General features: G+C 40.5%; 1 protein-coding gene across 1 annotated transcript; it reads right to left on the bottom strand.

Moving 5' to 3' along the window:
• Positions 1-28,423: 28,423 nt before the first annotated feature.
• ANXA5 (annexin A5) lies at positions 28,424-56,791 on the bottom strand. Its single transcript, XM_010985539.3, has 13 exons — positions 56,638-56,791; positions 56,412-56,460; positions 46,064-46,148; positions 44,708-44,802; positions 43,440-43,553; positions 41,021-41,111; positions 38,455-38,534; positions 38,064-38,120; positions 33,095-33,188; positions 32,069-32,164; positions 30,472-30,530; positions 30,152-30,274; positions 28,424-28,939 (listed from the first exon to the last, which is right to left on the bottom strand). The coding sequence occupies exons 2-13, from the start codon at positions 56,418-56,420 to the stop codon at positions 28,877-28,879; spliced, it is 966 nt and encodes a 321-aa protein (XP_010983841.1). The 5' UTR covers positions 56,421-56,460; positions 56,638-56,791; the 3' UTR covers positions 28,424-28,876.
• Positions 56,792-72,089: the final 15,298 nt, after the last annotated feature.

Raw genomic sequence — 72,089 nt, 5'->3', positions numbered from 1 at the left:
TACAAAAAATTAAAACAAGAGCAAACCCATTTTAAAAACAACCATAGACAGTCACAAAATTACCATGCAGGTTCACTTAAAACTTTACTCTGACCTAGAAATGTATTACAGGGAAAAAAACCTCAATGTAAGAGCACAATATATTAAACACTCAACAAAACCAAACATATATAATTCACACGAAAATCAAGTCAAGGGTCATTTCCTCATGGACGAAATTCAAGGAAATCAGCAAACTCAGAGAGTAAGATTTGGGTACAGTTAGTTTAAAGAGACAAAGGCAGGAATTCAGATCAGACAACAAAACAAACAGTAACTCAGGCTATAAGTCTTGCTAGGGTTCTAGTAAACGTCCTTGCTCAAAACATAAGGAAACAGAGTACCACATAAAGAATGGAGTTTGGTACTAAGACCTTCTGAGTGAGATACCTATATAATTCCCACCCAAGACCAGAACTTTTCAAATTAGAACTGATCTGAGCCTTTGTGCAAACAAGAAAGTACAGTGAGCTGGAGAGAGTGAGAGGAGGTGGGAAATTACTTTTTCAAACCATTATTCAGACTTCTGACAAACTTGAAAGGATAAAAACAATGCTTCTGCTTTCTGACCCTTAACAGATATTTAAAAATAAAGACACACTTCTATTCTTAAAATCCATTATTCTTCCTTTTAAGCTGAGTTAGAGTTCTTATCGACCTACTTTGTAGGTATATTTCACTAATGCTATGAGAACGCCATCAACCTACATTGAGTTGATCCACGTAGATAATTCAGGATTAAGTCAGGAACGATTAAAGAATGAAACTGAGTGGCTTACATATTTCAACTGGGAAAAAGAAGAAAGAAAATTGTTTTAAAGACAATCTGTACATTGTGCATTGTAGTACATAATGTAGAAATTAATTTTTAAAAGAGACAATTGGATAACAGAAGAGAGAAGGAAAGTAATATTTTGGTTGTGTGGCTAGAGAAAGCTGAATCAAAACAACCAGGGATCTTGAGATGACATTACTCTCTAAGAGGTATAAAAAGATTGCTAACTGCCTACCCAATATCTGTTGCAATGAACGACTCTATTGTTGAGATAGCATAGAGTACTATTATTTGTGGACATTTTATTTGAGGCTTAGCAAGAATGGCCGAGAAAAATGACTTTCTTTCCTAAGAGGAGTCCAGATAGCTATTCAATACACATGCTTTCATACAAAAAATATATATATGGTATCAACAACCCAGGAGTAATAATTTGAGAAGTCCAAATTTTATACAGAGCACCAGAAAATGTCAGTAACAGCAGCAATAAGCTTGGCTAACAATTAACTACTGTCCCATATCCCCCAGCCTCCCTTGCTGATATGGCCTGTGGAACATAAAGTTATTGGGTGGAGCTTCTGGGAAAGTTCTTTAAACAGGGTTGACTCACTTAAAAGGGTTATTTTTCTTTTCCCCTTGCATCCCTCTAGAATGCAGATGCAATTACTAGAGGCCCATTGTGATAGTGGAGTGGTCTTGAAGATGAAGCAACAAGGTAATGACTGAGTAACAGAAAGTAAGTCTGGAGTTACCCATTCAGTCCAAGACTGGCTAATTCCAGCCTTCAGGCCATGTGAGAGGAAAGCAAGCTCCCTATCTTATTTAAACCACTTGATTTCGAAATTTCTTCTATTAGCAAATGTTTGCAAGTCCCAAATTGGCTGAGAGAGCTTATAGAGTGAATGAATCTAGTTGAGAGTATTCCATTAGATTCTCATAGACTCATTTACATATACCATGATAGGCAAAGTCTAAAGCAAATACCTTTATAATGAGAAGGGAGTTGAAGGAACCCACCTGAACACATGGAGCTTTTCCTCTTTAGTCAAGTGTACTATTAAAGTTGTACCCAATTTTTTTTTGATCAAAATAAATTCCTATTTCCAAATCCATTTCTATATGTGAGTGATGATCTGAGTTTTAGGAAAAAAACCCAACCAAGCTTTAAAACCTGGCTCTAGACCCCAAAAGCACAGGAAACAGAAGAAAATCTAGATAAATTGGATTTTATCAAAATTAAGTTTTATTCATCAAAGGCTACTCTTAAGAGTGAAAAGATGACCCTCAGGAGAGGAAAAAATAATTGCAAATCATCTCTCTTACAAGGTATTAATATTCAGAATATATAAAGAACTACAACTCAACAACAAAATAGCAAACAACTCAGTTCAAAAATGTAGAAAGGACCTGAATAGACATTTCTCCAAAGACGACCTACCAATAGCCAATAAACACATGAAAAGACGTTCAACATCACTCGTCATTAGGAGAATGGAATTCAAAACCACAGTAAGATACTACTTCACACCTATCAGAATGTCTATTATCAAAATAACACACACAAAAATAACAAGATTGCTGAGGATGTGGAGAAAATGGAACATTTGTGCATTGCCAGTGGGAATATGTAAAATGGTGTAGCCACTATGGAATACAGAGATTCTTCAGAAAGGTAAAAATAGAGCTATCATATGAGCTGCTGATCCACTACTAGGTACCTGCCTACAAGATTGAAAGTAGTGACTCAGACAGGTGTTTGTACAGAAGCAGCATTATTCACTATAGCCAAGCAGTGGAAATAACCCAACAACTCAAAGATGAGCAAAATGTAATACAGATATAGATACACACACATGTACGTATATACATACACACACACAATGGAACTTCATTTTACCTTAAGAAGGAATGAAATTATGATAATATGCCCCAACATGGATGAACTTTATAAACACTATGCTAAGTGAAATAAGCAGACACAAAAGAGTAAGTACTGTGATTTCATTTATATGAGGTACCAGACGAGATGGTTGATTTTATGTGTCAACTTGACTGGGCTAAGAGCTGCCCAGAGAGCTGGAAAAACACTGTTTCTGGGTATGTCTGTGAAAAAAACTATTATTTGAATCAGTAGGCTGTGTAAAGAAGACAGCCCTCCTCGATTTGGTTAGGATCATCCAATCCCTTGAAGGCCTGACAAAATAAAAAGGCAGAAGAAAGATAAATTCACTACCTCTGCTTAAGATGAGACATTCACCTTCTCCTGCCCTTGGACATGGTGCTCCTGGTTCTCAAGCTTTTGAACTCAGACTAGAACTTACACCATTGGCAGCCCAATTCTCAGGACTTTGAACTTGAACTAAATTACACCACCAGCTTTCCTGGTTCTCCATCTTGTAGACAACAGATCTTGGAATTCCTTAGCCTTCACAACCACATGAGCCAACTCTTATAATAAATCTCCTCTTACAAATACAAGTATTTATATATAAGTATATATATTAAGATATATATATATGTGTGTGTATATCTCCTTGGTTGGTTCTGTTTCTTAGGAAAACCCTGACTAATACACTAGAGTAATCAAAGTCAAAGAGATAGAAAGTAGAATAAAGGTTTCCAGGGGTTGAGTGAAGAGGGGAATGAGAAGTTACTGTTTAATACGTACAGAAATTCTGTTTGGGCTGATGCAGAGCCCTGGAAATGTATAGAGGTCATGGCTGTACCACACTGTGAATGTACTTAATGTTACTGAATTATACATCTTAAAATGGTTAAAATGGTAACTTTTATATTATGTGTTTTAAAAAACTAGTTTTCATATGCATTAACCGTGAAACAAATAAAGCAGGTGGGAATTTCCAGAGTTAAAACAGTTCAAAATACCTACCCTGCAGGGACAATTATGGATTAAATGAAATATAAATCTTATGGATGAAAGTTACACAGTTAGAGTCTTACATGAGGTAATATGCAGGGCACCTCGCTCAGTACCTGAAACACTGGAAGCAGTTGTAAAAGTCAGCCAACCATGTTAGGTAATGGAGTCAGCAGCAGCAGTAACTGTAGCTACGGTAATAAAAGTGTCAGATAATTTAAACTGGAGACAAGGCAGAATCTGGATATTCAGAAACACAGGGGATTATTTTAAAAATGCCATTTGCCAGAAAATGACAAAATCAATGGGAATATCAGAGGTTGGCCAAAGAGCTTTGCTACCACATGAAGTTCTAGCACAGAGCCCTTAGACTGCCCTGAGCAGTGGGTTACCAGCCACATAAGGTTGGTTTGTAGATTTCAAAAAACAAAAACAAAAACTAAAAATCCTTGCTTACTGTGTATGCAAAACCCTTGCCCTAACTTGACTAAAAGTTCTCAGAGAACCTATTTGTATTATAGTGAATTGAAAACAGAAAGAGAGACACTAAGTTACAACTGAAACTTAAACCACCACTGAACGATATACCCTAAATAACAGAAATTCCATATGCTGGTCTGGTGCTTCCTGACTGAGCAAAATAATGTATGGAGATGAGTTAATGGTAACCCATATGAAACCCCAAAAGTCAGTACCCATATAGGCCAGTCCTTGCATAAAGTCACAGACAGAAAAGCACAGTTCAGAAACCAGAAGCATATTCAACAGAACTCACATCTTTACACGCATCCAAGAACACGAAGCGATGCTGAACTTACAACTCACAATAATGCTTCTCAAATACCCATTTCCTCCTCTCTCCAAATCTCTCATTCCACAGATGCTCCATCCACCACCTTTCATAACCAAACCTCAACACGTGTTCTAATCTCTGCCTGTGTATCTCTTTTCAAAATCTCTGCCACTTTCCTTGGTTCTTTCAGAGACTCCAATTGTTTTCCCATCCCTCCATTTTCCTGATTCTGCTTCAGAGTCTGGCTGGTACAAACATAACCCTTCAGGAGAGCTGGCAGGAAAAGGTAAGGAGGAAGGCAGGCTAGAAGCATAAACTGGTCAATCTCCCTATCTCATGCTCAGTTTTCAGTTATAATTTTAAAGATGAGTCAGAAAACTGGCAGACCAAATCTGATAACTGCTACCCATGTGCTTAGGTCCCTTTTAGTTCAAGTTCCATGGATGTAGCAGTCAGGGTTCATCTTCGTGCTCCAGCCATGATAGCATCTAGCAGGCCTGACATATAGGAGCTATGAAATAAAGACCTACTAGTTGATACGACAATTCGAGGCTAAGAAAGAAATTTCCTAAAACAGAACAGCTTCAGGGGTTCTGACCTAGTCTGTTCGTTAACAGCTTGAAGAGTGTCAGCTCCTGCCTTTCCTAGACTCTGTAAACTCCTACCCATAAACACAATATGAGAACGTCTAAATCCTCAGCACATCAATGACTGGGGGACTGGAATAGTTTTGTTGGCATAGTCTATGTCATGGGGTAAACTGGGAGTAAGCCTCAATCACAGGCTCCCCTCCCCGTCCTCAGGTTGACCTGCTCTGTATACTTACCATCGTGCGCGCTTTGGTTCTCTTGTTTTAACAATGCTGATCAAGGTAAAGTAAATATAAGAAAACTTTGTCCTTGAGTTTCAAACAACAGTGTTCAGTTAGCATGGCTTCTCAGAAGCAACAGATGTTATTTTATTCTATTGGTTCTAAAAGATCAAAGACAAAAACAATGTTCAGCGATACATCAGATTAGCGTGTTTCTTCTTTGACCTAAGTCAGCATAGATAGACCCAACTCTAATTCAGTTCTTTTTGAATGATTCCATTTGGAAAATCTGGAAGATTGACAAGAAAGACCAACTGTATCAATTAAAATTCTCCTTTGCTTGGAAACCAGGTGATAATGAACAGCACATATCTCCAAGGGGCTGACAACAGGAAGATGCATGTACAAATAAATGGTTTGAGTAATATAAATTCACAAGGACTGTTCAATTAAGGTCTCTGAATTTTTTTAAGACATCTATGTCAGTGTTAAAATTAGTGAATATGGTATTGGTTATTATGTACTGCTTTATGGCTCTTTGTAAGGAGACAAAAAAAATCACGTACATTACTTTAACAGAGGGTTTAGCATAAAGAATTAAATTAGAAGAATTTTGTTTTAACTAAAAAACAAGAGCCTCAAAAAAGTTAAAGAACAATAAGGTGTCATGAAACTAACAACTACTGGAAGCAGCTACCACCCCTAGGGTTAGGACAACAAAAGGAAGAAGTCAGAACTATTAAAATTAGAACTTTGAATGAGGAGCTCCACGTAGCTGATACTCAGATCTCTGGAAAAAGGATGTTTGTCAGCTGGAGCAGATGTCTCTTAGTTTGGAGGAGGGTTTCCATGGAGCAAGGCTTCAGACTTCTCAGAAGGGATGTTTAATGACAGCTCCCAGTGTCCTGAAGGGGCACAATGAGACCTAATTCTGCAAAAGTGGGAAAATCTGCAAACTGGATTCAGTTGCTTCTGTAAGAATGGAGTGCCACTGTCAGACTGCAGAAACAAGATGGTTGTGATACTGATAAGAACCAGAACTAACAAAAAAAGGGGAAGAACCTCCTTTCTTCTTTCTCCTTCAGCTTTGTAGTTCTCTCTAGTGCCCCCTTTGTCAGGATCTAACAGAGAGCCAGCTGGCAAAGAAATCCTGTTTGCAGAATTCAGCCCTAATATCACTGAGCAGAGTATGAAGGGTGGATTTGGACCTGAGACCCAGTAGCTGAATCATTGGTGAAATCTACCCCTTTGGCTACTCAGCATCCATTCACACTTGTTCTACAAATAGTTGAACGTTCATACAGCAACAAAAAGAACTCCATATTTGTCCCTAATATGACAGAACTATCCTTTAGACAAATGAAGGCATTTTCATCCTCTCCCCAAAATTTGGAGGTGCAAAGTCCTAACTGTCATTGTATCCCTAAGTTATGTTAATTATACCTCAAATTCAGTCACAGCCTCATGTAAATAGTCTGTTATCCAAAGACTAAAGTTTACCTCTAAAAAATTTGCATAAGATTCTAAATAAAAGGGAAATAAAGGAAAGTGTCTATGTATATGTATACACATATACCAAGAAAGAATATATTTATACAGCTGCTGCTAACCTCATTTCTGTAATGCAGCGTTGATTGCTATTTATAACCCCTTTACCCTACACCTCATTTATGTTTTCTTTGTCCTCAGTCAGGGGCTCAGCTAGTCAGGATTTCCTATCTTCCAGGGGGAACAAAAATTTCATTGCTGAAGGCAATAATAGGTAATAAACATTCAGATATGATACATGTTACCTCCAAAATCTAAAAAGGCCTACCTAGCCCTGTGCCTCTTTTTGTTACTTGGTAATACAAGGTGCAGCAACTTGCCCTTCACCCTTGTGGTGGTATCTCAGAAATTCTGCTGAGCTGATTTAGTGGGTCTCTAAATTTTCGTGGGTTTATAACCCACTCTTTCTTTTGCTTATGTCTTACTAAGGCATCTAAATAACTTGCCATTTCCTGCTCATCAGAGGTAATAAGCATAGTATCAACGTATCACCTCCACCATCACTGGAGAAATGTGATGCTGTTTAAAATGTCAAGATGATCTCTATGGAAGATATTATGATGGAAAATAAGAAAATTAACATAGCCCTGAGGTAGAACTGCAAAAGTGTATTACAGGTCCTACTGGGCAAAAGCAAGCTACTTTTGTGATTCTTGCAAATTAATATGGAGGGGAAACAAAGCATTTTCCAGGTCAATAGCTACACACCAGGCACCAGGGTCAATGTTGATTTGGTTCAGTGAAGATGCCACATATTGAGCACAGCAGTTGCAAATGAAGTCAATAACTGATTAAATGTATGATATTCCACAGTTATTCTCCAAGATCCAAACAAGCAAATTAAATAGACATCATTCATATCATTATACCTGCATCTTCCGAGCTTGTTTAAAAAATAAATTGGGGGGAGAGGTAATTAGGTTTATTTATTTTTTTTAACGGAGGTACTGGGGATTGAACCCAGGACCTTGTGCATGCTAAGCATGTGCTCTACCACTGAGCCCTGCCCTCCCCTCCAAGTCTTTGAAAGTGCCAATAATCCCTGCAATTTCTCCAGATGTGTAGTATTACTTTTATTTACCATCCTGGCAGGAAGGGGAAGTCCTAGGGGCAACCATGCAGTCCTTCCTACTTAATATCTTTACTTCACAAGTCAGAAAAGCTGTGTGACGATTCCTCAAGGATGCCTATTCAAATCAAACAGTAATTTAGGAAATAACGACAGGAGTCTGCAGACCTACTGAGCCCACAGTAATTTACATTTGGGCCAAAAACCCCTATGTATCACTTGACAACCATACACCCTACTTTGACTAGAGGACCAAAACACTGGTGCTATTTTGGTTCCCCTGTATTTAGCATCAATTCAGAGCCAATGTGTAGTAATCCTACAAAAATCTGGTTATTTCCTTTTTCCCAGTGTTTATTCACTCTAGTAAAATGTGGCAGTTCCCTCTGGAGAAAACTTGGAGGATGATTCTCAGTACACGTCTAAAAATTTTTCTGACATGAGTTTATAGCTCAAATATAAGAGCATTTTTGGTAAAAGCATTTATGGTAGAGCAAGATGATGATGAAATGTTCATTTCCTTCCATTCAATAATTCACTAAAAAAAATTAAGTGTATGAGAACTTGTTAAAGCTGACAGACATTTAAAAAAAGTTTCCTTAAGGACCTTACAATTTAGTGAACAGAAAAAGGAACTAATCACATGTTTCAGATAATTTCAGATTGTGATAAATTCAACGAAAGGAATAAACAAGGCAATGTAAGAGACACATCAGATTTTCGGGGTGTCAGAGCAGATAAAGTGGTTGACACGGGCCAATCTAAAAATGGGGCGTTGAGGTTAAAACCGGAAGAAAGCAGTGGAACCAGCCATGACAAGAACTGGAGAATGAGTTCCCAGGCAGAAAGACGAAGTCTGGTGCTCCAGGCCCTGAGTGGGACGAACCTGAAGCTCTGTGAGCCGAAGGCAGAGCGGTGTGAGACGAGGGTGGACGGACAAGCCGAAGCCAACATGCAGGTCTTTAGAAGGAAGGAAATGTGTGCAGTAATTCTGCCGTACTACAACATCTGTGTTTCTAAAAACCAAAATGCTGTGCAAAATCCCACAGTAAAACCCACAAGGCATAGGGGGAAACACAGGGCTGAAGACAAAATCTCAAAAAATGTGTCACACTTTAAAAAATGATAGAAACCTAATAAAACAGCATATTTTGCATATTTTCAATAATTAAGTACAAAGATACTACAATAACTATGTTACTTTACCTTGAAAAAGACCCTAAGTTTGCTGGTGGAAGCAGCGGGCGTCCGTCCGTCCGTCCCTCCGGAAGCTCACAGCCTCACAGTGCGGCGTTCTTCCCGCAAGCGCAGAAAGAGGGTTACCTGTAGCCCCGCCCAGAGTGGCAGCACCTGTTGCGCAGGGGCGTGGCTCCCAGCCCTCGAGGAGCTGGGGTGGCTGCTGGGTAATTGAGGTGCGCGCACCTGTGCCCCATTCACTGGGTGCAGTTCCTGCATTCACCTGGTAGTTTTCACAACAAGCGAGCGTGAAACTCACATTATGCTCAAATTGTTCCTTCACACAGCTGCCACTTCTTCAAAGCAAGCAATGTGGTAGAACTGTAGAACTGACTGTATTTTATTCTAATTGTAGGGGAAGCCATTGGAAGGTTTTTAAATAGCAAAGTGGCATGACGTCCTTGTGTTTTAAAAGATCACCCTGGTCGGCTGGTCGGTGGAAAATGGTTACAGATGAGTAAAAGTGCTATTTACTGTGTTAGGAAAGACAGAGAGGATCAGGTTTGGAGGTAAATGGTCTAATGGGAACAACAAGCAGGCAGGTGGATCTATGCTTTCAACCTCAGTGAAAAGGTCAGAGCTAGAGATATAACTGGCACCTGAGAGCATTTATGTAATGACAGTACATGAGACAAGCTAGGAGGTTAGGGGCTCCGGGCCTTTCTCATCACTGTAAGTATGAATTTGAGATCCTATGTAGTTCCACTTCTCTTGTTCTGATTGGGTACCTGAGGATTCTACATATGGTTACACCATGAAAGAGAGAGGGAGGGAGAAAGAAAGAAAGAGAGAAGAAGAAAGAAGAAAGAGAGAGGGAAGGAGAGAGAAAGAAAGAAGAAGGAAGGGAGAACACTGGAGAGAGAAAGAGAGAGAGAGCACTGTAAGATGACCCAGGTCTCTAATCTACAATGCACTTAGGAAACCAAGCTGCAGCAAAGGCAGAACTACATTACAGTTGGCCCTTGAACAACACGGGTTTAAACTGCGCGAGTCCACTTATATGCAGATTTTTTCAGTAGTAAATATTACAGTACTGCTTGACTTGTTTAGATTCATGGTGAAGGCTCCTGCTGGCTGACTATAAATTATCTGTGAATTTTCCACAGCACAGAGGGTCAGCGCCCCTTCCCCCACTGTTGTTCAAGGGTCAATGCATCTACTACACCTTCTTTTTTCTACACAGTTCTTTAACCCATTATTCAATCTGAAATATTTTGTGGGTTTGGAGATAGAAAGAGAAATAAACACTGTTGTAAACTCTCTACATATATATATATATATATATATATATATATATATATATATATATATATATATTTAGTGAACACAGGTGAATTTTTTTGTCTTGAAAGTTTTTCTCATACATTTGTCTACCCCTAAAGTATATTTAAGTATTAAAAGTTTCTAAAAGAATCAAGAGCCAGTTCCCTCAAAAGTAAGTTGGTAAAACGGACCACTGTCTTCCCAAGTTAAGAGCTTAATAAAATATAAATATAGTAATTTCATAAATGGTTTCAGAAAGTCTACCCTGCCACTGATACTGTTACATTCAAATGGCCATTGATTTTCGACAACCATTAGCACCACCAGGCAGATAGCTCCCAACCAGGTCATGTGCCTGTACATCTGCTCTGTCTCCAGTCCTCTCCCTGTTACTGGTTTCATCTCACCCCAGCTTGCTCTTCTTCTTCCATTACTATGGCACTTAAAATTTTTTAATTAATTTATTTTTTACTAACTCTTTATTTTAGAATAGCACTAGTGTTACAAAGAATTGTAACAGAGGATTCCCATATATCCTGCACCCATTTTCCCCTTTAATTAATATCTTATATTGGTTTGGTACATATGACACAACTAATGAACCAATCTTGATACATTATTAACCAGTGTCAATTCTCTATTCAGATTTCCTTAGTATTTACCTCTTAACCTTTGTCTGTTTCCAGTATTTCACCAGGATACCACGTTATATTTAGTTGCCATGTCTCCCCAGATTCCTCTTGACTGTGATAGTTTCTCAGACTTCCCTTGTTTTCGAGGACCTTGACAAACTTGAGGGATGCTATTCAGATATTTTATAGGATACCCCTCCCCTGGAAGCTCTCCAATGCTTTTCTCATGATTGGCAGTACAGGTTTCGAGGAGCAAGACCATAGAAGGAAAATGGCATTCTCATCCCATCATATCAAGAGGACCTAGTGTCAACATGACTTAGCGCTGTTGAGGGTGACCTTGATTACCTGGCTGAGGCAGTGTTTGTCATGTGTTTCTCCACTGTAAAATTCCTTTGTCCCTTCTTTCCATACTCTGCTCTTCGGAAGGCCATCACTCAGTGCAGCTCACACATAAGGAATAGAGAATTATGTTCTACCTCCATGAGGAGAGGGCAAAGTGGTACTCTTGGAACATGCTCACCAGTCTTTTCTAATACCCTTCCCCTGCAGAGTATTAGAATTTGGTATTTTTACCCTAGTTAGAAATTAGTATTTTCACCCTAGAAAGGGGTAAAATTACATCTTTCTCTGAGACTCAGGCAGTTAAAAAGAGCACTGGTTGGAAAAAGGCAGCTGCATGTTGCTCTGGAAGAAGGTATTTAATGCCCAGGGACAAGACAAGCCCCCTTAGACTGTTACATCACTAATGTCAGCATCACTAATGGCAAATGCATTACATTTTCAGACAGGTTCCCTGCATCTGATCTGCAGACTTCCTTTCCCCACAGCTGGAACCATTGGGATCAGACAGCAGAATGCATAGAGGATTAACACTGAACATTTAAAAAGCAAAATTACAGTTGGCAAGAGTTGGGAGATGAAAAGGGGGTAGGAGAAATGAAGGGTAGAGTCTCTGGTACCCTAACCTCTCCCTGTAAGGGGTCTAGAGAGTCTTCCCATTGTTGTTAGAACAAGAAATGAAAATGTAAATATATTATTTAAGTTACATAGGTAACAATGAAAGGAACTCAGAAGAGCACTGTAAGGATGCTGGGGCAGGGGGATGGTATAGCTCAGAGGTACCATATGTGCGTAGCATGCATGATGTCCTAGGTTCAGTCCCCACTACCTCCATTAAGAAAAAACTAAATTAAAAAATAAGTAAACCTAATTACCTCCCCCTAAAACAAACAACCAACCAACCAGAAAAAAAAAAAAAGAGAGAAAAAAAAAGGGTGCCGAGAGAAGAGGGAAGAGAAGATGAAAGGAAAGTAGAATAAATGAGCTTCGCCACCATTTACTATGAAATAATATGAAATATTATTCACCCACAAAAAAGAAGGCAATCCTGCCATTGGTATCAACATGGATGGACCTCAAGGGCATTATGCTAAGTGAAATAAGTCAGACAGAGAAAGATAAATACTGCATGATCTCACTTACATGTAGAATTAAAAAAAAAAAAAAAAGGTGGGGAGGGAGAATTGGATGGTTGTCAAAAGGTCCAAACTTCCAGTTAAAGGATAATAACTACTAGGGATGTAATGTACAACATGATAACTATACAACACTGATAAATGGTATATATGAAAACTGTTAAGAGAAAATTCTAAGAGTTCTCATCACAAGGAAAAAAACATTTTTCTCTTTTTCTGTGTCTATATGTGACAGTGGATGTTAACAAACTGACTGTGGTAGTCATTTCACAATATGTATAAGTCAAACCACTATGCTGTATACCTTAAACTTCTCAGTGCTGTATGTCAGTTCTATCTCAATAAAACTTGGGGGGAAAAGGATACAATCTCTTTACTGTACTACCTCTTTGTCTCTTAGCAGATCACCTGCTCATCTTCGTGGGGTCAACTGAGTCCCAGCCCCTGTGTTGGCGTCCATGTCCTGCACAGCTGCTCATTGCAGCCCACCTCCTGCATCTGGATTCAGGTTCTAGGTCCTTGAGTCTGCTCACTTCTGCATGATTTACTGGATCTTGTCTGGTAAAATTCTAAGATCTGATAGTGTTCATTATTGTTTTTAAAGTCTTAACTTACTGCCTCCAAAATATAATGTTCTATTATGTTCATCAGAGATTTATCCCCAACTCTAGCTATTTCTTCTCATCTCAAACAAGATATGTGTCATACACTTAGTTCAGTCAGTACAGTGTTCTATTCAATTTCCGTGCTTCCTTTTGTCTTTCTTATATGACTCATGTTCTAAAATCTAGTATCTGGTCTAAACATTGTAAACCCTATATAATCTTTGACCAACCAACCTGTAATAACTAAAGCGTGATCAGGCTCAAAACCAAGGTCAGAGACTCAGTTGACTGAGGTCATATAAGACCTGGTTAAATAATTGTCTGGGAGAAGTCCTTCCACACTCTCTCACTTCCCAAGTGATGTATCTTGGCCTTGTGCATAAATGATTATTCTGCCACCACTTTTTCTTTTTCTTACACCAATTGATAAAAATAGCTTTAGATCTTCAGTACATAGTGAGTGATAACACCTTGACATAAAACCATCAGACAGTCAAGATTCTTTCTGTGTTCTGGCTAATATATTTTACCACTTTAAAAGTCTATTATATTATCAATGAAATAAAAATGAGAGGTAAATGTATGTAGAGAATATATTTTTCAGCATTTTAATGAAAAATTGGAAACAATTTAATCATCCTGTATAAATTATGATATAGTCATATGATGGAATACCATGCAGATGTTGAAAAACATACAGTCAAAATATATTTACTGACTGGAAGGAAGTGGAAAAGTGAAAAAAAATAAAGTTATGAAACATTTTGTAAACTGTGATTCCCATTTTGGTAAAAAATATATGTGCACTCTTATAAAAAATTCAAGAAAGGCATAGTCTTTGAACATAATACAAAATATTAACCGCGGTTATCACTGGGATTACTAATGACTTGTGTCTCTTCTGTCATATCCATATTTTCTAATTTTTCTGTGAACATGTACTAATTATATAATGATACTTTCAACTATTCTCTGAATTTTACACATCAAATGATAGTGTTTTCTTGTCATCTGTGGACTATAATAGTTTGTATTTTTAATTCTAGTCCCATCCTTAGTTATAATTTAGTTGCATTCACTTCAAAATTAAGGACTCACATATTCAGGAAAACAAGAGTCAGGTTAAATATATAACATCTTGTAAAACTTCTCATTGGAAAATACAGTAAATGGCTATTTCAAAAGGAGAGTGTTATGCACTAAAATGTTAACAGTGGTTAGCTCTGTCATTGTTTTGAGTAACTTCTTTTGGTTTCCCTTTTTTATCTTATTTTTCAAAATATGCTACCCTTAAAATGTTTTTAAAAGCAGAAGACAATGAAAAGTTATTCATACTATAATGTGCCATTACTCCATGGAATTCTGGAAATGCTAGAATAAATAGAGCAGCCCAGAACAAGGGGCTGGGCATCCGGCCCCGGCCCCGGCCCCGCAGGGCTCTCAGCCACACACGGTTAACCGGCACAGTGTGAAAGACCTGACAGTCAGTGCAGCTCAGCTGTAAACCACCTGACTGCAGGGACCGTGTCTTAGACAACGTGTGCCCGCTGCGTGTTTTGCATAGAGTAGGGGTACAGTATTTGTCCTGAAAGAAATAAGAAAGATCTCAAGACCCTTACTCAGAAGTTTCAGGACATTGACAGTTACTTACGTCCACCCTTAGCAGAAATCACATATGTATTCACTCTTTCCCCCCAGTCTCACACATCTCAGTTAACTAGAGCCAGCATCCAGCCCCCGTAAGATGCCCCATCCCTACCCCTACCTCCATTCTGCCAGCATCTCCTGTAAACCCAGAGTTTCTCTGTTCCCCCCAAGACTCTATCAGAGAGGGCTCAGCCCTCTTTAAGCTTTAAGCTTAAAGCTTTAAGCTTTTCCAAAGGATAAACCTCTTCTCAAGTTCCAGGCATGACTTCAACAACCTGTGGATATAAATAACTTTGTAAGTACCATGACGTCCTGTTTTTCCTCCTACCAGAAATATTTTTAGGATTGTGCTATTGTGAGACATATGCATCTTCTAGACAGGCTAACAATATGCCTCCCTTACAGAACTATATTTCACAAATATTTATTCAACATGTTTTAGTGGCAGCGGGATTAGTGCCAGCAAGGAATAATTTTTATGAAGCTGTCACTTATTTTCTTAATTTCTTCCTGAGGGAACTGCCTGTGTTAACAGAAATAAGATTTAGCAGTCTTTTGCAAATAATAGCCATTTTTTTAAATAAACCGATGACTTTTTGGCATCCTCTACAACAGGTCAGACCACATGACCTCCATGTAAAAGATGTAGTTGGCATGAAGAAGAAACATCCTGAAATAAAATGGCAAGACAGGAAGGGTGCCTGATAAGAAAACTGCAGAGAAAGTAAATATTCAAAAACACTCATAATTCATGTGGAAAGAAGAAAAGATCAGAATTAACATTACAAAAACTTGAGAATGTAAGGGAAAGGACAAATATCACACATGGTCTCAAAGCACAGAGAAAAATGATAAAGAAATGAAAACCAAGGAGAATAGAGAAGAGAGATCTGACCTAAGGCTTCTATTTTTTCCTCAGGGAGAGACCAAAAAAATTAGAAAAATCAAACCTATAATTAAATAATCATCTAAATTTTAAAAAGAATCTTGGGGTCTCAGATTCAAACAGCCTCATTCCAGGGAAAGCCAACCAAAAGAAATTCATCTCAGACACAGCCTGGTAAAGTTTTTTAAATTAAAACAATAAAGAAAAAAAAAACTTCTAAACTTCCAGGCGGGTAGAGGTGAAAGGAAAAGGTAAAGTAATACAGATTGGTCTCATTTTTTTTTTTTAATTTCTTCCACAGTGCTAAATGAAAAAAGAAACATCTACAGCTTTCAAAAAAAAAAAAAAAAAACCATATTTTATAACCATGTTATTTTTCATGGGAAGATAACAAAATGACATTCACAGATATACATAGACTTGAAAAATATTTCACAAATATCCTTGCTCCAAAAACTCATTGAATATATAAATAGAACAAGATAAATCAAAATAATAAACACTCATATCAGGAAATCATATATAATATGATTGGTAAGTCCTTGCTGAAATTTAATTCCAAATTGAGAAATTTAGTTGGATTATCTGTGCCCCAGAGGATTCTTCCCTCTGGAGTAAATCTTGATGCTTCTCTCTCTGAATTCCTCATCATTCATTTATTAAACAAATAATTTATAAACGCCTCTTTTGTGCCAAGCACTGTGTTGGACCCTAAGGATATAGCGTTAAATCAGATAGTGGTAATCAGTTCCCTAAAAAACCCTGCAGTTGAGTGTTTCACTTCTCTTTCTTTCTCAGTAGAAAAGATCATTCTTAGGTCATATCCTTTACCCTACATTAAGCAAGAACCTCTTCTCATATATGCTGGCTACTTAAAATAATGATAGGTGTGATTACATTCCAGCAATTTTAGGATAGTTAAACTATTTTACAGTTTGGACACTGTGCCAGAAGAATTATTCTACAAAAGAGGTTTTGTTTCCCCACCACAAAAGCAGAATTGCACAGAGCAAAATAATAGTCATTTTCATTGCTAAGAAACCTAAATCATGATTTTCTCCCTCTTTAAAGATCATATTTAGTGAACAGAGTCATTTGAACTCTTCAACTGGAAAAAATGCAGATATTATTTGTCCCCAAGCACATTTTCCTGTTGCCTTCCATCCAAAACTCAGGGCTGTTTCTCTGTTGGCTGTACCTTAAAACGAACTCTTATAGCAAGTAAGCATGTGAAAATGTTCACAGAGTTTATAGAGGGCCTTACCTGAACTTGGCTTCACTGCCTTCTCTTTTAGTATCCTTTCTTTCTCTCCCAAACCTGCATCTTAGGTAGTACAGATCTAAACAAATGAAATAGAAATACTAGAATAATACATAGCAGAGTGTTCCAATATTTACACAAAATTAATAACACAGAAAGGTAAAGGTATTTTCAAAATCTAATTCAATTTCACAAATCCCTTTTCTTTTTAGAATAATTAGACTGACTTGGCCGAGTATTATTCATGCCAAAAATTTGGGTCTATAAATTATGTCTAGCCTACCCAGGGTGAAATATTCTGCTGCCATTAAGTGATACTTAATTAAACATTGATATTTATGTTAAATATTATATTGATACAGAACTTACAACCATATGGAACTTCAGGAGACTGATCAGCCTGGTTGTGAGGGAAACTGGATTAACCAGGCTTTGATCAGAGAAGCAGATCCACCAGGGAATAGATGTAATAAGCATTTATTTGGGGGATTTATCCCTACACAATTGTAGGATCTGAGTCTGTGTTTCTATGTCTGGTGCCTGAAGTCCACAAAGCAAATAGTCAAGAAGGGAAGATGAATGCAAAGTGGAAGAAGCAAGGACAAACCAGAAGAGTCTAGGAATTTAACCTACTTACAAGCTCCTCCACTGGCCTTTTACAGTTTAAGAATTCTGGCAGAAGACACGAGATAAAGGACTCTGTTACAGGATAGCAAGCAGCATGAGCACGATGTTTGTCTGGGTTCCCCAGTCCCCCAGGTCCCATGGGGGCAATGCAGAGGGTCCCAGATGGATGCCACATATATGTCATAGCAGAGGAATACTGAGTCTGGAAAATTCACCAAAGTAAGTAAGTGTAGTAAGCAGTAAGCAAACCTGTTCTCTGTCCTAGTTGGAGATATTATTTCATCCTCAAGGTGGCTCATTGTAAACACAACCCTGACAACTGTCCGGGTAAGGAGAGACTTGTATTCTTGGCACACGCAGCAAGAACATCCATGGACATGAGCGCCCGTGGTGGACCGCCTCTCCCAACACTTGGGAGGCTGAGCTTGGACCCATATGGGTGAACTGGAACCTGCCCAAGTCTCTTACTACCCCCAGGTCTCCAACTTTGATGATGGGTGTGTCCTACAGGAGACACAGGTGCCCTCCATCATAAAGCTAAACACACACCAAGTCCAGGAGTTGGGAGGGCTAGAGGAGGATGAGGCAGGAGCTGACTCGATGCAAGCCCAGCTGCTGTCCCGTGCCGACCAGACGAGCCCGTGGATAAATGACACCTCACTAAATTTTAGAGCATAAAAAGCAAAATGACTGCTGTTCCACTTCTGCCTTCCAAACCTTGTGCAAAATATCTCTCATGACCTATGCTAACCCCAAATCATCCAGGAAAGGGAATTCTAGAAAACACAATTCCAGCTCAGCTAACTTAACCGATACAATCCACCACAGGCTATGGACATATGGCCTTCGTGTTACCTTCCTTCCAAAGCTGCTAAGCCTCACTGTCCACCTTTGGGCAACAAGACTCCTATCACTCTCATTTCATGAAGGAATGGCTGAGAACCACAGGGACAATAGAAACCACTAGTCACGTTATGTCGGGGATCCCCAAGCCCACCCCCAGCTTCAGTGATTCTCCAGGAGGACTCACAGGTCTCAGCACATAGTCATACTCACAGATAAAATTTATTACAGTGAAAAGACACAAAGTAAAATCAGCGAAGGAAAAGCTTCATGCAGAGAAGCGTGGAAGAAACCAGACACAAGTTTCCAAGAGTCCTTGTCCAGGGGAGTCTCCCAGAACATGCTTAATTTTCGCAGCAGTAGGTTGTAATAACATGTGTAAAGTCGTGGGCCAAGAAAGCTCTTTAAAGACTCACTGCCCAAGAGGGTGGGTATAGCTCAGTGGTAGAGCGCATGCTTAGCGTGCATGAGGTCCTGGGTTCAATCCCCAGTGCCTCCATTTAAAAAAAAAATTTTTTTAAACTTGAAATGGAGACTCATTGCCCAAAGTTTTTCTTGGAGGGCTGGTCACATAGGCACTTCTGCCTAGCATGTACTCAGATTCCAGACTCCCAGCAGGGAAGCAGAGGTGCACCATAAACCATACTGTTTGTGGAGTTTAGGCCCAGTGAGCTGCTTTTGTCAGTTGCATCTACGATGGGAACCTTCTCAAAACCCAAGTCCCCAGCTGCCAGCCAGAGGCCACCCACGCAATCTGGTATGAGCCAAGTCAGAAGGCAGAGGCTATTGGTTAGGAGGCTGTGAACAGGGGATGATCTATGTAGGCAAAGAGTGAGGGCCAGGACTGGAAAGATGGCTGGGGACAAATTAGGAAGAGCTTTAAACTACAGAACAAGATTCAGGCTCTATCAAGTTGATCATGGGGAGCTATTGATGGCTTCTGGGCCAGTGGAGAGATGATGAAAATGGTACCTGAAGAGTACAGCGGCAAAGGTTACAGTAGCGTTTCCTAGCTCTTTCATTGTTGCCCACACAACACACGGGCTTTCAAAGACATTCTTCCCTAAGCACCACCCCCATGAATTTTTAATACTACAGATATACTGTTTATCTGATTATGCATTGTATGTATGTATCTATGTTTTATACATTAAAAGAGTGAATTCTTTTCAGCCCCCAAGAAATCAACATTTACCCTCTTAGGGGTGATATTACCCTTATTGAGAATATTAGGTTATAGGATGTGTAGAACTGGAGGGTGGTATATCAACAGATGGACACACGAAGTATTTCTGTTTTCCTTGTAGCAATCCAAGCAGGCAAGGAGAGGAGAAGCTGGGGCCTGATGACAGAAAACGTGCTAGGTCAGAGTGCAGTTTGGAGGCAGACTGAAGGAACAGCAACCAGGAGAACAAGGAAGTGCTCAAAGAGGTGGCTGCCTCAGGGGAGACGTGGCAGCAGTTTGCAACTGGATTCTCAGGAGAAGGCGGGAGGCTCAATCAGGCAGATGGCACACGGGACTAGGGAACCCGGGCACGCCAGCTGGGATCACCCTGAGCTGCGCTACCCAGTGTCTGACTCACAAGACTGCCCGCAGGCAGGAGCAGAGGCTGACCCAGACAAAGCTGCTAGAAAGGAAGCAGAAGTGAAATCTGGGAGTCTGGGGCCTAAGAGGCAGAAGCCCTGTCTTCAGGACAAATCTGGGACCCAGAGAGCAGCAGTTGGACTCCCGTCCACAGCCCAGCAGGGCAACTGGTGACCATCCTCCATGAGGGAGGAATGGAGGTAGTGCAGACGCTGTCTTCTTTATGTCAACCTGACTGGCCAGGGTCAAGCTTCCGGAAAAGAGACACAGGGGTGGTACAAAGGGAACTAGGGAGAGCAAGGGCACAGAGATGGACAGGACCCGGACCAGCAGAAGGGCTCTGAACAGCAGGGCACTTAAGAAGTCCTCTCAGGACATCGGGTTCAAGGTGGCGGCGGTCTGAGCAGTTATGAACCCCAGACTCTGAAAGGGAGCATCAAGGAATTAAAAATCTCACAATAAAGAGAATGGGAGAGAAGCCATCAGCACAAGAGAGATGTCATCAAATGTCTGGGAAATAGAAGGGAAGGAGAAGAGGTGTCTGATAAAGCCCTAACCAAAAATATATAGAAAAGAGGCTGCAGATGAAGAGAAAAGCAATCTGTCCCATAGCACCCCCAGAAGGCTTGTGACTCACGGATATCTAGTGATAGCTAGAAGCCTGGAGAACGGCCTGCAGGACCTAAAAGCAGGAGAACTTAACATTTGTCTGTGGAACAAAGCACATCCACATACAATACCCTGGAGCTTAGAGCCTCACTCACCAATACCCCATCCCTTCCTCCAGGCACAGAAAAAAGGAAGGAAAGAAGGAATAGAAGGAAGGAGAGAGGGAGCGAGGGAGGGAGGGAGCGAGGGAGAGTGGAAAAGGAGGGAAGGCGAAAAGAGAAAAGTCCTTTTTTAAAACATTGAGAGGCACGTATAAGGAGAAGCAGGTCAGTTGGTGAGTACGGCCACCCTCAGAGCTAAGCCACCCCCATGCTGGTATTCAGAGGTGTCCCGTGTGTAGCCAGCCTAGAGAGAGAGATCAGTCTAACCAAAGGGTGGCAGCTCCAGGAAAGAAATACCAGGAGGAAAAATGTGGGGACAGTTCCATAGACTTCCCACGACACTTGGATATTACAGGCACTAAGAAGCCATAAAGGCAGATATCTTGAGGCTAGGAGATATAAGTACACAAGGAGAGAAATAAACTCATAGAACAGAGTTAGGTTAGCTATTTGTCAATATTCTTAACTTTTCTATTTCAAATTGAAGACTCAATATACTGACAAAAGACTTCATAGGGATCATAGAGCAGAATGTATAGAGGGTTAACACAGACCATTTAAAAAGCAAAATTACAGTTGACAAGAATTGGGAGATGAAAAGGGGAGAGATGAGGGTAGAGTCTCTGGTACCCTAATCTCCCTTAGTGAGGGGTCTAGAGATTCTTCCCGTTGTTGTTGGAAGAAGAAATGAAAATGTAAATATATTGTTTAAAATTACATGGGTAACCATGAGAGGAACTCAGAAGAGCACCGTAAGGATGCTGAGAGGAGGGGGAGGATAAAAGGAAAGTGGGATAAAGGAGCTTCACTGCCATCTGTCATAGCAGGGAACCAACAGAAAATCTCGAAGTGAATAACTAGGGAAATAGTAGGATATATAGTAGCACATTTTATACACACACACATATCTCAGAAATACGGATGAAACTTCCTGGAAAAAAGTTAAATGGAAAATGATGAAAATGTTTAAGGCTTTTGACACCCACCCCAAGGGGGAACAGCATGTTATATTTCCATGCTGTTCAACTTCTTAAACTGGGGTGTTTATTCCTTTGATAAAAATGAAATTTTTCTTTAATAAAAAGAAGCCATTCGTGTAGTCCAAATAAAGTAATTAATTCCAGAAATAGCATAGTAGCGGGAACAGAAAGGAGGGGTAGATGTGATAGACATAATGAAGAACTGTCTGGATGTGATAATTTGTTTAACATGAAGGACAAAGAAAGGGAGGATACGAAAATATTCCCAAAGTTTGGGGACTGAATAATTAGAAGAATTTTAGAGCCACCATCAAAAACAGGGAATTCGGGAGGGCAGACTCATCTGTGGAATCTGTGATGAATGTCGTTTTAGACATTGGTGTATAAGGGACAACGGTTTTTAAAAGTGAATTTAACTGTTTAAAATATTCCTTTATTTCAAATATCAAAACCCAGAGGACAAATTCATTCTGCAGGTTTTGGAGTTTTTTGTTATTCTTTTTCTTCTTCTCTATGTGCACCTCTGGCTGTGTCTTTTAACTGTTGTCAGGTTGAAAAATGGAGACAAATGTGCGTCATCCATAGAAAATATCCAAAGACTCTACAGGGGAAGGAGACACGCTCAGTGCTCCACTGAAGGGTGGGGAGCAGGCGGGAAGGTGGGAATTCATTAACTACCAAAGACCACAGGGGAAAGGAGGAACCAGTGCTTTAGAAAACAGCTTTGAACGTTCTACAACAGGCAAAACAGGATGATTCTAAGCTACTGACAGTTGAGTAACCAAGCAGAGGGTTAACGTTTAGATTCAGTTTTGTCTGAGTGTTCGGGTGAGGAAGACTGCGGAGGAATACTCTCTGAAGCTGAAAAATCAGAAAGTGCAGCGTAAACAGAAAACAGAAGTGAAGTTCAACTGTGAAGGAAGTAAGTTTACGCCAACAGCACCACCCCCTGGGCACAAGGCAGACTGCCACAGACTTGGCAGGAGAGTCTTAAGCGAATGTGTGAGCGTGCACGTGTGCACACGCGCGCGCACACACGTTCAAGAGAGAAAAACATCCCCAGAGGGTTCTGATCACTAACATTAAGTATAAGTACCAAATCAAGTAATAAAATGTCTTTCCCCATTTATGTCAGCTAAACTAAGAGTATATAATTTGGAAATTGCACTTAAACCTAGGATGTAGAACATCACTCCTACCCTAACAAAGAGAAAATACTGTGTATATTACAAAACCATTTTTTGGAGACCACCTGTGGGAGACAGAAAAATACCCCTGCTCCCACCAAAAAAAGAAAGAGAGAGAGATGTCCATGTCAATCTCTAGAATCTGTGAGTATGTGACGTCATATGGCACAAAGGTATTTGCAGAAGTAATCTTGAGATGGGAAAAGTACCTGGATTACCCAGGTAGGCCCAGTGTATATAACACAGATCCTTAAAAAGGGAAAGAGTTAGAGTCAGAGAAGGAGATGTGAGGTCAGAAAGAAGAAATTGGAGTGCATTGATTATTGGCTTCAAAGACAGAGGAAGGGCCCAAAAGCTAAGAAATGCAGGTCTCCTCTAGACGCTGAGATAGACAAGGAGATGGAATCTCCCATAGAGCTTCCTGAAGGGAACCCAGTCCTGCCGACACCTTTATTTCAGCCCAGTGAGGCTGATTTTAGACTTCTGACCTCTAGAACTGTAAGATAATAATTCAGGTTATTTTAAGGCATTAAGTGTTTGATAAATACATATACTGATGTCTGTATATTAAAAATCAGATAGACAGACAGACAGACATTTGAATTTACAGTTTAATACCTTCCCCAAAAAAGTTTCATGACAGGCTTCATTGGCAAATCTACCAAATATATAAGGAAAATTTTCACACCAACTCTATATAAACTTGCACAGGATAGAATAGAAATACTTCTCAACTCATTTCATGAGGGCAGCATTACTCTGATACCAAAACTAGACAAAAAACATTTCAAGAAAAGAAAACTACAGGCCAATATCCCTCATGAACATGAGGGAAGCAAAAATCCTCAAAAATATATTAGCAAAACAAATCCAGCAACATATAAAAATGATAAAGCATTATGACAAAGTGCAGTTCATCCTGGGAATGCAAAATTGTTCAATATTCAAAAATCAATTGATATAATTCACCTTATCCATAGAAAAGGAAGAAAAACCAAGAGTCTGGTTCAAGCTACCAACATAGGAGGATCTTGAAGTCGCCTCCTCTCACAGGCACACCAAATCTATAGCCATGTAGGAAGCAATTTCTTCTGGGGGAAAAAACTCACCTCTCTCAGTGACTCCCACTTATCAGACAAATGAGGAAAAAACCCACACTGAAGCAGATAGGAGAGGCTGAGACACAATCTCACCACAAACCCCACCCAAGGCGCGACAACCCACAATCGTGCAGGAAAATGCAATTCCAGAGCTTCTCCCTGAGCAGCTAAAGGCTTGAGGCACCCCAGCATCAGGTACCCCAATTTTAACACCTACACCCGACAAGCCCCCCAGGTAGCTAGCTTTGAAAACTATCAGGACTCACATCCATGAGACCCACCCACAAGGCTATAGCAAACTGAACAACAGTTCTGAAAAGGTTGGCATAGACTCACCCACCCAAGGCCAGGGTGGAGGCAGCTAACTGAAAAGCACCCAGATTTCTGTTAAAGAGGCTTATGTGAGTGTCTTTAAGTGTCAGCCTGAGGGGCAAGCCTCTACTTTAACGCACATCTAACGGCCCCCTGCAATATTCTCCGGAGATGGAGGCCAGCAGGTGCCATGTCGCACCGTCCCTCTGCCTCGCTCCAGGCCACTGGTGTCTCTGGAGAGGAGCTTAGACACCATCTGGTGCCTCAATTCTGCAGCTGCCGCTCAGATGTGTCTACATCTCTAGTGGCCAGTGTGGCTCACACTCACAGGTCTCACGAAACTGTAACAGATGGAGAAAAGGTTCTTACCTGGCTGCTGCCCCCAGGGCACAGCAGAGATGCAAAGACTGAGGCGCCCAGTCTCTGTGAAAGAGGTTGATTGTTTATCTTCATAGCTGCATCCTAAGGGGCAGACTTCTAACTAAACACACACCTAAGGGCTGACTGTAAATCTCTCTGGAGACCTTGGAGGGCGGGCACTGTCTTCGCACTGTCCCGCTGCCACGCTCCAGGTTACCTGCATGTCCCGTAAGGGAGCATGTGCGTATATCTGGTATCCTGGGTTTTGTGGCTGCTGCCCCGGGGACACCCTTTGATCACCCAGCTCTGGTGGCCAGCATGGCTTGTACGTGTGGGGCTGTAACAAATGGAGAGACAGTTCTTGGTGGGCTGCCCCCACCAGGCACTGCACAGACAGCAGACAAAAACACACCCCCAGCCTTTCTGTGAAAAGAGGCCTGTTTGCTTGTCTTGGCACCTCGGCCTGCGGGCTAGGCTTCCGGCCTGGCACACTTACAGGGACCTACAGAAGTGCTCGCCAGGGATGGCTGCAAGTGGGCACCATCTTTGTACGCTCTCTGCCTCACTCGTCTCCAGTGTCTCCCAGGGAGCTTGTGCACGGTGCAACAACGTTCGCAGCTGCTGCTCAGGTGACACTTCTCGGTCACCTGTCTCTGGTGGCCAGCAGCGCTCGCACTGGTATGTCCCACAGGACTGTTACAAAGACATTATCCTTAACCGGCTACCCCCACTCACAGCACAGCATGAGACAGCAGCCTGAAAGGAAGAAGTAAAACTGTCATTATTTGCAGATGACATGATATTAAAAAGAAAACCCGTAAGTCTCCACCAAAAAAAAAAAAAAGGCTAAAACTAATAAATGAATTCAGTAAAGCTGCAACATAAAAAATCAATACACAAAAACCTGCAGCATTTCCATACACCTACAATGAACTATCAGAAAGAGAAATGAATAAAACAATTCCATTTACAATTGCATCAAAAAGAATAAAATACTTAGGAATAAATTTAACCAAGTAGATAAAAAAATCCTGTACACTGAAAACTACAAGACACTGCTGAAAGAAATTCAAGCAGACACAAATAAATGAAAAGATACTCCATGTTTATCACTGGAATAATATTGTTAAAATGTCCCAAAGCAACCTACAGATTCAATGCAATCCCTATCAAAATTCCAATGGCATTTTTTACTGAAACAGAACAAACAATTCTAAAATTTGTATGGAGCCACAGAAGACCCCAACAAAGCTGAAGGCATCATACTCCCTGATTTCAAACTATATCACAAAGTTATAGTAACCAAAACAGTAGTATGTTATTGGGCTAAAAATAAACACATAGATCATCGTAACAGAGAGCCCAAAAATAAACCCATGCATATACAGTCAATTTTCGTCAAAAGAACCAAGAATATACAACGAGGAAAGAACGGTCTGTCCAGTAAATGGTTCTGGAGAAACTGGACAGCCATATACAAAAGAAACTGGACCACTAACCTACACCATACACAAAAACTAACTCATAATGGATTAAAGATTTAAACGTAAGACCTGAAACCACAAAAACCCTAGAAGAAAACATAGGTGACAAGCTCCTTGACATCAAACTTGGTGATTTTTTTTTGGATTTGACACCAAAAGCAAAGGTAACAGAAGAAAATATAAACAAGTAGAAATGCATCAAGCTGAAAAGCTGCTGCACAGCAAAGGAAACCAACAAAATAGAAAGGAAACCTACAGAATGGGAGAGAACATTTGCAAATCAGATGCCTGTTAAGGGGTTAACACCAAAACACATAAAGAACTCAACCCAATAGCAACAAAAATAATCCAATTAAAAAGTGGGCAGAGGATCTGAACAGACATTTTTCCAAAGGAGACATACAGATGGCCAACAGGTACATCATAAAGTACTCAGCATCACTAATCAGGGAAATGCAAATCAAAACCACAATGAGGTATCATCTCACACCTGTTAGAATGGCTATTATGAAAAAGAAAAAAACAAGCGTTGGTAAGAATATAGAGAAAAGGGAACTCTTCTACACAGTTGGTGGAAATGTAAATTGATGCAACCCCTATGGAAACAGCATGGAGGTTCTTCAAAAAATTAAAAACATGTATTCATTTTCGTATTTTTTCACCATGAGCTACAAGTCTTGACTACATTCATGTATGACTGAAAAATTGTGCTGTACACCAGAAATTGACACAACATTGTAAACTGACTATAACTCAATAAAAAAAAATTAAAAACAGAACTATCACATGATTCGGCAATCCCACTTCTGGGTATTTATGCAAAGAGAATGAAAACATTAACACAAAAAGATATAGGCACCCCCACATTCACTGCAAAATTATTTACAATAGTCAAGATATGGAAGCAACCTAAGTATCTATCAACAAATGAATGGATAAAGTAACGTGAGACAGATACACACACACTGATATCATTCAACCATAAAAAAGATGGAAATCTTGCCATTTAGGAGAACGTGAATGGACACTGAGAACATTATACTCAGTGAAGTAACAAGAAGATAAGTACTGTACAATCTCATTCATATGTACAATCTAAAAAACAAAAACTTACAGTAAAAGAGATCAGATTTGTGGTTCCCAGAGGCAGACGGTAGGGAGTGGGGAATTGAAGGAAGGTGGTCAAAAGGTACAAACTTTCAGTTTAAGATAAGTAAGTCGTGGGGATGTAATGTTCAACATGATGACTATAGTTAATACTGCTGCTGACCATATACTTCAATAAAAATATATTTTAAAAAATACTGCTATATGGCATATTTGAAAGTTGCTAAGAGTAAATCCTAAGAGTTCTTATCACAGGGAGAAACATTTTTTCCTTTTTTTTTTTTAAATCTGTATGAGATAATGGATGTTAACTGAACTATTTGTGATAATCATTTCTCAATACATAGAAGTCAAGTCATTATGCTGTACACCTTAAACATGTGTTGTATGTCAACTGTATCTCAATAAAACTGGGAAGGCAGGGGAGTAGAGACAACTGATTGTCAACTTGGCTCTGCATCAGAATCCCCTATGAAGCTTCTGAAAAAAAATCCAATGTGATACGTATACACTCATAATTTTTAAGGCTCTCATGGTTATTCTGATGACCAGCCAAGCTTGTGAAAAAAATAGTATCACTATTTAAGTTTTCAACAGGAGAGTAGTCCATTTATTTAAAATGTCTTATTAACAACAATCATTTCCTTAAAAAAACAAAACAAACAAAATGCATCTCTAAGGGAGTAAGTGAAATTGACACCAACCGAAGCAGTTTGAAAACAAAATTGAAAGGTAAATATTAGAAGAGAGAAAGAAACTCTCTTTTTGTCTCCCTACTGTCTGCTTTTTTATCTCAAAGAAGGTGAAAACAAGAAAAACAAGTTAATAAAAGTAGAGTCAAAAGTAGCACTCTGAATTTTCAGGTTAAGTTTAAAATCAGTTTTCTACTAAGCAACTAGCATAAACCCTGCTTTAATTGATGTCCATGTAAACATGCTACCAATAATCAGAGACCCCCTTCAACCTCTCCCTCATTCCACACTGCAGAAGAAATTCATTTTTCCGTACTATATTTCAAGCTTTTCACCCAAAAGCCAACTATAAATTCATCTGTTAACTGACACCACTGTCAGTTGACTAGCTTGAAAAAAGACATCATTGTCAAACAGGTAAATTAAGTAAATTTTCTCAACACACCCACACATAATTAAGAGGAAGGAAATGTTTATTATTCATTAATCTTTTGAATGCAACCATCATAATTTTTCAGGTTTAATTTAGTAGCAAACTTGATTAATAACACTTCCAGGAGTTCACAATTCCAAGGCTAAGGTTCTGATTAAGGTAATACGGTTATCAGTTTAATATAAATGAAGCTTTAAAAAAAAAAAAAGCTACAAGCAGTCGGATCTCTTAAAGGAAAGTATGAAAGATCCAGACTTTGGTCTCAGTAACATAAGTACACTTCAGTACTACAACAGTCAAAGAGAAAGATCTTAATGGAAGATCAGAAAGGAGCACCACTACTCTCTTCTACAGCATACACGTTTGGTCAGAGCATGCTAGGACGAATAAGGCAACGCGCCAAGTGCTAGCGGATGAGAAGCGCAGCGAGATGTGCTGAAGGACGGCAGGCCGGGCCAGGGCCCCCCGGCGCTCATCAGTCATCTTCACCTCCACACAGCAACAGGAGGGCTTTCTTGTAGTCCCCAGATGTATCACCCTAAAACCCAAATGTACTCCATTAGCCTCCGTGACTCACAGAAGTCACAGAAAATATGAAACTAAGACATATTTGACAACAAATACTATTCATATGACTTTTCTCCCAAGTGGACAATCTCTCTGCGTGTGACTTTCACATCAGGAATGTTATACAGGCAGTTTCCTACCGATGGGACTTCGCTTAGCTTTATCCCTAATTTTACCCCTTAAAAGCACAGTTCTAAGACAGTGGGGTATGTTCTTCCCTCTAGGAACACAGAGAACAGGGATGCTTTTACAACCATGCTAAGGCCAAGCTTTCTAAACAAGATGTAAGTTTCCATCACGTAGTACACATCTGGCTACAGGAGCAATGCTGGGACTGCCTGGCTGTTATGGCTCTGCGTCAGAGACAGAGGGGCAGGATACAGTTTGCTTCTGTTAGTCTTATACACAGATGTATGCATGGAAGAGCTCTGCCTTTCATTCAGCCCAGCCACGCCACACACCACATACACACACACACACACACACAAAATCTTGCTCAGCTGAGCACACACACACACACAGTTAAAATCTTGCTCAACCGAGATACTGCTTTGCATACAGCCTACATTCCCCCTTATCAAAGAGAAAAAGAGAGAAAGATATAAAGAAAGAAAGGGAGGGGGAGACAGAGACAGAGAAAGGAAGGAAGGAAGAGAAAAAGAAGTCAAAAGGTCTTAAGCCAAATTCCACTATAGGCCACAGTGTCCCCTGCTTTTAAATGGACAAAAATTAAAGTAATACTTAAGCTTTTTACTTACTTCTAATAACACCTGGTTTGTTCTTTCCTGAACTATGAACCAATACCAGAGACAAGGTGATAACAGACAATGAAGGAAGAAAAGACCATGACATGAAAAGAAAGGAAGAACTGATAAGACAGCTGGAACTGATAAAAGAGAGAAAGAACACATTATTATCGTGGACAAGGGGTTGGGTTTTGGTGAGTCATCTGTCACCACTACTAAATAATGCTTCTAAGCTCACCAAGAGCCAATCTTTCACTCGGAAGCCATCATCCATACTCCAGGAAAACATTATGCCAAGCTTTGTAACTCATAGCTCTAATCATACCAGTAAAATTTTAAACTTAACACAATAATTGGGTTCTCCCATCCATGTCTTGCATGATACATACTGGTCTGCTGTAGATTTCTATGTGTAATTTAAGGAAAGGTTCTACTACCTTAATCATGGAATAAAGAGAGGTGGCAAAGTTCTTCCTAAACTCCTTCCTAATGTTATACAGGTCAATCTCACTCCTGGAAACCAGCACTCTGATGAGGGTATGATCATCTGTCCCCGCTCCCTTTAAAAAAGAAAGAGAGGCACGTTGTTTAAAAAAGTCAATTATATCATCAAACTCCCCTGAGTTGGGTGAATCAATAAAGTAAAACAATTTAGCAGAATTGAACTACACATTTTAAGGAGAAAAAAACTCAATGTCTATTATCTAAAACATGCTAGAGAGATAAATTAACTAGAAGACTCAACGTATGCACTTACCTTCATAGCATAGTAGAGGGTTTCTGCGAGGTAGGCAGGTATACTTCGAATGGATTTCACTAAGAAAATAAGTAATATAATGGTCACATGCTATTCTGATGTGAGAAAAGATGAAGTAATTAAAAATCAAAAGCTGCCCCAGGCTTACAGCTCTACTTATATAAAACTATGCAAGGAACACAGGCTAACTAACTGCTCATTTGCAAGCTGCTCTGACCTCCTTGCTACCGAGTATCTCCACAGATCCTGGCTTGAGCTCTCCTCACAGTTCTGAGCGCTACACGGGGTGCAGGGGTTTCAGTGCCCCTTTGTTCTATGAGCACCTTTCTGCAATGGCAGTTTCGGCAGACTGGGCTGTTAAGCCACAACCTTTTTCATCCCCAGTGAATTATACAAACATCCTCAGAGTTTTCACTTCAATATATTCAAGCAAATAATACAAGCTACTTACTCTCTCTAATCTGTGACAAACCTTAGACATCTGCCTGTAATCTTAATCCAGGTATTCTCTCCGTATTCTTTAACATCCGTGAGTCACACAGGGCGGCGTGAGACTCATACGTTTTGGGAGAAATACCCAGATAAACTGGTAACAGAAAAGAGTGTCTTCCCTGAAAATGTACAAATCGACAGTACCTTAGGGCTGCTCAGAACTCAATCTGCTTAGCTTCAGAAACTATCATATGAGAATTCCTTAATATACCAAAATAACACATCATTGAATGGGAAGCAGTATTTTCTTTCTTCCAATGCTTAAGAAAAGCAGCCACCAAAACTAAAAACACCATAATTTTTACACGTATTCCAGTTACAAAGGGGATATCTAAAAGTTTTCTATTAAAATTCATTAACAGTGGACTCAAGTGAAAGGTTACTGTTAGTCCTGGTTCACGCACATTTTTAGCTCATTCTCCAGAAGTCAGAGAGCACAAGAACTTCAACTCAACACCAAATACTCGGAACAACAGCAGCCAAAGCTTCCCTCCACACCCATATGAAGACCAGGACCACAGGCGACTCACAAGCTACATTCTCCCTGGACTAGAAGAATATCTACTACTACAATAAACTGCACAAACTCAGTTCTCCAATTTTTCTAGGTTACTCTGAATATTTAGCTAAAATTAAACATCAAACTATTTAATCAGGAAGACAGTCACCATCACATTTTCCACGGTTATCAAAGATACTTTTTCTAAATCAGATTCTAATTTCTCAGTCGGCCTCAAAGCTGTGACAACGATATTCAAAAGAAAAGCAGAATTCCACAGGTGTCAGAAATAACATTTACACGCCTCTGAGACAATGACATTTCAGGTTCACAGTGAAATAGTGTTATTTTTAATGCAGCTTCTAAATGATTTGTAAACAATTCTCTTAGTATTCCCATAGAATTAGATGAACTAACTAGAAAATCATGTATTTCCAACATCAAAACAGACTTTGAATTGGAAATTTAGGGGTATGCTTCACCCAAATATCAAGGTAAGATCTTTTCATGAAGAAACAGCTAGCTATTTTCAGATACAGCTTCAACTGAATCAAATACTTCAGCTCTTAACACCACAAATATCATACACAATAAAAAATTACTTACCGACAGCAAGGAGTAATTTCTCCAAATTACCAGAAGTCTCTCGGTCAATGGTTTCTTCAATTTGAAATCCTGATATAGTCATGTATTTGTCAAACACTAGAAAACAGGAAAGCAATTTCTTAATCACATAAGAATCACTTTCCAGAAACAAGGTATTTACTCTAACCAGGTACTTTCCTACCAAACACAAATCTCCCCTTTTTCCTTGCTGAGAGACCCTAATTTTATTCAGAACCTCAATGTGCCAAGCCCTAAACAATGGATTATAAATATTCTTTGTTTACTCACTTCCCAGAACCTCCTTATTAGTTTAAATGAGACCTAAAGGTAAATAAATCTGTTGGAGAGGATTCTGAGTAATCTTTCCCTTTCCTTATTAAAAGCAACAGACAGCTATTAATTTACCCCTTTCTTTTCTTCTTGAAGCAAAAATGGTTGATATGCTTGGAGCAACAGCAGCCACGTTGTGACAAAGAGGTACCAAGCATGAGAAAGAAAACCAAAGCACTCAGGGGGGTGAAGCAGAAAAAGAAAAAGAGCCCAGGTCTTGCCAAATCAGCCAAGGAATCCTACCTACAGAAAGCCCAATTTTTAAAGCCACTATTAATAGTGTTTTCTGTCACTTGCCACTGAACTCATTCCTACCTGATACACAAATACTGATGAATATCCAGAAATGAGCCCTTAGGTACCACTATCTAGGAGGAAATTCTTGTAGGGAGCTACAGCTCGGTGATTTGTGACTATGAGAGTAACAATCTAGAGGCCCACCTCCCTAATCATCATATGACAGTGAAGAGAGTTAGATTAAAGATGTCTAGTTTTGTGAAAGCTACAATAGCAAAGAGAATTGAGATTTCTCGAGGTCACCAAAAGAAAGAAATATAAAAACTGATTCATTTAGTAAGCGTCTGTTATGCATCAGATAATTTTGACAAACTGGCTCCTGTACTTTAAAAATTAACCATTACATACAGAAAAAAAATTTACCAAAGTACCTGTGTCATACACACTTTTTTCACTCACCCCTTCTCAAATGAGACACACTCCGTGTTCCAAAGATGGTAATAAACTTTTCTTCATCCGTCCCCCACTTAAGTTCTCCAGCCTGAAACAAAGCCTGTGAAAATTTCAACCCCAGTTAATAAACTGTTCTTCCATCTCATTTCCATGTTCTTCATCACACTTGTGTTTTAGTCCCTGAATGCTGATTTACCTGATTCTTCATCTCCTATTTTTCAATTCTAATGTTTCCTACTCTGAAACTCCCCTCACTGAGCTTGGGACGACTTTGGACCTTGCCCCTGAACTGTGCCACAGAAGATTAGTGGGTCAGAGCGATAAGGCATAGCAATAAGGCCAAGTTAAATGTTCCCAAAAGGTCTACCATAACTTCCAGTCATTCAGGAGCAATGGTGTGGTTGGTGGAAAGCTCTGATTACCCCACTGTTGATGCATCCACTTACAGGGAAAAAATTTAACCAGGAGCTAAGGTGTCTGCATTTTTCTGTTTTGCCTGCTCTGCAGCTGTTCAATAACACATGATAAAAAGGAAACTCTGTATTTTCTCATTATAAGTGAAATTTAAACAATGCTAGCTACAGGAAGTTTCCCCATTTCTAAAAGATCACAATAAAACTGAAAGGCTGTGGGTGTATCACAGCTCCTGGCATACAGCAGGCACTTAACATATACTTGTTGAACAGTATGAGTGTTCATATTTAGTTTTTCACATGGAAAAGACTATATGCTTTCCAGTGTTCATATACTTGCTGAAAAAATAAAATCATACACAAATACCATTATATCTGAGTCTATTTATTAAGACATAGATAATTTATTAAAACTCAAAGAATCTTTAAAATGTCTTTACTACCCTTTATTCATTTCAAGGTAAAAGTATACCTATTAAAACCAGATGAATGCAATTTGCTGAGACTGCTACTTGCAGCTGCCCTTATGCCTACAAATGGCAAAACAAATAAGGATAGGAGGTGATCAGAACACGTATTTGGATGTCAAAATTCTTATCACATTATGTTTAAGAATATAGATTATTATTATATAGTGTTACAGATTTATTTTTTTTTCCATTTCCAGAGAATCATCTTTACGCTCAATTTGGAAATTAATTTATTTTAGTGAGAAAAATAACACCAATCCTGGTCATGTGAGCATGCTATTCCAAACTGAAAAGGAGTTAGTGTGAAAGTCATGAAAGTATGTAAACTTTAGAACTGTATCACAGTGTTACAGACCCATCTTAAAATAACTTTTTTACATATAATTACAATGAAATATGTTCACTGAGAAATTTTGTGAAAAAGAGAAAAATCATTGAAAAATAAAAATTACTATGAATACCAACATTCTGAGGATACTGGTTACTTACCTCTAGTATGTTCACTACATACAGGTAAGATAGACACATACGGTAACACCTAGGAGGGTGTGGGGCTCATCCTGTACCACACGGCAAGCCCTGCTGAAGCCCTCCTTCCTTATCAACTGTGCTAGATTGCTAGGAATCTCCCCGAGTAGGTATAGCAGGTAAGCCTGTCGTACGGGAATAACTGGTGAAATGGCTATTTTTAACCATCTCTTAATTTTCTTGGAAGGATTATGTTTGGTATCAGTCTCTATTCTGGAACTACTACTAAGTAAATCATACACAGCAGTAACGACGGCATCTTCACGCAGAGCGGTATTTACAAGTTTTGTTTTGTCTTGTTTTAACCTGAGGGTCCTTTCTTCTGAATGAGGATGCTTAGCATCCATGGAGCCACCCTGGATGAGGGGCCCTCACACCTCCTCACCGTCCTCCGTCCTCAGAGGGGGCCTGACGGTGCAGCCCAAGCACACTTTGATAAGCAAAGTATAGCGGTTTTAGAGTCAAAAAAGACCTGGTCCTTGTCCTCATCTGAGTCTTAGATGAGTTACTTAATGTCTTCTTGAGCTTCAGTGCCTTCATCTACAGACTAGGAATAGTATTTCTATGGAGTTATTACTGGAGATTTTGTAACTTAGATAATGAATTCACTGAGCAATGTCAGGTAACCAACAGTAGGTGCTCCATAAACACTGTTCCCCCACTTCCTTGAAGAGCTCAACCTTCCCTCCAGAGAAAGCACAAAACAAGGACTTGGTGGGGAAGGAGGTAAAATCAGTTTAACACATTAAAAATGTTAAAAAGAAAAGTGGGTTATCTACAAAATGTTCAATTCTCAGGTGAATGACTCACTGTGGCTTATCAAATCCTTGAAATAATAGGAATTCTCTTAGTGCCAGGTATCGGTTGAGAAAAAAAATTCAAAAGCTTACGAAAGGGCCCTTCAGTTACTCTCAATTAAGAAATCTTAAATTCCCATTAGTGGTAACAGTCCAGGTACTCTTTCTACAAGGTATAAATGGGTGTGTTCCTTTTTATAATGCTGAAAGGATCATTTTCAACAGGCTGAATTAATTAATAAAAATACATTTTTACAAATCAAAGACTGTATGCTGTGTTGTTCCTGGTCACTGAAAAGGTAAGGAGAGCCTGGATACTGTTTCAGGGATATTTTAAAGTAACTTTGTAAGTCAGTTTTCAGATGTACAAAGCTTTCCGTTCAGGGTCCCGGATGGTCACATCCCTGCAGGAGAGCTAAGTGATGCTTACACAGCCTGACCTCAAAGTGCAGTCCCTTGACCAGCATGGACGTCACCTGAGAGCCTGTCAGAAATACGATCCCAGATCCCACCCAGACCTCCTGAGTCACAACCTGCACAGAAAAGTCTGAGAAGCACTGCTTCTCAGAGTGAGTGCTCCGAGCAGAGACATCAATGGAAACGAGATAAAGATGTACTGTTCCTGCTCACAGGGCAGCAGCGATCTCATTACACCACCAGTTGTGCTGGGAAATCGACCCACCGCCCACTAATGGAGGCCTCACCACAGTCATCTGAGATTATTAAAGCTGGCTTCTTTCCCTGTGACCATGACCCCTACTCCTGAGAGGAGGAATGTGAGAACCAGCACGGTCACCTCCAGACCTACAGACAATGAATGCTGGGAAAGTACCGAGGTGGTCTCAGCAATGAGCAAAGCCCCTAACAGCAGGGAGTGTGGGTCTGCAGGCAGCCTTGGCCCTGCCCCTTAAGAAGGCGGGGTTAAGCTAGCTCCTTCCTTCCAATCTATACTTAATAGACGGGTTTTACAGTAGAGAAAGTGAGAAAGGAGCTAACAGGGAAGAACACGGAGCCTGTCATCTAGTTTAAGAGAGAGGGCTTTGAGGTTGGACAGGTGCAGGCAGGAACCCCAGGCTCCACCACCACTCAGTGGGGACCATGGGCTTGTTTCTTGAATCCCTGAGCCTCCGTTTCCTCATCTGTAAAAACTGAAACGATCCCCTCTACTTTAGAGTTAGACACTAACTCACTCCTGAGTTATTTACTGAGTGCTGCCAATATGCTAGGCTAACTGAACTGACGGCTCAGGGCGCCCTGGGTGGGTGTCAAGTGAACAGGCAGCTTCAGTATCAGGTGGCCAGCACTGGGACAGGAAGCTTGAGATGCTACAGTCCTCCTCGTAAGGAGCACCTGACACACACCTAGGGGGGTCAGGCAGGGCACCCTGAAAAGCAGCCTATCTGAGGACAGACCCTTGAAGAGGAATTAGGCGAGTGGGCGGAGGAAGGGGCGGGAGGAGAAAGAGCAAGTAAGAGAGAGGTTGGAGGCATAAGCAAGCAAGGGACAGGAAACAAGGAGGCTTAAAAACCACACTTGAGGTTTCCCCTGAGGACAATGAGATCCACGGAAGGGTTTTAAGATTTTAAGCAGGGATGGGACACAATAGGTTTGCATTTTTTAAGGGATAGTGAGGCAAGCATCAAACACTGCAGACGGCCCTCAGCAAACATTCTGTTTCCTCGCCTCTTCCCTCTCCAGCTACACAAAGAAATGCCGGCATCCCACAGCCATTAGGAAATCAACCTCCTGAAAAGAAGAATAAGGCCCTCCTTTCTCCTATTAGCAAAGTCAGTTCACACACCCAATGGCTTCTTCAGAGAGAACAGTCAGTTGGAGGAGAGAATACGGCTTTTCCCCTTTCAACGATGTAATTATATAAATATTGTAAGTATAAACAGTAAGTGTAAACATTAATTTATATATACATTGAGAAACCAAACAACTTCATGTGATCCACTTTATTGTGATATATACTTTATTGCATAGTCTGGAGCCGAACCCACAATACCTCCTGTATTTGAACCATGTGACCAGAAAGACAGGACTACGATATGTGATTGCAGGAACCCGAGTAATTTCTTTATTATCAATCTCCAGTTTTCAAGTTCCTCGTTTCAAATTTCCTAATACTTGTTTCCTACATTTGATTACTTTATAAACCATACTGAGACTATAATGGGATTGAAAAGCCATTTCAGTACAAAATTTCATTTGGGAGTCACTAAAGAGCAGCTGACAAAAAGAACAATCCTATTTAGAATTCTACCAGAGGAAAGGTGGAGGAATTTTCAAATCCTACAATTAACTTCATCTATTATGTGATAAATCACAATTTATCACTAAAATACTTTACTCTTTCTTCTATATCCTTCTCTGCCAAGAGACTGACTGGCTCATTGGCAGAAGAATTTACCTGTTTTTCTGGTAAAATTCTCTACTTTGTGACTGTTCCACAACCACAGAAAAAAATAACATCTAGGTGGAACTCACTATCCATATAATTTATTTTATTTCATTTCAGCTTTGGGATAAAATATTTTTTGGCCATATCAAAATGTGAGAAATCGACCTACATGGGTCTTATGATTTGTAAAGGACCCACCAAGTTATTTTTAGATGCCATTATATATTATATAATATTATATACTACATATATAATATATAAATATGTATTTTTCATTAGCATAAGCATGGATTCTTTTTTTCATTCAATGACATATGATTCAATATGTCATAAGCAAGTCATCACATAGTAAGTCTCACCCACCTGAGCATCTTGTTCAACCTGTGCTTCGTCAATTCCAGCATCAGGGTCTCTATTAGCCTACAAGAGATAAAGTACCATATCAGACCTTATCAGTCCTACAATATCACACAAGCACTGTCCAAAACCAAACTGACCCTCTTGATTTTAAATTCTATGAACAAAAGAGGAAAGTGACATCCAAACAAACAAGCAAACAAACAAAAACACTATGAGTTAGCTATGAAGAGTTCAGGTCAGATATTCTGAAACACAAACACAGGCACCACAAAGCCAGAATCAAGCAAGTACCAGAAATAATTAAAAGAATTTTAAATGACCTTACTTAACTAGATTCAGATCAGTCCAGCTTCAGAGTTTTTTAATCAAACCATAAATAGTCTCCACCCAATACCTGAAGGAGGACCACCAACATCCTCTGGTAGTACCCTGAAGTATCCCCCACCACGTCATCTTCCAGGCTTGAGCCATATTCTGCAACAGAATAATTCCACACTTATTTACAGCTTCTTTCAACTAGAAAGACATCCTGTCTCAATAATCAAATAGAAGAGACATAAAGGAAGAAATATTTGATTAGCATAAATGTTCATCTTTTTCTAAGGGCTTTAAAGACTGAAGGCAAACGCTTTAAGTGAGTGGCTAGGTGAAAACGAAGTCTCCCAAAAGCACTCGACTGAAACTTAAATGATGACTCAGCCGTTTAGAAATGCTCTCAGCCAATGTAGTTATTAGTCTACAGACACATGATGGTACTGGAAAGCCTCTAAAATACAATCGATCATAATTTTAAACTTTGTTTTGCTTTCTTTCAACTGTTTTACATGATTCCCCTCCAAAGGTATTTCTCTAATATTCTGATATCTAATATTCTAATATTTCTTTCATTGGGGCATGGCCATTGCTTCCCCTAATAAGATATTTTTTTCCTCTGCAACAAATAAAGTTAACTCTGAGAGGCAGCAGAGCTATTTTAAAATATGCCCTTCCCACCATTCAGTGTGAAGCCACAGCAAAGGGGAGAAGCAGGATCTGTAAGAGTTACAGGCACTGCCCTGTAACTTTCAAACAGCTGCTGTTGAAGGATCAAATGCTCTAAGGCATTTAAATATTTCACCATTATCTGAAAGGAGATAAACTTTATTTGAAACTTCTATTTTTAAAGTTCCAAAAGAGTTACATATTTATTTCAGTCAGTTACCCAAATACAAGACTTTGAAGGAATTATTTATTCCTCCCTCTGCTCCAATGCCTATATATAATTAACCATCAAATCTTTTCAAATATTCCTCCTCTCTCTGATGTATGCGCCTCCTACCTCCCACCAACCTAGGCTGAGCCATACCTGCAAAGCTTACCTCCCCCACCACCCAGCTACCTAATCAGCCTCTTGATTCAAATCTCCTCACTCCCTCAACTATCCCTTCAATACTCCACTGCCCACTCAGGAGCTTACAATCAAGGAGCCTCTGAGTCAAGTCCAAACTTCTAATCCAGTCTTACAAATCCACCTGTAACAGAGCCTAACTGCGCTAGTCAGTTCATCTCCAGAATGGACATGCACGTACCCTCCCTCAACGTACTTTTCTCAGTCCGGTTTCCGTGCCATGGCAGACAGTGGATGCACCTTGACCAAAAATGCCTTTGTCATCCACCCAAAACCCATCTGGTCTTGAAGCCCTCGCTCAGTGTCTGAACGCACCGTGAAGCCCCCTCCTAACATCCAAAGCCATGATGACCTCTCTTCTCTGAATGAATTTTGCATTTTTTGTGTTTGACTTTTACTATCCTTTAACTGCAGTTTTTCTCAGTCATGTCATCCCTAGATAGATTGCAAACTCCCGAGGACAGGAGCTATGTTATGTACATCTTTTGCGTCATTTCATGACAGCCAGTACACTGCCGGACACACAGCGAGTGCACAATAACACAGCTGGCTGGGTGGGCCATAAGCAGTTATTATACCTGAGGCACCCCATTTGTCACCCAGCAGCACAAAGGCTCACTCAGCAATGTCAACATCCCCAGAAAGAGATATCTGAAAATTAGAAACTCAAGGGTGACCAGCTGCAACTGAGATACATGTATTCCCTCTGCCTTAGTGGTGGGCACCTATCCAAGTGTAAAAAGAGGAGCAGGAAAGAAAGATCCAGCACTTCAAAGGTAAATTATTTAGCTGCGGTAAATTTCACACTGTTCTCACTGGCTAGGTTACAATGTCATTTTTAAGATTAACAGACTAATGCCAAGACAGGGACCCATTTTCCTCACTGCAGCCACTATGCTTGGAGGTGACAATCTGGAAGGTCTGATCCTCCTCAGTCAGCTGAGAGGGAGAGTCTTCTACATGAAATCCGATGAGAAAAGAACTCTCCACCTTTACTTCCTATTTCATTTTCTTGGCTCCATTCACAGGATATGCTTCTGACTGAAATACAGGCTTCCCCCCCACCCACAAAAAAATTAGAAATAAAAAAGAAAAGACAACAGAAAGAAAAATCAAAATGCAGAGTATTCAAGCATTGCCATCAGCTAAAACGAGATACATTTACTCATGTATTATCAACTCTGACTTGAACAAGGTTTTTCCTTTTAGACAGCTCATAACTTCCACTAACATAAAATTGAATTTTTTAAGGAAGAAAAACAACTTACATCTTAAACTTAATGCAGAAGAATGACAATCTGTATATCCCTATGCTAGCTGCAAATCCTATGTGAAAATAAATTCCATCCTCAACAGAAGCTTCTTATAAATACTAAAATAGTTACAGGTATAGTAAAAGGCAGCCCTTTTCCCTACAGAAGGAGAAAACTAGCTTGAATTGTTGCTTATTCAGTCATTCATTCATACGGAAATCATGTGTGGCCTGCCTCCTGTAACTATAAGGAACTGCATTCACTTTAGAGAAATGAAAGTGACAGTGGCAATGAAGGGAAATGTAATTCAAAACATGTACCTTCTTCATAAACTTGTTTTATGGCTCTCAGTTCTTCAGGTGTCCTTGAAGCAATAATTTCTGTCAGGACTTTTTCATCTGTCCCAGCTCCCTGTTTGGAGATTGATTTTTAGTAGGAAAAAAAACGTCAATTAAGATTAAAAAGAAAGTGATTTTCCTGGGTGTTACCCAAATTGCATAAATATATAAATATTACCCAACATAACATTCACTTTTTTTCCTACTTTGACAAAGGATGCTTTATTTTTCTTTCCACAGAAAACGTGTTTACTTTATCCATATTGAAGGACAACAGAAGTAAAAGGCAGCTTTGTTTATTTTCCAACATGTTGTTGTTTACATACTGCACCGTCTATGAATGGTAGTGGACGCTGCACTTATTGTGGGGTTTATTTTATGGAGGGTTTTATTCCTGAGTGAAAGATAAAAAGCTAAGGATGAAAGTGAACATCTACTTTCCGAGGTCCCCACATATTGTCAAGTGTGGTACTTTAGGAAATTCAAAGATTGTGAGATGTCTTTTACTTCCTAAACAATTTTTATGAATTATAAATTTCAAAGAGTTTGATAAAGGCTTAATCCTAAATCTCTTAGTTATCTAACAGGCAGTTGTGGGGTCTTCTGATTACTGTAATGATAGAGCCCAACAATATAGGCAATGTTATTTTGAAGATGAAACATAACCATAAATTTTTAAAATGGAGCGTAGCATCATTGTATTTGAAAATATAATCTTAAACATTCACTTCCTATTCTATGAGTTCTAGCAGTTGTAGAAATAAAAAATGTCAAATTAATTTTCTTTCCAAAGACAATTTTATCCCTTTTTTGGTCTAATGAAAAAAATGTTTATTGCATGTATGTATGTGTATACATATATATAGCATATAACATATATAAATTTATAATTTTATCAATTTAATTCTAAATGGTTTAAAAGTAAAACATTTTAGGGGGGAGGGTGCAGCTCAGTGGTAGAGTCTATGCTTAGCATGCATGAGGTCCTGGGTCCAATCCCCAGTACCTCCATTAAATAAATAAATAAATAAACCTAATTACCCTCCCTCCCCAAGAAAAAAACATAAGAACTAAATTTTTTTTAAAAGTAAAACATTTTAATGAAACAGGAAATAAATAAAAAGGCTAAATAGTAAAAATGAAAACTTTACATAAATTTACTTGGAGGTGCACTGATACTTAATATACACCTCAAAATATAAACACCCCTGTCTCCAAATTAAGTTCTCTATAGATCCACAGGAAAATTCTGCAGCAAAGGTAACAATAAACACAGCATCACTTAGCTATTAGGAAATCAGTTTTGGGGTCAGTATAAAGGAATTGTGACTTGCTTTCTGAATTTTTGAAAAATAATTTTAACTGGTTTTCCTTTTTCTGATTATAAAGTCACATCTACACTGCTGAATTAGAAGACAAAAGCAATGACACAGCAGAACTTAATTTAAAAGACAGCCTTATTCTCTTTATATTTCTGTTTCTTTACCAAAAATCAAGCACTGAAAAAACTAGGTTTATGCTCTGGCAGAATTTCAGCTACTGCTAACATTTCAGAAGGCTGCAAAAGTGCTCATTTCCAATAACCAAAGATTTTGTTCATTCCAAAGAATCACTGCAGGAAAATGAAGAGAAGAAGCACAGAAAGGTTCCTAACTTGATAAAGCCCCTCTTCCCGCCACCTGAGCTACATTAACCTCCTTGTTGCTAAATTTCAATTTGCCCATTCAAAACCTAACTACTAATGACTGAACTATTCCGTCCCATAAGTCTAAACAAATGATTCAGCATGGTCATATTTATACAACATTCCAAACACCAGGCAAGGGAATATGTATTCAGTTATTTGCTACAGTGAAATTATATCAAGTTTACCAGCTATTTCATTTTAGTGTTTAGAAATACAGGAAAGAAGGAAAGGGAAAAGGGTTCAGAAAAGGAAAGTGTTTAGAAGTATCAAAAAGAAAGAAGAAAATCTATCTTATATCAAAATTCTCTCTGAAGCTTAATTTTTTTAATCTAAAATGATTGACAATATTATTGTTTCCTACTCAGGCTCCTCTATACTAAAAGATAAAGTATCTAATCTGTAACATTTTAAAAACACATCTCAAAATGAGAAAACGAGCATGAAAATAGAATATAAAAGGCTGTCAAATATATTAAAATTTTAAATACCCACTATTATTAACTGTACAAAGAGATTAAATGACACTCTATTCATTTTCTCCCACCTTTTTTTTTTCCCTTCTTTTTTTCTTATTGCCTCCTACAGTTTTGTCCTCCAAGAAACCCTCACTAAAAAATTCATTTTTTTAATATAAAAAAAAAATACAATGAAGTAATTACCAACACAAAATAATATGATACATGATAGGAATGTTCCTTGCACTCCTCCTTTTACCTTAAGAGCATGCTTCAGTTCATAGGCATCATAAAGCCGAGAGGGTTTCATCAGAGCCACGATTAATTTTTCAAATTTTCCAGTCAGTTCTGATTTCAGGTCATCCAAAAGGTCCTAACACAAAAAAAATATAAATTTGTTAACCAGGCATAAATTTAAGGAGATTCTTTTAAAAAATGAGAGACAGCCCTTTATTCTAATGAATTCTTTACCTTGCTATCTCCCAGCAGAAGTAAGACAGTAAGCTAAACCACATGCGGAAGCTCCGAACAACGTACTGTGGACATCTGACCCAAAGCTTAAGCTAAAGCAAACCCATTCAAGTGTCAAGGTACCTGTTTTTAAGAGATGTTTTTCTTTATCTCAAGAGTTTTAAAAAAATACTTTAAAAATAGGTTAAAAATTTTTATTTTAAAAACACTGTTCTGAGAAACGTGTATCTTAAAAAAAAAACTTCCTCAAAAAAACTCATAAATGCATTTTTAGAAGGGACAAAATCTGGCCTATCACACCTAAACAAAACAATGTCTTCCTTTCTCTCCACATCTAATGATAGTCTAACACGCACATAACGGATTACGTTCATTACTGCGCTCCTGACTACTGCGGGACAGCTGCCATGGGGAAACTGTGTGTAAAATTATGGAGAAAAGCAGTATTTCTTATCCATTTCAGTTTCAGCACAAAGACAACTAGGAATTGTGCTTAAAATAATTTCTGTTCTTTCTTTGCACTTGTTTCTCAAAATAACAAACACAAATTTTCAGAATAACAAAACTATATTTAAATTTTTCATGTCTGTACTAATTCATTTAGTAAAAAATTTAATTTTCACTTTCAATTATTTATCGAATAAGAGCATTTAAATCAATGATTTAAAAATTCATTTATTAAAACACCACTCCAAAAGGAATCAAGACACATGCAGGTGCTGTGTCATAACAAAACATACTGCAATGCAGGTTTACACCTGGAAAACAGATAACACAACAGTCCTGAGTGGGAAGCACAGAAGGAAAGGGCAGTTATCCCCATGGGATCTTCCAGCACCTCTAGACTGTCAAGCCAGGAAAAACAATCACATGAGGATAAGTTGGGTGAGCATTATAAACCAACATCCAGTAACCAAGAGACTGGAAAAGAAAGGAGGAATAGGAAAGTCAGAATCATAAAATAAATGATATTTATGAAAGCATATTAGATTTCAAACTCGTCTTAAAAGATAAAGCTGCTCTCACATTTGACCTTGGGATGAAGTGTGCTCTTACCCTGCCAAAGAGAGTTTTAAAAGCCACAGCGATTTCCTGGCGTTGAGCGTTACTGCGGGATGTCAACAGGGTCAGGATGCTCTCCTCATCAGTGCCTGCAATTTATGTTCGAACTGTTACATCTCAGCCCCTACATCCCACTCTCTCAGTAACCTGTGTAACCAGATCTCCATTAATTCCTTACCTCACAAAATATATTCTATTACATAATTTATTAAACTTTAAAATTAACAATTACAAAATGTTATCATTTCCAATAATACATACTAGCCCCATACATTGTGAAGTAAATGCAAAAATCCTCCTGACTTTTTAGAAACAGTGCATCTAGCTTTTCTTGCAACTAAAAGTTTCTCATATAACAGCTATTCACAAGGCACAGTGTGTTGGGTGTTACAGGGAATTGAGGGGAGAAAGATATAGACCCAGGTTTCAAGTTACTGGCAATTTAGGGTAAAAATACAAAAATACAAATAACTGTGAGGTAAGACAGAATGGGACAAGTGCATCAAGAGAGGTCCAGGTGCTAAACAGGGTTCAAAGGAGGTTCTCTTAGCTGATAGGAGGTGGAACAGAGTCCAGGGGAAAGCTTCATGGAGAAGGTGACATCCAAAACCATCTTGAAGAATGAAAAGACTGCAACAGGCAGTGACGACATAGGGAAGGAAGACAGGCTTTTAGAACTGGGGAAAAGGTCAGCAGCAGGAAAATACAGGGTTTTCCTGAACAGCAGATCAGCCGGCATGGCTGGATCAGAGGACACAGGCGATACAGGGAAGGCCTTGCACGGCCAGAAAGCTGCACCTAACCCTGCTACAACAGGAAATCTCACACAATGTTCAAAATGGAGAGTGACGGGGTCAGAGCCAAGTTTGAGGAAGGTGGATCCCTTCACATGGACATGAGTACAGAGGGGGCCGGACGACAACGGGATCAGTTAGTTATAGATGGAAATCCTCATGATGAGTTAAGTGGCTAGAAAGGAGAGCGAGGAAAGAGAAGACAGCTGGAGAGAAGAATCCTACAGAACTGCTATGTGACTGCGCAATGAGAGAGAAATGCTGCACAGCTGATCACTCTCAGGAATGTCCACTTATCTACTCAATCAGCCACTCAATCACACAGACAAAGTGGAACAGCTAAAAAAAACAGAGGCTGAACTGCACTCCCGTTCGGTTCTAGACAATGAAGACTGGAGGTGGCCAGTCATCGTTTTGCTATCTTAAGGTAACTTTTCTGTCTACATACATTTCAAATCAAAATATTCTAAAAGTAATTTTACTACAAAAGAATGACTTTTGTTCAGAAAAACAAAAGTCACATTTTTTTTTAGAACAAAAAGAAGGCTGAATTTACCCAGGCCCTTCATGGCCTTCCGAAGAGTTTCCGCATCAGCCCGCTCATCAAATCCGGGGAAGCTCGTCACAGTGCCTCTGAGAACCTGGCACAGGAAAAACAGTGGTATCATTCAAGCACAGCTAATACGACAATCCACATAAACAGCAAGCCACTGGCTCTATATCGTGTTCAGACTTTAAATACATTACCATTTGATAAGATATAGAAACCCCATCTGAAACGTGAACTGGACCATTACAACATCAGAGTCAGCCTTGAGACGACGTATAGGAAAACCTTAGTGTTGCTATAGCAGCCAAAAGTATACAAACAAGAGAAGAAGTGTCTCCCAGTTTGATTTCCCAGCCTCAGAGCGTTGATTGGTAGCAGCTTTCACTCCCTGGGCCCTGAGCTAAACAAAAGACTGTGGTCAACTAGGAAAGGGGGGTGGGGAGGGGTGCTCGCTCCTACTTATCTCATGGGAGGTCACGAAACTAAGCCAGAGCTCTTCATTCTACTAAGTGGGAAAATGTGATTCTGTGATTATAATAAGAAATACATATTTGGTCTTCATCCCCATTTCTGGCACAGAGCTCCTAAGACCCTTGGAATTCCCTAATGATAAGAGCTTGAATATTCATAGCAAACCCCCTTCAAACACATCTGAGTTTATGTTACTAAAGTGACTTTTGGAAAGCATCTAAGGATGCTTGTAAGGGGAACCAACCATGTGATTAGAGGGTTGGAGCTTTCAGTCCCATACCCCCACCCCCACCTCAGGGAGGAGAGAGGACCCGGAAATTGACTTCACTCACAATAACCAATGATTTAGTCAATAATGTCTATGTAATGAAGCCTCCATAAAAACCCAAAAAGAAAAGGCTGGAGAGCTTCCAGGCTGTTGAACACATGGAGATATGGAGAGGAAGTTCCACACCCCTTCCCATATATCTTGCTCTATGCATCTCTCCCACCTGACTGTTCTTGAGTTACATCCTTTTATAATAAACCAATGATCCCTGTAAGTAAAATGTTTCTCTGAATTCTGTGAGCCACTCTAGCACAATCAAATACAATGATGGGCTCACTAGAAATTTCAATCTATAGCCAGTCAGAAGCACAGGTGACAATCTGGACTTGAAACTGGCATCTGAATGAAATGGATGTGGGGGGAGATGAAGGAGGCAGTCTTGTAGGACTGAGCCCTTAAACTGTGGGATCTGATACTATCTCAGGTAGACAGTGTCAGAATGGAGTTGGACTGCAGGACACCCAGCTGGTGCAGAAGAATTGCCTGTTGGTGTGCGGAAACCACCCCCTACATTGGAATTGGGCTCAGAACTCTTAGAAATCCACCCACAGCCAGGCTAGTCTCCATTTCCACCCTACCTAAAAAGCACAGATGCATACTGGCCAATAAACTCCCTGCCATTAGTTCTATCAAGCTGGAGCTGCTTGAAACTGAATGGCTGAGTACTAGCACTTTCCCAAGGTTCAACATAATTAAAAGGAGCAATAGGTTGGGAGAGAAACTGGTAAGATTTAAGAAGATGGCCCTTCAAAATTGGTGTGAGTTAGCAAAGTTATTTCTCTCAGGTCAAACTGCAGTTTCTCTCTGTTTAGTAAAACCAGTTCAAAACGATGATGAAGACACCATCAACATCATCATAAAAATGGATAAATACCATAGATTTTCTTAATGTGAGAACTTGGATGATTAGTTCACCTGTCTGTTTATTTATTCACTCAACAACCATTTTTTTGAATGCCTTCCACATGCCAAGCATTGTACAAACCATTAGGAAAAAGTCATGACCTCTTAAGTCAAGAAAAAATGACAGGCATGTAAATAATCAGGTGCGGTAGAGTATATATACACGGAGATTTCATCAGCGTGACGTGAGCACATACAGGAGGGACTGAGACGGGAAGAGTGGAAGGGAAAGAAATGGGAAAAACTTCCCCAAACGTCTTGAAAATTGCCTATGACTTTGCAGGTTCGGGAAAGCAGAGAAGGGCAGGCAGGTATTTCAACACACAGGAAAATGTGGGAGAATGAAACTTTGCTGTACTTTGGACAAAGGGTTAAGCATTTCAACAGGCTGGAACAAGCAGTAAGGTCGGTCAGAAAAGCAAACAAGGGAAAGGTCACAGTGGGGGGCAAGCACAGGCTGGAAGCCCTGCTAAGAAGAGCAGCTGTCAGCCCAAAGGCGGCGGGAAGCCCTTGGAGAGCGCCTAAGCAGGGAGGAACAATGTTGACCCTGCAGTCACATGACTAGGGCAGTAGTAGGGACAACGGGAGGGACTGTGCATCTGTGGAGACAGGAAGCCTGTTTTAAAAACTAGTAAATATAAAAAGAAGGTAAAAAAAAGACCTGATCTAAGTCAGGAGCAGTGGAAATGGAAAGAAAAAGACAGACGAACAGACAGGGCTAAGGCAGAAGGGAACCTTTTAGGATGACTCCTTTTTCTGATAGGGAAAGGAAGGCTGGTTTTGCATTTCTCCACGTACTGGAAGAGAAGCAGGATTGTCTGTTACCAGGGCAAAACTGGAGTCCTGCGAGGAGGCTCATGAAGGCAATATTGATGGGGTGGGAAGAAGAGTTGGAGAAGAAGGGAAGGTCACCTACAAACAGAATGGCAACTAACATCAGCTGAGGGCAACAACGAGCCAGGCACCATACTCAGGGCTTCATGTGGATCTTCTCAGTGAAACCGCATTTTACAGATGAAAAGACACACTGTCGTAGAAAGGTTTGGTGAATCACCCAATGACCAGCAAGCAAGACAAGTAGCAGAGCCGGGACTTGAACACAGGCTATGGGACTGTGGGCTCTTAACTATGATGCTCCACAGCCTCCCAAAGGCAAAGGGAAAATCCAAAGAAGGTGACAGCATGGAAGTCAAAGGAGAAGAAATGTTCTAAGAGAAAAGGAAGAAAAGCCAGTGTCCAAACCACAGGGAAGTCAAGTGAGAGGGACGATGAAAAGGGGCCCACTGGAGTTGTAACTAGGAGGTCCTTGGTGGTGGTAAAAGCCTGACTGGAGGACACTGAAGGGTGAACTGGGAGGCAGAGCATCTCTGTGAACTCCTATTTTACAAATGACTTTTTTTTTAAATCCTTTTCAGAAAGACACTTTAAAAAATACCTTATCCAGTTTATGACTCTGAAGAAGTGGCTAGCAGATAGAGAAGTTAAAAACAGGGAAGAGGTTAAGAACAGAGGAGACAGGAGGGATTTGTCGTAAAAAGAAGGGACATCTGACCCCCGAGCCTGAAGGAAGCGTAGTGAACCACGGGAAAAAAAGAGGTATCCTCAGAGTCTCAGCTCCTAACAGGAAGAAGACATACCTGCTGGCTGTATTTTTGAGAGCTTTCTAGAAATTGGGAAATACTCTCGCTACATTCCATGTGATTAGAGTCATCATGAAAGCTAGCAAAGCCACGTAGCCGTAGTAAGGGACCAGATGTGAAATCACAGGACGTGACTCACGAGGGCAGAACCCGCCCTCACAAAACTGTCCACACTGGACAAAGGGGATCCTGCAGGACTCACAAGAGGACGTCCCTGCTTCCTGTCATTCCCACTAGCCTCAAGTTCAGTGGGTGCACCTTCCCCAGGTTAATTCCAGTCCTAAGTAGCTACTGTTCCCTTCACCCATCCTCAGTTCATCCTCAACTACCCTGGGCCCCTGCCACCAACGCTGTACTAAGGGAATTATTACATATACTCAGACAATACATGGCCAAAACATGTAATTCACTCTTTTAACTCTCAACTTCAATTCTCCTAGCTCTGTAATTTTCTTTGGCTTTTTCTGTTTGTTTGCTCTAAGTGAAAAAGTTCTTTACCTTCAAAGACTAGGTATGCCAAGATAAAATGAATAAAATTAAGCCAAAACACAAGTGGAGGGTTGCTTTTCTAGACACAGAATTTAGAAGCACAGGAAAATAACACAGAAACAATACTCTAAATTGAAAGACGAGAAAACATTCACCTAGTCTGAAACATTCTAAACTGAAGCTTTCCTGAAGGCACAGAGGAGAACTAAATCCTCTTTAAATCTGCCTTCAGTTCAATGAAATCGACACCTAAATACCCCTCGGTGCCGCGAAGCAGGAGCCAGGCATCGTGAAGCAGACCACTGGGGCTGAGCAGCTACACAAGGATTTCTGTGTGTGGTTCTTCTGAGGCTCAGGTTTTGCAAAAAGCTTTTGGAGGCCCTCAAGGAAGGTGGGGAGGACGAAGGCCAAGGGCAGAGTCCTCCCTCCTCTCTCCAGGCACAGTAATTCAGGTCTTATGTGAGGGACACAGTACAGGCCCACTAATATTTCCTGTGATAATGGGTCCCCTGATGAGCAAGGAAAAAAACTGAAAAATCACTGTACTAAGAAAGAAATGAGATGAGCAAGAAGGGGGGAAAAGCCAGGGTGACAGGATTATGACTTGAGGTGCACAGTAAATTAAAGACCAGGAAACACTAGAACCTCCCAGAGGACTGAGGGGTACAAACACATACAATCAGGGCTCAGAAATAAGAACTCACACCTGCATCTTTACCGTTGCTCGAGACCATCAAACTATCGAGCCCACAGTTCAAAGCCTTAAATTTAAATTGGTCTATAACTATTGTTAAGTTTCCCATAACTTCCTTTGCCTTTCATGCTCCTCCTTATTTTAGCATTTTTTCCATTCTGTCTGAGTATCCTACTACCTTTGACTTCTCTCTTAAACTCAGATGTAAGGAAAAAAAGCATCACTATAAAACAGTTCAAGTAGTGCACACAGTGGTAGAAAAGAAGTCTTTAGAAACTTAACAAAACCAAGGTTGTCAATATGACTCAGGCTTTTGTTGTGTTTCATTAATGCTCCTCTGGCTACCTCCCAGCTAGTACAAGAATGCCTTCCCTTGGCAATTACCAATACAATGGAAAGTTTAATTAACTGCTTTTGCATAACGGTGATACCTCTGAATTGGTTAACTCGGGCAAACACACCGATCTCTGCTGAATACACATGATGGGGGGGGGGATATTCCCAGTGGTTCAACTGGCCACTGTGCACACAGCACAAGAAAAGCTCTATCACTAACCAATTCATTCATATCAATGCTTCAATCAAGTTTATAGGTTTCTCACATTAGAGAATAGTGTGTGTGGGTTCACAACTTTACCTCCTTTTGCATCTACACAAGGGGCAGAAATCTAATGAACATGGCTGGTCCTAGACAAAGGTAGGAAATAAGTCAGCCTCCAGTCTTTTCAATTGTAGGAAGAGATGAATAATATATAAACAAATGGATGACCTACAGAGATGAAAGAGGATTTAAAGATGCTATACACTCTGTTGTGTATTAGACAGCACCACCTAAGTGTTTATAAAACTCAAATTCAGCAAATCCACCGTTTTTCCCCCACATTCCTTCCTCAAAGAAAAACACAACCAACCACACCATCAAGCAAGTCAGTCATCTTGACCTCAATCTGGCCCTTCACCCCCAACTCCCATCCTATTCATGCATCCAATCTGCCCAGTCTCCTACAGTGCCCTCCTCTCTGAAGTCCCAGCTACTGCCTGGTTTAAGCCCTTAAGATTTCACTAGGATTACAGCCACAGATTCCTAAGTGTTCTTCCAATATCTAGCTTCCCTCTTCTTCCCCTGCTTCACCACCCCACCTCTGCAGCCCCCAGAAACACAACAACACACTGGCCCCAGGGCGATCTTTGTGAAATATCAATCTGACCACGGCACACCCCAACTTACCACTCTGTGGTAGCTCGACATTACCTACAAAATGGCTCGTATTCTTCAGCTCTGGCTCCAGTCTGCCTCTCTGGCACCCCTTTCCAAGGCAGGGCCCCATCTCCCCACTGACTGCAGCTTTACCCCAGCAGTGCCACGCTGCCTGCAGCTCCCGGCCAGGCCAGACTCCTTTACACCCCGAGCATGTGCTTTCGCTGTTGCTGCCTCTACATATCATGCCTTTCCTCCTTTGTCCCATGTGACTAGTGCCAGCTAAGTAATCTCAATTTCCTTTTCTGTGAAACTGAAATAGTATTACTTATTTCCAAAACTGGATTATGACCACTAAACAATGCATACAAAGGAGTCGGCAATGCATCTGTTATACCAATAAAACTTAGTTCCATTTGCCTTTTTATTTTTCATAACTAACAATACCTGGCACACAGTAGGAACTCAAGTTTCATACAGTCATGAATGCATGCATGAATGAAAAGTAAAGAGCACAGTTAGGAACTGGTGTCCAAAGAAATGACACCAACTGGAATATGCATTCCTTCCAACTAATCAATGGCTTATAGGTTTACACATTATACAAACCACTAAACTGAAAGGGTCGGTCCAAAAAACACTTAAAGCCAAGGTCTTAGGAGCCCTAATTTTTGTAAAAATATTAACTGATAATTTGTGAAGTTTTAGAATAATAAACTTCTAAATCATTGAAAGAAGAAAACCAGATTGCCACCTCTAACTGGCTGCCACCTGTGTCCAAGGGGCACTAGGTCAAGACAAGAGAATTAAAGTTAACTGAACGCCAATGAACTGCTCAGTGGCTTGCAAAGCAGCCAAGCAGATTCGAATCTAGTTCTTTCTCAGCATCCAAAATGAAGACCAGTCAAAGGAATCAGAAACTGGGAGAAACTAACCCAAAGCAGCACAGGCCACTGGTAAACAGGTAACCTGATCTCAGAACCCCCGAGGGAATCATTCAATACGGAGAGGTCTGACCTTAAAGTGACAGACCTGAAGAAAAGATGCACGTGACACCCGGGCACGTCCTCTGGCATAAACCTCATCTCAAATGTACTTATTTACATTCAACCTGCTTGCTCTGCACAGGGCCCTTGTAAATGATCATAGTGTAATGATTTCAAACCAACCAAAAAAATTTCTAATCAAATCTTGTACAGTTTAAGTATGTATCAGACTGATAACTCTGATATTCGTGAAGTTTCTAGCAAAAAATTATGTAGCCTGCTTTTGCTTCATGACAGTCCTGCGACCCTGAATACGTTAACTCTTTACAAACAATATTATAAATAAAACTAAGTTCCAACTGCCCAAAGTATAACTTTTTAAAGTTTCATTATCTTAAAGGAAAGATATAAAAGCCTTAAACTGAATTAAAATATATTAAATGGATCATTCATCTAGGAAATATAGCCAACTCTTGATCTTTCCGAACCAAAGAACACAGTACACAATGTAACCTTAAGTACTTAAATAAATTAGAATATCTACGAAATAATTTGGCTCTAGCTAAGCAGTGAGATTTAAAAAAAATAAAATAAACCTGTGTGAGCAAGTTCAGCAATAGGAAAGAAATAAGTCAGGACCCAATTTAAGAAATCCAACCCAATATGTGATAAGTCAGATTAAAGAAATGACCCTAAAATCTAATGAAAAATCCACATTTATATAATCAGAAGTTGACTGTTGGATGAAAGTATTCAAAAATATGTACTATAGACAATGCAGGCAATTTTAATAGCACTCTGGCCGTTCCTTAGTAAATATCTTGAATTAGCTTGCACCCAAATTTAACATAGTAGATTGTGTTACCGATCCAATAATGATAATTTATTACTCATTTAGCAAACTTTATGCTAAAATAACATGGATGTTGTAGTTTCAAACCAGATAAATATTAAAGCATTCAAATGAATAGTTTCAAGCATATAAAAGTAAATACTGTCTAGGAATTGTTTATAAGCAGGTACATTTATAATTTATATTTTTCTTGTATATCATGGAGAACATACAGTTAGCCAGTGTGTTCTTGAAAGAGTCTGGGAAGCCTCACGTTAGACTACTTCTCTCCATAGTCAACTGGTTAAATCCCACCTATCTCAATACTGACGGATGAGGATTAGGATCAGAAAGAGAAGGCAGAGCTCAAGTGGTGGTTACCCATAAATGCCTCCAACTCCGAATGTATTTGCCCAACATGATCATTTAAGTCATTTTTTACGTAGTTTCCAATATGTGCCACAGCTTTGCCCGCTACACTGACATCATTAGGCTAAAATTAAACTAAAAAAATGGCATTGATATGAATTACATTAACCATAATAATTTATAACTTACTTATATAATAAATATATTAACACAGATATGCACAAAAGCGTAAAATATCCCTAATAATATAATTACATTAAAAAAAACTTCAATGTATCTATCAGTGAAGACCGATCAATGCTCTCCTGTCAAATTCTTAACAAGACAGTCATGCCTGTGATCTATGTATACGATAACTGACTCCTGGATATCTTAAAGACTGTTATAGGTGGGGTAGTTCCAATGTTAAGTAAAAAGAGAAAACCACCAGCATGGAAGATTTAGTTCATAAATATGAAGAACCACTGCTGGAGGAGGCTTCCTTCTAATTTTTCAGTAAATAAGAGACATTAATATTTTACAATACATTTTATATTGCCAAAACGCAAAACTCTAAGACTCAGGCATCTGACCCCATTACTCTACAGAGAGCCACAGAGTGGAGGTCTCTGGTTCCCATACCCACAGATCAACAAAAGGTACTACCATGGAAACCATTTGAAACCTAACACTGAAGGACTTCAGCTTTCCAATAATGATACTGGGATCCCAAGGAAATTTTAGACAGTAAAAGTCCAATTCCATAATGTGGGCATTCTGCCCACCATCAAATGTTAAGACTAAAGCCAACAAAACTCCATCTTAATATTAAATATTTTAACAAAATGTTTTATTTCCATGGTTTCCAAGGATAACTAACAACAAAGGTACTGCAAAATTCAACACCGGATCTTTCTTAACATTACTTGTCACTTTCATGATAACTAAAATCTGTGACTTGGATAGAAAACAGTCCTGGTTATACTGTGATAGAGGTCATATACATAACTCTGTAATACAAGCCACATTCTCCAGGTTTTGTATATATAAGGGCTTTCACACTATTTTCACTCTGAATTTATTAATGCTCACATTTGGGAAAATGTGATTACTGATACTATCTTGGGTAAAGAGTCTACATAATTAAAAGAACTGATTGAAAAACTTCATAAATCACTGGGTAAGAGATAAGAGAAACAGCCAAATGAGCTAGGATAATGAGAACAATTCTCTGATGCGTGCTAAATCATCATTTACATCACCACCAGCATATCAAGATAGGAAAAGTAATTCCCGGTGAAGGAAAGTTAATTCCATATAAAAGTATCCTTTATGGGGAAGAATCTAAACCAAAGTCTCCACTTTATGTAATATGAGAATTGGTTTACTGTTATATTCCTTAAGTGCTAAAGAGAAAGAAAGAATGGAAGCACTGTAAAAATTTAATAAAGTTACCAACTCCTCTTAATCCTCCCATTTTCTCTTGGAAAGAACCATGAAACCTTATTCTATTTTGATAAATCAATCTGATTTTTTTCAAAAAGTGAACTGTAAATAAGAGAGGGCATTGTTTGAGCAGTTAAAACACTTGTTTAAAAAAAAGTTTCTGGACTCTGATAAGCCAGTTAGATGGATGACGTCTCTAAAATTAGTTTTGGGGTGGAGTGTCTTAAGCACTGATACTTTATTCACAAAAGATTGCATAACACGGTCAATTTTTAACGAATGCTATATAAATTGCTTTTCTCTTCCCTATATTTTTGATAAATGTTAAGAACAGCAAAGACAGCCAATATTGGGTAAACAAGTTCTGAAACAGTCCCAAGGCAAATTCAATTCAGAACTCGTTCCACGAGCTCGTTACCTAAAAGCAGCTCTTCTTAATCTTTTGCACTGGAGGAAAAAAAAATTCACTGCCGAAGACGAACAGTTTCTTTCAGTAAAACCGAGTTGAGCAACTGGAAAAATCTCCCCTAGAGCTCTACTGGAAAAAGCCAATACCTAGTATTAAAATACAGGAAACTTTGCGAGAAAAAAAAAAGGGAAGCCAGGAAAAAGGGCTTCCTTTATTTTTTCAAATAAGAAAAGGTGGGGGTGGGTAATGCGTTCTCTTCACATGACCACAATGAGCTGTACTTGCTCTGGATCTAATTTTAGCGACTCTTTGGATTTGGGGGAGGGCCTCCTTTTACACATTCACTCACGAACAGGGAGTGCGCAAAACTCCGGCCACGTCACCGGCGGCTGCGCCCTGGTGGGAGCAGGTTCCGGTGGACCCTCCGAGGGAAGAAGCAGGAAAAGAGGTTGGGGGGAGCAAAGGGGAAACAAGAAAGGTGTTAAGACATCTCCCGAAGGCAGATTCAGTTTACTCCTAAACTTTTTTGGCTTTCCGACAACTGCTAGAACTCCTGAGCAGCTTACAAAGTTGGTCAATGCAAGCGCTGCTCGGGGGCGCACGGCCTTACCTGTGCCATGGCGACTGCTCAGGTCAGGAAAAGGTGACTTGATGCAGGACTGCAAGATAAAGACCGCGGCTTCAGTGAATGAGACCTCCCCGCAGCGGCGCCCAGACAGCACCTCCGCGCTCCGCAGACCCGCCCGCTCCGCAGCTCCCGGGACCGCTCCCCGCAGAGCGCCCGCGCAGCCCGACGCCCCCGCTCCCCTCCACAGACTAGGCGAGCGCTCACTCACCCAGACCCGAACCTCCCGGAGAGCGGCGGAGCGCGGGGCAGCGACACGCCGAGCAGGGAAGGATGCGAGCGGAGAAGACTCCGAGCAACTGCTAACAGGCGGCTCGGAGCAGCGGAAACACCGCCGACCCCGCCCCGCCCCGCCCCGCCCCGCCCCGCCCCGGCCTCAGTGCGCCTGCGTGGGGCGCGGCTCGCCCGAGTCTTCTCCGCCTGTGTAGGGCTGGGCCGCAGCTGCGTTGGAACCCAGAGGGGGGCCGCTCTCCTCGCCTGGCTTTAGGGGTCCCGGGGGCCCAGGAAGGGCTGGGGAACTGTCCAGGACTCTAGGCTTGGGGTCGTTGAGGCCTCCCTCCCTTTCGTGGCCGCAGGAATGGGGGCCTCACCCGGTGCTCGGGCATAGCGGTGCATGGGAGTGTTTTTTAAAGACGGGACACTCGCTGTAGTGAGGACAGCATGTCTTTGACCAGGATCTAGGCAAACCGTGAAGCTTTGAGGGCCAGTTTACAAATTTATTTTTAAGTTTTTTGTTTTGTTTTCTTTTGTTTAGTGTCTATGGTTGCTTCCTAGGTAACCTCTTCCATGTACGGTCTTTGGTAGCTTAATTGGGAAGTTTCAGAACTTCTGCCTGCGATCAGTTTCTGTTCGCAAAACCACCCTAGAACTTTTAAATAACTAATTTGAACCATGCCCTAGTATTAGTTAAACATAAAGTATATGATTATGTGAGAGAGACAGACACTACCAGCATATTGTCCTAGGCTGGTGCAGAGAACGCACAGACAGAAAGACAGTGTCCTTCTCAGACTTATGTGTTGGGGAGGGGAGGCACGGGGCAGGAGCAAGGAGGCCAGAGGACAGAAGCTTGCAACTCTAGACCTAGTAAGATATTCTAAGATGAGAATAGCAAAGTGCTGTGGCGATTCAGGGTAACAGATCATCTAGTCTGCCTTGGGGAATAAAGAAGAGGTTTGTCATAAATTAAATGTGTAACTAATGTTGTTCTTTGTATAGATAGAACTTCTCAATTACTTTCACGTGTGAGCCACATGCTTAATCAGGCCCTGACAGTCGCTGCAGAATGGTTGTTGGCTGGAAATAAAGGCAAAATTGCGGAGTATAGAGCCACACACATACACACACACACCCTCTCTCACACAGTCTCTCTCTGTCTCCCTCCCTCAACCTCTCCCTCTCTCTCCCTCCAGGGCCTCATGCTCCCCACTTTCAGCACCTCTCCCAGAACATTCTTGGCAGGCACGGGTGTCTGTAGGCAGCCCTTTCCCCTGTAATTTTTTTCTCCTCACTTAACGCTTTTCATTTTCTCGCTGCCCTTCTCCAAGAGTAGTGCCATCAGTGTGTCCTGGAGCATTCTTTCCCTCAACACATCCTCTTGAACTCCTTTCCTTCCTTATCTTTCTCCTTTTCTACTCTCAGAGGAATTACCTCAGACCGCAGTGATCCGATATTTAACAATACTGTTGATTTTATAGGAAAATGAAGCCCATCATGGGTTAATGACTTGCTCTGGGTCCTGCAGCTAAATAGTGATAGAATCAATGGATTATTAGACTTGGTGTCTTGATATCCCCCAGTTAGTATTTCTTTCACTTCCAGGTACTTCGATTTATTCAGCTCCTACTCTAGGCGCTGGGGATAGGATAATGCAGTAAAAGTATGACCTCACAGGTCTTACGTTCTGGTGGAGACAGACAATAAACAAATATCTATTGTGTCCAGTATGAACTTTTCTGTAAAGAAAATAAAGGGGAGCTAGGGAGTCGGGGTGAGAGGAACCCTATTTTCCAACGTTGGTCTGAAGGCGTTTCTGAGAAGACTTGAGGAGAAATCTGAATTGTTACAATTTAATTGTATTTGACAGCTGTTTCCTGAGCACCTGTGGAGAAGGCCTACACAAGTCTACTGCTTTGTATTATAGAAGGAGCATGAATACAAATACTAAAATGGGAGACAAACTGTAAATCCTAAACAGATGTATAAAATGCAATCAAAGTGCAGTTGGTTTCAGGGGTACAGCTAATATCTTGTCAAGGGATTTTAAAAATTGATGCGTCACTTGAACTAGGCTTCGAGGGAGGATATTTTATCAGGCAGTAGAGAGGAGAAAGTGTGATCTGGTTAAGTGAACAGTGAAACTGAAAGAAGGAAAGTGCCTTTGTGTGTGTCTGAATTGAATTTCTAAAATGGCTGGAATGGAAAGAGAAACAGCCACTTAAAGACTCAGCTTTGAATGGTATATTTAACTGATGGGTTTTGAACAAGTGACTTTTTTAAACTACTGACTGTTATAAATATTATGGTAAAACGTGTCTCTCTTCCATCCCAAAAGTCCCTGTTCAGTGTCCTAAAGTCATCCTCAAACTCTCCAGCAGATTCTCCAGTTAACTCTTTAATCCTCTTAATTAAACGTTTCTTGTTTTTTATTTTGGGGGGGAGGTAATCAGGTTTGATTGTTTGTTTGTTTGTTTTAATGGAGGTACTAGGGATTGAACCCAGAATCTCGTGAATGCTAAGCATGCACTCTACCACTGAGCTGTACCCTCCCCCTAAACTTTCTCTTTCTTGAATTTAAAATTAAAACCCTTCTTACTCAGTGTGTTGTCTTTAGTTGTGTTCATTTTAAGTATTTCATATTAATTTTGGCTTGTTTGCTGTACTGTTCTTGGGTACAAATAATGGATTTCAGCAATTTTCTGATGAGATAATCAGGTTTCAACCCTACCTAAAACTCTCTTCTCATTGAAGAAATATACCAAATGTCAGATAACTGATATATTAACACATTTTTGAATCTCAGTTTATTTGTAAACTTGAGATTTTCCTGATCTCCCTCTTTCCCTCAATAATTTGGATCATTCAGAAACTAGCAGTTTATTCTACACAGGTCATCAGTTCTACAGTTGCAGTTTGTGTTGCAGTTTCTACATTTCTCAGATCCAACATTTTCATCATGTATTCACTGTTTCCCTTAACTATACTGATCCATAGAGAGAAAAAATGAGTAATAGGCTATATAAGTACAACTTTTCCTTAATTTTAGAAGAATTGGAGTCTTGTTTTTTAGAATATAAAATTTTCAACTAGCCTTTTAAAATTAATTTCATTTGATATAGTTGTTATAAATCATGATTACTTAAAGAAGAAGGGAAGAACACAAGAAAGCGAATTACAGGGTTGGGGGTATAGCTCAGTGGTAAAGCACATGCTTGGCTTGTATGAGGTCCTGGGTTCAATCCCCAGTCCCTCCACTGAGGGAAAATAAATAATTTTTAAGTGAATTACAGGAAATTAAAGATTAAGGTAATTTATAAAAATGCCTAACAGTTATAAGAAGATTAGTTCCATTCCTCCATAGTTGTTCCTCCTTTGAAAAATTCTCACTACCATTCTCAGCTCCTAGCCTGATGATTCAGCCCCCACTCTGACATTAAAGACGAAATTAATCTCTGATGGTCCCACTGCTCTACTGCAGCAGGACCTGTCCTATGACCAGCCAGTCTCTCAGACCTGGCAGGGTCCAAATCTCTGGGGCCAACCGGATGCTTCCTGGTGCCCTCCTATCCTTCCTCAGCCAGACTCTTCCATCAGTGGCCCCTATCAAGTACAGCTACATGAGACTCCCACCCCCCACACTCCTCTCCATACACAGGCCCCCACGGTTTGCATCTGATGGGGCCAAAAAGTCCAGAAGCACCACTTGGAATTTAATCCAAGCCACCCACCACCCACCTCGTCTCGTCCATCCCTGAGCGTCCCAGGGTGAGCAGTGGAGGTGAGGCTGCATCCCTCTGCAGATCCTGCCCCTTCCAGCTCCACCATCACTTCTACCTCCGGGAAGTGATACTGGAATGTAACCAGCATTCTAGTGGCTCCCCAACCTTGAACTTCAGATTTAAAGGGTGTAATGTCCTTAGGGAAAATAGGTCCAGATTAATTTTCCAAACCTCATCCTGAACCAACAGTGTGAAATTATTAGGAGACCCTTTAATCTCCCCGTATTGAGATCCACATGCTCACTGGAAATTAAAAGCAGAGACTCCTTAGGAGATTTTTAGCTTTAAATGTCCTTCCACTGTTTTTAACTCAAACAGTATTTGAATTTATCCAGTAAAAAGTAAATCAACTTCCCTCGTAGAAGACTGGAATGTAGGTCTTGGGTAAACAATTAGGCAAAAAAGATTCTCATAGGAAACTTTCAGGCAGAATTGTTAAGCTTGATTAAGATCTTCAGAGCTATTAGTAAAAGGAAACAATAAAAATACTCAGCCTGCTTATAAAACAACAAGCATCCTGTCTCCCTTGTTTATTGCTGAATCTCAAACACGCAGCCCAATGCCCAGCACTTTGTAGTAGCTCATTAAATGTTTTGAATGTCTGAGTGGATGGATGAATGAATCCACTGTGGTGTGGGTTATTAACTGCAATCCACTGATATTCAGAATGATGAAGACACAAAAAAAAGTTAAAAGGAAACCCTGAAGGAGAATTTTGCCAGGGGAATAGATGTATTCTCAGACAGGGATTCTGAATTCTGGAGAGGACTCGTCTCTGGGTGGATAAACTTTTGTCTTATGATCGTACTAGTGTGTGACCTTTGACAATGATTTGATTTTTCCTAATTTGGAGCAGTGGTTAGGATTAGATGAGCTCACTTGTTTAATGCTTAAAAATAACAGGAAGACTGGTTTCAATTTCTCATCTTTCTCCTTCCAAAAACTCTCACCACTAAACCCCACCCTCATTTCTTCCATGCTGATGATTCAGTCCCCACCCATCCCACTCAAAAGCCAAAATTAAGTCCCTGTGAATCCACCCCTCCACTGCGGCAGACTTTACGGATCAAAGCCAACTTCTCAGCACTTGCCCCCACCCGGCCCTAACCCACTCCCACTCCTGGGGCCAGTTTATGGTCCTCTAAGCATTGATTTCTTTATCTGAAGTTTTTCTTCATTCATTCAACAACTTTATTCTGTGGCAAACCCTATCATAGGCACTGAGGATACGGTGATTTAAAAAAAAAAAAGATACACAGAAGCTGTCCAATTACAGCACTTGGTCTAGCAGATTAAATGAAATGATACAGCAGAACTCTGTTAACTTTAGGGTAAGAGGTAAGAGAGTAGGAAGTAGGCTTTTACAGGGAAAGCCTCTGCAGGATGGGTGTGTATGTGGCGGGGAGGTGTCCTTCCCAGAAGTCAGCCTAACAGGGAACAAGGCATGTGATGGATGGAAGGACAGTGCTGATTTTTTCCCCTTTATGCAATCTTATTATTTGGATGAGATGGGAATGAGGGCTCAGGGAAGAAGAAAACTGACAGGAGAGATCTTGCCTGAGAAGGGAGATGAAGCGGCCCCACCTTCTGAAGGAAGGTGAAGGAAAGTGCGTAACACTCACCCTCTCACCCCCTGGACACCGCCATTCTCTGCACGGTTCCTCCTCTAAAATCTTACTGTCTAATTCCCACCCCTGATGGCTTCCTCCTGTCTTCTGTGTGGTCATTCCTACCACATCTGCTATTCCTCTCTGACTTCACCCAGACCTCTAGCCTCTCTTTTTTCGCCCAGCCTACCATTCATCCTTTCTCCAGCTCGTTTCTTCTCTCTCCTACCTATGGCCTATATATAGTAAGTCATTGCCCCCACCATCTGTCATTATCCTCCAGTCCACTCTCTTCACACATCCATCTAACCCCTAGCCCACCATCACCTATTCTTATGTGCAGGCTGCCAAGTGCAGTTGGACACAACAAAATTATACCACAGATTGGCCATGCAACAAATTTGGAGTTATCAATCTCAACTGGGCTCTTGGCTTTTCTTAGCAACCCTTTACTATGCCCCTGCTCAGCTCTTTTTCCTTCCCTCATAATATTTACTTTAATCTTTCACTGCTCTCCTTAAGATCCCAGCCCTCAGCCTTTCTCCCAGCAGCAAGCCCACTTGCCCGGAATCCTCATCCTACGTGCTCCTGCACGTTCCTACCTCCTTCTTTCTCGCTCAGCAGGTGAGAGAACCCTCTTCCTACCTAAAATTTAAGGTTCACTCTCCAGAATAATAATCTTAGTCTCACCTGTATTTAAATCTTTTCCTTCCACTAGCTGCTTCTTGTCAGCCTGACTTAAAGCTGTTTAAGTCAGGACTCCCTTAGTTTCAAGTGATAGAAACCCAACTCAAGCTAGCTTAGGTAAAAAGGGATTTTTTTTTTTTTGGAAGGTGTGTCTGGCAGGGCCTTTAACTATAAACAACACAAAGCATTCTAACTACCTTAAACAAAAAAATTATTAAAGGATTTTAGGTAGCTTAGCACAATGTCTAGAAAGACCTATAATCACATGATGGGGGGATTTCCTAGAAGAGTCTACTGCTACAAATCAGGGTTTCTCAACCACAGCACTAGCAACACGCTGGCTAGAAAATTATTTGTTGGTGGGGGACAAGGGAAGCTGTCCTGTGCTCTGAAAGAAGTTCAGCAGCATTGTAAACAGATAGGGTGGGGGGCTCCAGAGAAAAAGAACCAGGCAGGACTTTCTCGACAGAAGAGAAGCCATTTTTGACCTAAGCCATGTTGTGATATAAGCCTGGCCACAATGCTTGCCCTTGAATGGATCTCAGTAATTAATGATCTTAAGGGAAGTGAGGGAACAGAAACAAAGGAGAAGCAGCCAAAAAATAATAGTTCAGCATAAACAGAGTCCTAGTTCCTCCTCAAGGAACACACATAATAGTCTGATACACAGCTTTGAGTTCTGCAGGAATGAATGCCCACATGTGGAGAGCAGAATGATGGTGTTGACCCTCAATCAGCTAAAGTGTGGACTCTGCCAACCGTGGCCCCGACTCCACGCTGAATTCTGCTCTGCTCAAGCCTCTGCATGAATATGCATGTATCCTTAGCTTAAAACTTCCCCAGTTTTGCTGTTTGGGAAGACAATACTTTGGGAAAGACCCCTGGTGTTCTCCTTACTTGCTGCAAGCAATAAATAAATCCTTCCTTCTCCCGATCTTTGGCTCCGTTGTGTCTTTTGGCCTGACACCCACCAAGAGGCGAACCCAGTTTTCAGGTAACAGCCTCTCCAGCCTCTACCCACTATTTGTCAGTAGCAGCACCTTCCCCTGTTGTGACAAAAAATGTCCCCTAACATTGCCAAATGTCTCCTGCAGGGCCAAGCTGTCCCCAGTTGAGAACCCCTAAGCATATAAGAGATTCCCTGCTGAGCCGCAGCTCTGTGAAATAAAATTCATATTTCATGGCTAGACAAGGAAAATTTAAATATAAATTCTTTGCACTTTGTCCTCCTTTCTCCCTGCACTGTGCACTGTGTATCTGCATTTCACATGGAACAAACCTTCCCATCGGCAGGAATACCTGCTCAACCATCAAGAGTGACATTCTTCTAGTATCAACAACTCTTTAAAAGACAACAGTCCTTCCTGATCTTGTAAGGGGTCACATGACCCACCAGGATGACACTTAGATCTGGACTATGTAAACTGTCAATAATACATCATTTGATGTACAGCTCTCTGTCTCAAAAAATTTAAGTTAACTGTGCTTTGATTTCCAACAAGTAAGACAGTTCTCAGAGCTCTTTGAGGTTCTCTTCCCCAGGTTATAATCCTCAAATTTGGCTCAAATGAAATTTCCATCTCTTTCTTGATTGATTAATTTCTCCTCTACAGCTCCGTGTTTATTTGTTACTGTGTCACCCAGAAGCTGGCCTGGCCACAGCAAACGACACTTCCAAATCCTCATTGTTCAGCTCAGCCCTGTCTCCTGAGCTCTAGGATCACATACCTACCTGCCCGCATCTCATGTCTCAACCAGGACAGGCCACAGGTAATGCAAAACCAACATGCTCAAATTGAACGCATCATTACCCCTTCAAGACCAGCTGCTTCTTCCACATTCCCTGTCCTGGGTGATGACACCACTGTTAACTAGTCACTCACGCAGAATCATAGCAGTATTTCTGGATCCTTCACGTTCTGTCACCAGCCCCTCCCACCACCACATCTAAGGTGGGAGATGCTAATAACACTTCTTGTCTTGCTCTGGCTCCCTTCTCCCCACTTGCTACTGTGATCATTTTCTACTGGACTCTTAATTGCTCCTCTCCCTAATTTGTCTTCTAAATGCAAATCTAATTTGTGTTACCCCATGCTTGAAATCAACAGAGCTTTAGCAGATCCAAACTGCTGGTGGGAAATACTCACAATTCTTTAGGAGCCTTCCTGAACTTTTCCTCCAACTATACTCCCACTCTCTACTTTCTTGCTAATAAGCAACTAAAAACTCCCTGTTACTGCATTTGTTATCTTCCCCTACCTTCTCTTCATTCGCCTGAAGCAGCACCTACTCCTCCTTTGAGGCCCCGTCAGTAGCATCTTCCTCTCAATTCTTTCTCTTCAGGCTCCTCTTTGGCCATGTGCCCTGACCCCTTGACAGCAACCTTAGGACCCACCAGGAGCCACCTCCACCCAGCTAAGCTGCTCCTGAATTCCTGACCCACAGAAATGATGAGATTAAAAGTGTTTACTTTTTAAAGCTACAAGTTCTAGGGAAATTTGTTACAGATCAATAGATAACTTGTTCAAATAGTTTACTTGCGGAAGTCAGCGTAAATGAAATTCCAGACCCAAGTTCCAAGCTTGGGGTGCTCAATCTTCCTAACTCAAGCCTCCAATGGGTTTTAGCAATTCCCATGAACTATCTTTTATTTCTCTAGTTTCTTTTTGAAACACAGTAAAACCAATTATGTTTTAGTAGATTAACTACTCAGTATTCATACAGCAAAATACAAAGAGTTCAAAATTCTGTTATTATTATTTAATATGGCCTTAAAGACTCAGGATGGGAATTGAGGGAACATCAAGACATGTTCTTTTTTATGTTTTGTTTTTTCATGCCATGTATTTACTGAAGAAATTAGTTCACATGTCCTGGAGAATCTCTCACATTCTGGATTTGGCTGAGTGTATCTTCACAGTGATATTTAAATGTTCCTCTGCTTCCCAGGTCTCTCAGCACCCACAGTCCTTCTGCCCAGACTGTATACTGTTTGATATGCAGCCTTTAGACATTATATATAGTAATAATAATATAACTAGTAGCTAGGCATGCTCGCATATATAGGCATATATGATTAAACAAAATGTGTTTTCATTTTGGTTATTTTATGCAATTTTGGTTTTTTAAAAAGCCACCATGTCCCAGATCACAAGAAGTGAAACATTAGATAAACATTTCGTTTACCAAGAAAGTCTGAACTGCTTGAGTCAGCACCACAAATGAAGTTATAAGAACAGGATTCCGAAGATCAGGCAATACTTAGAATGAAAGACAAAATTTCAATGTTTTCAAAGAACGCAAATGTCCATGTGGTGTTAATATTCCAAATCAAAATTATCTAGGCAATTTAAAGGAAACATTTAAGTTCTTTTAACCAGATTAATAAATGTGAAAGGAAGCCATAGTGGGGAGTGAACAGAGGACTCACAATGCTGCAGAATCACACTCTGTCCTGGACCAGCCCAAGAGCACTGCCTCTCAGCGTTCCGCAAGTTTATCACATTTCCTTTGCCCTTCATCATCTTTCCTTCCAGTTTCTCTACAGGTCATCTAGGCCATAGTTAGCTATCAGGATACATGATTTTAAGATCTGAAAGCCTAGGAAACAGGATTTACAACTACTAAATGGGCTCAAAACTAAGGGAGTGGAGCAACTTGACACACATTCACTGAACACCAACCACATACAAAGTAAAGCACTAAGCTTTGCTGGAGCCCCAAAGAAGACACATGTCCTCAAGAAAGACACATTCTTGTTTAACAATCAAGCTTCTATCTTTCCAAGTTCAGAATCTATAGGATAGAGAGAATCTAATTCAGTATTTCAGAGAATCAGCTAAGGATGTAATTTGGATTTCATAAAAAGCAGCCTCCACTATAGAGAAAAGTTTTAAACCTTTTTACACAGTTAGTTTACATTTTAAAAATTAGTGTGTAGGAACAACCTAACCGTCCATCAGAATGAGAACAGATAGATAAATTGTGGTATACTCATGAAATGGGATGGTATTCAGCAATAAAAAAGAACACAACAGTAGGGTATAATCTCAAAAAGGAAAAGAAGCAAGACACAAGAAAGATAGATTCTATCTGATCCCATTTATGTGAGGTTCCAGGAACAGGAAAAGTAAGCTAAAGTGATAGAAATCAAGAGTAAAGTTAACCAAAAGAGGAAAAGAGAATTTTCCAGAAAGGAAGAAAAGATTCTCTATCTTGATTTGGATTATAATTACATGGGTATAGATATTTATCAAAAATCACAATTTGCTTTTGTTCATTCCACTTTATGTAAATTTTTCCTCAAAATAAAAAGAGACAACATAAAAAAAGTGCAAAATATCAAAACCAAATCATGTTTCCCCTTTGGAGGGATAACCTCTCTTTTAGAAGGTGTAAACAGGGAATTCCAAATAGAAGGAGACTTCACATCACACAAGCAGGATAAAAGTACATATTTCCAAGTACTTTCCAAAAACTACCTTTGAGAAAAGAAATAACTCCAGCCCTGGGCCACAATAAATACCCACAAATTCTTAGCACAAGCCCTGCCCTGTCTCTCAAGCTGGACTTGGGCAGGAAAATCAACATTCAACCCTCCTCACTTCGGACACTGCTCTGTTCAGCAAACACACTCTGCAGGCAGCAGACCCTCCCGCGCGGCAGACAGGCAGGGGCAGGGCAGAGTCAAGGGCAGTGGGCGGGACTTAGAGGGCTCCACGCGTGACTCAGCGTCCAGGAATCCCACGAGGACAAGGACGAGGAGGAGGGGTTTTGGCATAGAAGGGAGACTAAAAAGGAAAAAACATATTGACAAGGCCTTCACAGTTGGGAACTGGGGCTGCCTGACACACAGGTGGGATCTGCTGCTGGGGCAGAGAGGGAGCGTTGGGCACAATTTAGCCAAGACTGGGGCAGGCCAGGGGCCTCCGCGTGACACAGCGGGGAAGCAATTAGGGACAAGGGCACCTCGCTGCCCTCTGGTGGGGAAGTCAGAAAAGGCAAAACCAGTAGGCTCCCTGAAGCAGAAAGACCTCCTAGTGTTGGGGGAAAACCATTCTGCACCAATTAAATACAGACACCAGATTCCTCACCAGGTCTCCCAGGTCCTTCCATCGCCCGGAAGCTCAGCGCCCTTTATGCTTCACCTTTTCCCTGGAATGAGATCCTGACTCATGGAACGTGGTTTATAGGGTCTTCACTATTTCCCCCCAAAACACAAATCACAAATGCCCCTAACTTTCTTAGGGACACATAGCCACCCCACCCCTGGCACACCCACTGCCCCCGCCCCCAGCGCTGCCAATGCTTCCCTGGGGTTGTAGCTCAGATGCCATCACCTTCCCAAGTCTTCCGTAACCAACCCCCCACCCCCAGTCTGCCTGTCTACGGGTTCCCCAACACCACTGTACCTGCTTCTATGGTAAGCCTTGCCTCCGGGTTGTGACTGCCTACTGATATTTTTTTTTAACTATGAAATATCCCCAAAAAAGGATACTTGTTACCAATCAAACGTTGTTAAAATTCGTATCTTGTTAACTCAACAGATTTTTAAATAAAGAAATAAAATGCTGTAGACACAGGATAGTATTACTGTTGTTATTCTCGCTTACGTATCTTAGTCATTTCTGTGTCTAGTCATAATCAAAAACAGTATGTTGTATTTCTTCATATGTTTCAAACTTAATATAATCAGTAATATTCTCTGCATGCTCTTTAGCAATTTTTTCACTCTGTTTTGACATTACATTAATGAAGAAATTAAGATCACGAAGAAAACATCAAAAAAAATGAATGCAATTGACAACATTAAAATAAAAAATGCTGAGTGATAAAATATTACATAAATGAAGTTAAAACACAAGCTGCTAACTGTAATTACTTCTTTTAAACATACATTACTCTTTCAAAGATATTCATGTTCATAATTTCTAAAGTCAAGTTTTTCTAATATGTTTACAATAAAGAGTCTCCCATCTTACTTGCTACCACTATTAACTTCCATTCTCTAGATTTTCTCAACTCTTTTAAATACTTTTCTTATCTGAAACTGACCTCCACGTTTTTAAATAACTTGCTTTCTTTCAGGATAGTAGCTATTGACTCCATACCGTGGAAGATAATAATATGAACTTTACATACACTCTCTTGCTCCCTCTTTCTCTACCATGACAATAGTTATATCTGGTTGGTACAATATTCAGTGCTCACATTATCATGATTACATAAATATAACTCACAGAACAGCCATGGTAATGTCTTCTGATTTCACTTTCTTTCATCTATCAATTTTCATTTTCCCTCTTGTCTCCACTGTCATCATTGGTTTCATTGCTTATATGTTTATATTTTAGTGATCTGTAAACTCTTCCCCTCAAAAAGAAATTTCTTTAATACACTCAGACTCACCAGGAAATACACACATGCACACACACGTATGTATGCATGTACTTTCCCCTGGATATATTTTCCAGATTTCCCTTCTGGAGCACTCTCTCCTCCCTGTCTGGTCCAGTTCTATATCTGCTACCAGCTTTCCACTTGGGACTTCCCCTCACTGTTCTCCTGGACTACAATGACCTACTCATCCCAGTTTGCTAGGGACTGGCTCAGTTTTAAGGTTGACAGTCCCACATCTGGTACCCATTCTGGCCCAGGCAAACTGGAACAATTGGTCACCCTACCTGGGCATCCTTTTGCCTCACTCCTGTTTTTAGGTCCTTTTGACTGGATCCTATGTCTTCTTGGTTTATTTCCTTATTTTGTAGTGTTGCGGAAAAATGTGTTACAGCTCAGTGTTACAGCTCAGTTGTGACAGCAACCTGGATCCAGGCGAGAGACCAAGCAGCACTCGGAGAGTTGGAGAACTAGGTTTATTACGCCAGCAGGCACAAAGGAGTTAACATTTCAAGCTCCAGACTCTGTAGGTTTACACAGGACTTTTATAGGCTGCCAGTTTTACAGTTTGCAACATCATATGCAAATAAAGTACAACAGAAGTTGACCAACCAGGAACAAGCTTTGTAGAAATAGACCAATCAGGAGTGAGCTCCATGCAAATGAAGTTACTACAAATGGACCAATCAGAAGTGAGCTCAGGGAACCAATAGAATTCTAGATGTAAGTTAGCCGCTTTAGAGGCAAAAAGTGAGATAGAGCTTCTGGGCCAGGGAACTGGGTGGTGCCAGGAGGAGAGCAGCGGCCCTGCCCAGGGGTCCTGCTGGTCTTTTTATGGGGCTTCCCGCCTCATTCCCCCCTTTTGATGCTCTCTCTAACATCTGTAGTGAGCATCAACCTTAGAGTGGTGTCCCTTATTCTTCATTGGGTTCTACCTGGTCCAGGGGCCTGTACTGAGTAATTAGTAGCTGTAGTCATAGTGACACTATTTGTAAGCTACTGAAATGGGTAATGAGATTAAGGATGCAGGGACCAAACAGCAGTGCTAGAAGGATCATAAGGAGGGGGCCTGCTAGGGGGAGGAGCCAGGAGGCCCAACTCCAGTTGCTAACCCTAGCCCAATGAGTAGTGGTATTAATTGGGTGGCCCTTTTTGATCAATTATGGGCTTTCAGGGGTACAGTTCCTATAGCAGACACTGACCATTAGGCTTTCTATTGTAGACGGATAGAGTACAGCTGGTATTAGTTTCTGGTCTATGTTCCAATCCTGGGGTGCAGTGGCTATCAGTCCTATAACTAGTAATAAAGTAACAATGCTCAATAAAATAAAGAAAGGGCAGCAGTTCTTTTTACGTCTTGACTGGTGGTTCCTCAGGCTTCCACCGTGCGTTGACTAGCCAGCTTCCGGGTGTGGCTAGAGCAAGGCTTGGTGCTCTCCGGTAGGTGAGGTGGGCGTTTCTGAATCCTGATTTTAAGAGGCTCTCCGGGAACCTGGGCGACTCTCCAGATGTCCTCGTCTCGTGGTGGTGTTGCTCTCTTTACTCTGGTGTGATAAATCCACGGGGTGATATCTGCAACTTTTAGAGCTGTTGGGGTGGTTAATATAACTGGGTAGGGGCCCTTCCAAGTGAGTTTGAGGGGATCCCTTTTCCAATCTTTCACCAAGACTTGGTCCCCAGGTTCATATGGGTGTAACATTGTTCCCAGTGAAACTGGGATTCTGTCAGTTACCCACCTATGGATTTCTCGCATAGTCTTTCCAAGGCCCTGTATTTGTTTATGAAGTTCTAAGCTTCCCACTTCCTTAATACTTTCCCCTAGTCTAATTAAAGGAGGGGGTCTCCCATACAGGATTTCAAAAGGGGAGAATCCTATCTTGGATCGAGGGGCACAGTGTACCCACAGAAGAGCCAGGGACAGAATGTCAGTCCAAGGTAGCTGAGTTTCCTGACTGAGTTTTGCCATAACTTGCTTTAGGGTTCAGTTCATGTGCTCTACTTTCCCTGAGCTCTGGGGCCTGTAGGCTTCATGTAGATTCCAGTGGATGTGTAGCGCTTCTGCCACTTGTATTATTTCTGCCACAAATGCAGGTCCATTTTCTGACCCTATGGTCAATGGCATCCCGAATCTGGGAATAATGTCTCTGAGTAGGCCTTTGTTACTTTCCTTGCTTTCTCTGTCCGTGTTGGGTATGCCTCCACCCATCCTGAAAAAGTGCAGACAAAAACCAGTAAGTATTTGTATACTCTGCTAGGCCCTATTTCTGTGAAATCCACTTCCATAGCTTCTAAAGGAGCCTGGCCACAGCGCTGGATTCCCTTTAGTTCAACTGGCCCCTGTTTTGCATTGTTCTGGGCCCATACAAGGCAGCACTGTGAGACTGAGGCACAGAGGGAAGGAAGTCGAGCGATCAGATAGTATCGATCCAGCAGGGCCCCAAGGCAGTTTTTCCCAAGTGGGTGAGCTCATCCTGCTGGAGGACCACGTGATGGGCTAATTGTTCAGGTATGTATATCCGTTTGTCAGGCATCACCCACCATCCTTCCTTTCCTTTGATTCCTCCTTCAGTCCTGGCCCATAAGTTTTCCTCTCGGCTGTATTCCGGAGGCGTTGGCAGTTCAGGTGCTAGCAGAACCTTCGCAATGGTCCCAGAATCTCTGGTGTGGCCAGATTGACTCGCTGCTTCTTGCACAGCCTGGTCTGCCAGTCGGTTTCCTCTGCTTACAGGGTCATCTCTCTTCTGATGTCCCTTGCAGTGGATGACGGACACCTCCGCCGGCTCCCAAACTGCCTCTAACAGTTGTAATATCTCATCTTTATTTTTGATCTCCTTTCCTCCAGCTGTTAATAGACCCCTTTCTTTATATACAGCACCATGTATATGCAGGGTAGCGAAGGCGTACTTAGAGTCCGTATAAATGTTGACCCGCTTTCCTCTTCCTTCTCATAATGCCTGGATGAGTGCCCCTATTTC

This window comes from Camelus dromedarius, chromosome 1 (genome assembly GCF_036321535.1).
Source record: "Camelus dromedarius isolate mCamDro1 chromosome 1, mCamDro1.pat, whole genome shotgun sequence".
Taxonomy (NCBI): Eukaryota; Metazoa; Chordata; class Mammalia; order Artiodactyla; family Camelidae; genus Camelus; species Camelus dromedarius.
The sequence above is the reverse complement of the archived record's forward strand: the minus strand, read 5'-3'. Positions and strand labels throughout refer to the sequence as shown.

Bases quoted from the DNA above. Each gene is read 5' to 3' on its own strand.
- ANXA5 (XM_010985539.3), bottom strand. The intron at 41,112-43,439 runs GTAAAAGGAGGA...ATCTCCAAACAG, and splicing joins AACTGAAGCATGCTCTTAAG to GGAGCTGGGACAGATGAAAA. The intron at 38,121-38,454 runs GTATTGGGTGGA...TATCTCTTGTAG, and splicing joins TGTTGGTGGTCCTCCTTCAG to GCTAATAGAGACCCTGATGC.